Here is a 72,089-nt window from a genome sequence, read left to right as displayed (position 1 = left end):
TCAGGCACACGGGATCCCGGCCACAGGCATTAACCTCAAAAGGCACAACTTTGGGGGGCTCTCACCGCCACACCCTTGGTCCCACGATTCTCCTGCCTACGCTGCCCTGCACCCTATCCCACCCTCTACTTGTGGCGCAACTTTGGACCAAATCGCCCACCTTCGCATTTCCCCCCAAATTCCATGGGGCCCCCCCTTTGAGTTTTTTTGAGTTCTGGGTCATTTTGGTCACCTCCACCGATTTACCCGCTATGTCACCCACAGGTCCGGCTGGGCCTGGGATGCCCTCCACTGCAATCCCACACCACTCAGGCACACGGGATCCCGGCCACAGGCATTAACCTCAAAAGGCACAACTTTGGGGGGCTCTCACCGCCACACCCTTGGTCCCACGATTCTCCTGCCTACGCTGCCCTGCACCCTATCCCACCCTCTACTTGTGGCGCAACTTTGGACCAAATCGCCCACCTTCGCATTTCCCCCCAAATTCCATGGGGCCCCCCCTTTGAGTTTTTTTGAGTTCTGGGTCATTTTGGTCACCTCCACCGATTTACCCGCTATGTCACCCACAGGTCCGGCTGGGCCTGGGATGCCCTCCACTGCAATCCCACACCACTCAGGCACACGGGATCCCGGCCACAGGCATTAACCTCAAAAGGCACAACTTTGGGGGGCTCTCACCGCCACACCCTTGGTCCCACGATTCTCCTGCCTACGCTGCCCTGCACCCTATCCCACCCTCTACTTGTGGCGCAACTTTGGACCAAATCGCCCACCTTCGCATTTCCCCCCAAATTCCATGGGGCCCCCCCTTTGAGTTTTTTTGAGTTCTGGGTCATTTTGGTCACCTCCACCGATTTACCCGCTATGTCACCCACAGGTCCGGCTGGGCCTGGGATGCCCTCCACTGCAATCCCACACCACTCAGGCACACGGGATCCCGGCCACAGGCATTAACCTCAAAAGGCACAACTTTGGGGGGCTCTCACCGCCACACACCCTTGGTCCCACGATTCTCCTGCCTACGCTGCCCTGCACCCTATCCCACCCTCTACTTGTGGCGCAACTTTGGACCAAATCGCCCACCTTCGCATTTCCCCCCAAATTCCATGGGGCCCCCCCTTTGAGTTTTTTTGAGTTCTGGGTCATTTTGGTCACCTCCACCGATTTACCCGCTATGTCACCCACAGGTCCGGCTGGGCCTGGGATGCCCTCCACTGCAATCCCACACCACTCAGGCACACGGGATCCCGGCCACAGGCATTAACCTCAAAAGGCACAACTTTGGGGGGCTCTCACCGCCACACCCTTGGTCCCACGATTCTCCTGCCTACGCTGCCCTGCACCCTATCCCACCCTCTACTTGTGGCGCAACTTTGGACCAAATCGCCCACCTTCGCATTTCCCCCCAAATTCCATGGGGCCCCCCCTTTGAGTTTTTTTGAGTTCTGGGTCATTTTGGTCACCTCCACCGATTTACCCGCTATGTCACCCACAGGTCCGGCTGGGCCTGGGATGCCCTCCACTGCAATCCCACACCACTCAGGCACACGGGATCCCGGCCACAGGCATTAACCTCAAAAGGCACAACTTTGGGGGGCTCTCACCGCCACACCCTTGGTCCCACGATTCTCCTGCCTACGCTGCCCTGCACCCTATCCCACCCTCTACTTGTGGCGCAACTTTGGACCAAATCGCCCACCTTCGCATTTCCCCCCAAATTCCATGGGGCCCCCCCTTTGAGTTTTTTTGAGTTCTGGGTCATTTTGGTCACCTCCACCGATTTACCCGCTATGTCACCCACAGGTCCGGCTGGGCCTGGGATGCCCTCCACTGCAATCCCACACCACTCAGGCACACGGGATCCCGGCCACAGGCATTAACCTCAAAAGGCACAACTTTGGGGGGCTCTCACCGCCACACCCTTGGTCCCACGATTCTCCTGCCTACGCTGCCCTGCACCCTATCCCACCCTCTACTTGTGGCGCAACTTTGGACCAAATCGCCCACCTTCGCATTTCCCCCCAAATTCCATGGGGCCCCCCCTTTGAGTTTTTTTGAGTTCTGGGTCATTTTGGTCACCTCCACCGATTTACCCGCTATGTCACCCACAGGTCCGGCTGGGCCTGGGATGCCCTCCACTGCAATCCCACACCACTCAGGCACACGGGATCCCGGCCACAGGCATTAACCTCAAAAGGCACAACTTTGGGGGGCTCTCACCGCCACACCCTTGGTCCCACGATTCTCCTGCCTACGCTGCCCTGCACCCTATCCCACCCTCTACTTGTGGCGCAACTTTGGACCAAATCGCCCACCTTCGCATTTCCCCCCAAATTCCATGGGGCCCCCCCTTTGAGTTTTTTTGAGTTCTGGGTCATTTTGGTCACCTCCACCGATTTACCCGCTATGTCACCCACAGGTCCGGCTGGGCCTGGGATGCCCTCCACTGCAATCCCACACCACTCAGGCACACGGGATCCCGGCCACAGGAATAAACCTCAAAAGGCACAACTTTGGGGGGCTCTCACCGCCACACCCTTGGTCCCACGATTCTCCTGCCTACGCTGCCCTGCACCCTATCCCACCCTCTACTTGTGGCGCAACTTTGGACCAAATCGCCCACCTTCGCATTTCCCCCCAAATTCCATGGGGCCCCCCCTTTGAGTTTTTTTGAGTTCTGGGTCATTTTGGTCACCTCCACCGATTTACCCGCTATGTCACCCACAGGTCCGGCTGGGCCTGGGATGCCCTCCACTGCAATCCCACACCACTCAGGCACACGGGATCCCGGCCACAGGCATTAACCTCAAAAGGCACAACTTTGGGGGGCTCTCACCGCCACACCCTTGGTCCCACGATTCTCCTGCCTACGCTGCCCTGCACCCTATCCCACCCTCTACTTGTGGCGCAACTTTGGACCAAATCGCCCACCTTCGCATTTCCCCCCAAATTCCATGGGGCCCCCCCTTTGAGTTTTTTTGAGTTCTGGGTCATTTTGGTCACCTCCACCGATTTACCCGCTATGTCACCCACAGGTCCGGCTGGGCCTGGGATGCCCTCCACTGCAATCCCACACCACTCAGGCACACGGGATCCCGGCCACAGGCATTAACCTCAAAAGGCACAACTTTGGGGGGCTCTCACCGCCACACCCTTGGTCCCACGATTCTCCTGCCTACGCTGCCCTGCACCCTATCCCACCCTCTACTTGTGGCGCAACTTTGGACCAAATCGCCCACCTTCGCATTTCCCCCCAAATTCCATGGGGCCCCCCCTTTGAGTTTTTTTGAGTTCTGGGTCATTTTGGTCACCTCCACCGATTTACCCGCTATGTCACCCACAGGTCCGGCTGGGCCTGGGATGCCCTCCACTGCAATCCCACACCACTCAGGCACACGGGATCCCGGCCACAGGCATAAACCTCAAAAGGCACAACTTTGGGGGGCTCTCACCGCCACACCCTTGGTCCCACGATTCTCCTGCCTACGCTGCCCTGCACCCTATCCCACCCTCTACTTGTGGCGCAACTTTGGACCAAATCGCCCACCTTCGCATTTCCCCCCAAATTCCATGGGGCCCCCCCCTTTGAGTTTTTTTGAGTTCTGGGTCATTTTGGTCACCTCCACCGATTTACCCGCTATGTCACCCACAGGTCCGGCTGGGCCTGGGATGCCCTCCACTGCAATCCCACACCACTCAGGCACACGGGATCCCGGCCACAGGCATAAACCTCAAAAGGCACAACTTTGGGGGGCTCTCACCGCCACACCCTTGGTCCCACGATTCTCCTGCCTACGCTGCCCTGCACCCTATCCCACCCTCTACTTGTGGCGCAACTTTGGACCAAATCGCCCACCTTCGCATTTCCCCCCAAATTCCATGGGGCCCCCCCTTTGAGTTTTTTTGAGTTCTGGGTCATTTTGGTCACCTCCACCGATTTACCCGCTATGTCACCCACAGGTCCGGCTGGGCCTGGGATGCCCTCCACTGCAATCCCACACCACTCAGGCACACGGGATCCCGGCCACAGGCATAAACCTCAAAAGGCACAACTTTGGGGGGCTCTCACCGCCACACCCTTGGTCCCACGATTCTCCTGCCTACGCTGCCCTGCACCCTATCCCACCCTCTACTTGTGGCGCAACTTTGGACCAAATCGCCCACCTTCGCATTTCCCCCCAAATTCCATGGGGCCCCCCCTTTGAGTTTTTTTGAGTTCTGGGTCATTTTGGTCACCTCCACCGATTTACCCGCTATGTCACCCACAGGTCCGGCTGGGCCTGGGATGCCCTCCACTGCAATCCCACACCACTCAGGCACACGGGATCCCGGCCACAGGCATTAACCTCAAAAGGCACAACTTTGGGGGGCTCTCACCGCCACACCCTTGGTCCCACGATTCTCCTGCCTACGCTGCCCTGCACCCTATCCCACCCTCTACTTGTGGCGCAACTTTGGACCAAATCGCCCACCTTCGCATTTCCCCCCAAATTCCATGGGGCCCCCCCTTTGAGTTTTTTTGAGTTCTGGGTCATTTTGGTCACCTCCACCGATTTACCCGCTATGTCACCCACAGGTCCGGCTGGGCCTGGGATGCCCTCCACTGCAATCCCACACCACTCAGGCACACGGGATCCCGGCCACAGGCATAAACCTCAAAAGGCACAACTTTGGGGGGCTCTCACCGCCACACCCTTGGTCCCACGATTCTCCTGCCTACGCTGCCCTGCACCCTATCCCACCCTCTACTTGTGGCGCAACTTTGGACCAAATCGCCCACCTTCGCATTTCCCCCCAAATTCCATGGGGCCCCCCCTTTGAGTTTTTTTGAGTTCTGGGTCATTTTGGTCACCTCCACCGATTTACCCGCTATGTCACCCACAGGTCCGGCTGGGCCTGGGATGCCCTCCACTGCAATCCCACACCACTCAGGCACACGGGATCCCGGCCACAGGCATTAACCTCAAAAGGCACAACTTTGGGGGGCTCTCACCGCCACACCCTTGGTCCCACGATTCTCCTGCCTACGCTGCCCTGCACCCTATCCCACCCTCTACTTGTGGCGCAACTTTGGACCAAATCGCCCACCTTCGCATTTCCCCCCAAATTCCATGGGGCCCCCCCTTTGAGTTTTTTTGAGTTCTGGGTCATTTTGGTCACCTCCACCGATTTACCCGCTATGTCACCCACAGGTCCGGCTGGGCCTGGGATGCCCTCCACTGCAATCCCACACCACTCAGGCACACGGGATCCCGGCCACAGGCATTAACCTCAAAAGGCACAACTTTGGGGGGCTCTCACCGCCACACCCTTGGTCCCACGATTCTCCTGCCTACGCTGCCCTGCACCCTATCCCACCCTCTACTTGTGGCGCAACTTTGGACCAAATCGCCCACCTTCGCATTTCCCCCCAAATTCCATGGGGCCCCCCCTTTGAGTTTTTTTGAGTTCTGGGTCATTTTGGTCACCTCCACCGATTTACCCGCTATGTCACCCACAGGTCCGGCTGGGCCTGGGATGCCCTCCACTGCAATCCCACACCACTCAGGCACACGGGATCCCGGCCACAGGCATAAACCTCAAAAGGCACAACTTTGGGGGGCTCTCACCGCCACACCCTTGGTCCCACGATTCTCCTGCCTACGCTGCCCTGCACCCTATCCCACCCTCTACTTGTGGCGCAACTTTGGACCAAATCGCCCACCTTCGCATTTCCCCCCAAATTCCATGGGGCCCCCCCTTTGAGTTTTTTTGAGTTCTGGGTCATTTTGGTCACCTCCACCGATTTACCCGCTATGTCACCCACAGGTCCGGCTGGGCCTGGGATGCCCTCCACTGCAATCCCACACCACTCAGGCACACGGGATCCCGGCCACAGGCATAAACCTCAAAAGGCACAACTTTGGGGGGCTCTCACCGCCACACCCTTGGTCCCACGATTCTCCTGCCTACGCTGCCCTGCACCCTATCCCACCCTCTACTTGTGGCGCAACTTTGGACCAAATCGCCCACCTTCGCATTTCCCCCCAAATTCCATGGGGCCCCCCCCTTTGAGTTTTTTTGAGTTCTGGGTCATTTTGGTCACCTCCACCGATTTACCCGCTATGTCACCCACAGGTCCGGCTGGGCCTGGGATGCCCTCCACTGCAATCCCACACCACTCAGGCACACGGGATCCCGGCCACAGGCATTAACCTCAAAAGGCACAACTTTGGGGGGCTCTCACCGCCACACCCTTGGTCCCACGATTCTCCTGCCTACGCTGCCCTGCACCCTATCCCACCCTCTACTTGTGGCGCAACTTTGGACCAAATCGCCCACCTTCGCATTTCCCCCCAAATTCCATGGGGCCCCCCCTTTGAGTTTTTTTGAGTTCTGGGTCATTTTGGTCACCTCCACCGATTTACCCGCTATGTCACCCACAGGTCCGGCTGGGCCTGGGATGCCCTCCACTGCAATCCCACACCACTCAGGCACACGGGATCCCGGCCACAGGCATAAACCTCAAAAGGCACAACTTTGGGGGGCTCTCACCGCCACACCCTTGGTCCCACGATTCTCCTGCCTACGCTGCCCTGCACCCTATCCCACCCTCTACTTGTGGCGCAACTTTGGACCAAATCGCCCACCTTCGCATTTCCCCCCAAATTCCATGGGGCCCCCCCTTTGAGTTTTTTTGAGTTCTGGGTCATTTTGGTCACCTCCACCGATTTACCCGCTATGTCACCCACAGGTCCGGCTGGGCCTGGGATGCCCTCCACTGCAATCCCACACCACTCAGGCACACGGGATCCCGGCCACAGGCATAAACCTCAAAAGGCACAACTTTGGGGGGCTCTCACCGCCACACCCTTGGTCCCACGATTCTCCTGCCTACGCTGCCCTGCACCCTATCCCACCCTCTACTTGTGGCGCAACTTTGGACCAAATCGCCCACCTTCGCATTTCCCCCCAAATTCCATGGGGCCCCCCCTTTGAGTTTTTTTGAGTTCTGGGTCATTTTGGTCACCTCCACCGATTTACCCGCTATGTCACCCACAGGTCCGGCTAGGCCTGGGATGCCCTCCACTGCAATCCCACACCACTCAGGCACACGGGATCCCGGCCACAGGCATAAACCTCAAAAGGCACAACTTTGGGGGGCTCTCACCGCCACACCCTTGGTCCCACGATTCTCCTGCCTACGCTGCCCTGCACCCTATCCCACCCTCTACTTGTGGCGCAACTTTGGACCAAATCGCCCACCTTCGCATTTCCCCCCAAATTCCATGGGGCCCCCCCTTTGAGTTTTTTTGAGTTCTGGGTCATTTTGGTCACCTCCACCGATTTACCCGCTATGTCACCCACAGGTCCGGCTAGGCCTGGGATGCCCTCCACTGCAATCCCACACCACTCAGGCACACGGGATCCCGGCCACAGGCATAAACCTCAAAAGGCACAACTTTGGGGGGCTCTCACCGCCACACCCTTGGTCCCACGATTCTCCTGCCTACGCTGCCCTGCACCCTATCCCACCCTCTACTTGTGGCGCAACTTTGGACCAAATCGCCCACCTTCGCATTTCCCCCCAAATTCCATGGGGCCCCCCCTTTGAGTTTTTTTGAGTTCTGGGTCATTTTGGTCACCTCCACCGATTTACCCGCTATGTCACCCACAGGTCCGGCTAGGCCTGGGATGCCCTCCACTGCAATCCCACACCACTCAGGCACACGGGATCCCGGCCACAGGCATAAACCTCAAAAGGCACAACTTTCCACGCCTCTCACCGCCACACCCTTGGTCCCACGATTCTCCTGCCTACGCTGCCCTGCACCCTATCCCACCCTCTACTTGTGGCGCAACTTTGGACCAAATCGCCCACCTTCGCATTTCCCCCCAAATTCCATGGGGCCCCCCCTTTGAGTTTTTTTGAGTTCTGGGTCATTTTGGTCACCTCCACCGATTTACCCGCTATGTCACCCACAGGTCCGGCTAGGCCTGGGATGCCCTCCACTGCAATCCCACACCACTCAGGCACACGGGATCCCGGCCACAGGCATAAACCTCAAAAGGCACAACTTTCCAGGGCTCTCACCGCCACACCCTTGGTCCCACGATTCTCCTGCCTACGCTGCCCTGCACCCTATCCCACCCTCTACTTGTGGCGCAACTTTGGACCAAATCGCCCACCTTCGCATTTCCCCCCAAATTCCATGGGGCCCCCCCTTTGAGTTTTTTTGAGTTCTGGGTCATTTTGGTCACCTCCACCGATTTACCCGCTATGTCACCCACAGGTCCGGCTAGGCCTGGGATGCCCTCCACTGCAATCCCACACCACTCAGGCACACGGGATCCCGGCCACAGGCATAAACCTCAAAAGGCACAACTGTACTCGGCTCTCACCGCCACACCCTTGGTCCCACGATTCTCCTGCCTACGCTGCCCTGCACCCTATCCCACCCTCTACTTGTGGCGCAACTTTGGACCAAATCGCCCACCTTCGCATTTCCCCCCAAATTCCATGGGGCCCCCCCTTTGAGTTTTTTTGAGTTCTGGGTCATTTTGGTCACCTCCACCGATTTACCCGCTATGTCACCCACAGGTCCGGCTAGGCCTGGGATGCCCTCCACTGCAATCCCACACCACTCAGGCACACGGGATCCCGGCCACAGGCATAAACCTCAAAAGGCACAACTTTCCAGGGCTCTCACCGCCACACCCTTGGTCCCACGATTCTCCTGCCTACGCTGCCCTGCACCCTATCCCACCCTCTACTTGTGGCGCAACTTTGGACCAAATCGCCCACCTTCGCATTTCCCCCCAAATTCCATGGGGCCCCCCCTTTGAGTTTTTTTGAGTTCTGGGTCATTTTGGTCACCTCCACCGATTTACCCGCTATGTCACCCACAGGTCCGGCTAGGCCTGGGATGCCCTCCACTGCAATCCCACACCACTCAGGCACACGGGATCCCGGCCACAGGCATAAACCTCAAAAGGCACAACTAACACGTCATCTCACCGCCACACCCTTGGTCCCACGATTCTCCTGCCTACGCTGCCCTGCACCCTATCCCACCCTCTACTTGTGGCGCAACTTTGGACCAAATCGCCCACCTTCGCATTTCCCCCCAAATTCCATGGGGCCCCCCCTTTGAGTTTTTTTGAGTTCTGGGTCATTTTGGTCACCTCCACCGATTTACCCGCTATGTCACCCACAGGTCCGGCTAGGCCTGGGATGCCCTCCACTGCAATCCCACACCACTCAGGCACACGGGATCCCGGCCACAGGCATAAACCTCAAAAGGCACAACTATTCTGTGCTCTCACCGCCACACCCTTGGTCCCACGATTCTCCTGCCTACGCTGCCCTGCACCCTATCCCACCCTCTACTTGTGGCGCAACTTTGGACCAAATCGCCCACCTTCGCATTTCCCCCCAAATTCCATGGGGCCCCCCCTTTGAGTTTTTTTGAGTTCTGGGTCATTTTGGTCACCTCCACCGATTTACCCGCTATGTCACCCACAGGTCCGGCTAGGCCTGGGATGCCCTCCACTGCAATCCCACACCACTCAGGCACACGGGATCCCGGCCACAGGCATAAACCTCAAAAGGCACAACTTTGGAGGGCTCTCACCGCCACACCCTTGGTCCCACGATTCTCCTGCCTACGCTGCCCTGCACCCTATCCCACCCTCTACTTGTGGCGCAACTTTGGACCAAATCGCCCACCTTCGCATTTCCCCCCAAATTCCATGGGGCCCCCCCTTTGAGTTTTTTTGAGTTCTGGGTCATTTTGGTCACCTCCACCGATTTACCCGCTATGTCACCCACAGGTCCGGCTAGGCCTGGGATGCCCTCCACTGCAATCCCACACCACTCAGGCACACGGGATCCCGGCCACAGGCATAAACCTCAAAAGGCACAACTTTTGGTGGCTCTCACCGCCACACCCTTGGTCCCACGATTCTCCTGCCTACGCTGCCCTGCACCCTATCCCACCCTCTACTTGTGGCGCAACTTTGGACCAAATCGCCCACCTTCGCATTTCCCCCCAAATTCCATGGGGCCCCCCCTTTGAGTTTTTTTGAGTTCTGGGTCATTTTGGTCACCTCCACCGATTTACCCGCTATGTCACCCACAGGTCCGGCTAGGCCTGGGATGCCCTCCACTGCAATCCCACACCACTCAGGCACACGGGATCCCGGCCACAGGCATAAACCTCAAAAGGCACAACTTTGGAGGGCTCTCACCGCCACACCCTTGGTCCCACGATTCTCCTGCCTACGCTGCCCTGCACCCTATCCCACCCTCTACTTGTGGCGCAACTTTGGACCAAATCGCCCACCTTCGCATTTCCCCCCAAATTCCATGGGGCCCCCCCTTTGAGTTTTTTTGAGTTCTGGGTCATTTTGGTCACCTCCACCGATTTACCCGCTATGTCACCCACAGGTCCGGCTAGGCCTGGGATGCCCTCCACTGCAATCCCACACCACTCAGGCACACGGGATCCCGGCCACAGGCATAAACCTCAAAAGGCACAACTTTCCAGGGCTCTCACCGCCACACCCTTGGTCCCACGATTCTCCTGCCTACGCTGCCCTGCACCCTATCCCACCCTCTACTTGTGGCGCAACTTTGGACCAAATCGCCCACCTTCGCATTTCCCCCCAAATTCCATGGGGCCCCCCCTTTGAGTTTTTTTGAGTTCTGGGTCATTTTGGTCACCTCCACCGATTTACCCGCTATGTCACCCACAGGTCCGGCTAGGCCTGGGATGCCCTCCACTGCAATCCCACACCACTCAGGCACACGGGATCCCGGCCACAGGCATAAACCTCAAAAGGCACAACTTTCCAGGGCTCTCACCGCCACACCCTTGGTCCCACGATTCTCCTGCCTACGCTGCCCTGCACCCTATCCCACCCTCTACTTGTGGCGCAACTTTGGACCAAATCGCCCACCTTCGCATTTCCCCCCAAATTCCATGGGGCCCCCCCTTTGAGTTTTTTTGAGTTCTGGGTCATTTTGGTCACCTCCACCGATTTACCCGCTATGTCACCCACAGGTCCGGCTAGGCCTGGGATGCCCTCCACTGCAATCCCACACCACTCAGGCACACGGGATCCCGGCCACAGGCATAAACCTCAAAAGGCACAACTTTCCACGGCTCTCACCGCCACACCCTTGGTCCCACGATTCTCCTGCCTACGCTGCCCTGCACCCTATCCCACCCTCTACTTGTGGCGCAACTTTGGACCAAATCGCCCACCTTCGCATTTCCCCCCAAATTCCATGGGGCCCCCCCTTTGAGTTTTTTTGAGTTCTGGGTCATTTTGGTCACCTCCACCGATTTACCCGCTATGTCACCCACAGGTCCGGCTAGGCCTGGGATGCCCTCCACTGCAATCCCACACCACTCAGGCACACGGGATCCCGGCCACAGGCATAAACCTCAAAAGGCACAACTTTGGAGGGCTCTCACCGCCACACCCTTGGTCCCACGATTCTCCTGCCTACGCTGCCCTGCACCCTATCCCACCCTCTACTTGTGGCGCAACTTTGGACCAAATCGCCCACCTTCGCATTTCCCCCCAAATTCCATGGGGCCCCCCCTTTGAGTTTTTTTGAGTTCTGGGTCATTTTGGTCACCTCCACCGATTTACCCGCTATGTCACCCACAGGTCCGGCTAGGCCTGGGATGCCCTCCACTGCAATCCCACACCACTCAGGCACACGGGATCCCGGCCACAGGCATAAACCTCAAAAGGCACAGCTTTCCACGCCTCTCACCGCCACACCCTTGGTCCCACGATTCTCCTGCCTACGCTGCCCTGCACCCTATCCCACCCTCTACTTGTGGCGCAACTTTGGACCAAATCGCCCACCTTCGCATTTCCCCCCAAATTCCATGGGGCCCCCCCTTTGAGTTTTTTTGAGTTCTGGGTCATTTTGGTCACCTCCACCGATTTACCCGCTATGTCACCCACAGGTCCGGCTAGGCCTGGGATGCCCTCCACTGCAATCCCACACCACTCAGGCACACGGGATCCCGGCCACAGGCATAAACCTCAAAAGGCACAACTTTCCAGGGCTCTCACCGCCACACCCTTGGTCCCACGATTCTCCTGCCTACGCTGCCCTGCACCCTATCCCACCCTCTACTTGTGGCGCAACTTTGGACCAAATCGCCCACCTTCGCATTTCCCCCCAAATTCCATGGGGCCCCCCCTTTGAGTTTTTTTGAGTTCTGGGTCATTTTGGTCACCTCCACCGATTTACCCGCTATGTCACCCACAGGTCCGGCTAGGCCTGGGATGCCCTCCACTGCAATCCCACACCACTCAGGCACACGGGATCCCGGCCACAGGCATAAACCTCAAAAGGCACAACTTTCCACGGCTCTCACCGCCACACCCTTGGTCCCACGATTCTCCTGCCTACGCTGCCCTGCACCCTATCCCACCCTCTACTTGTGGCGCAACTTTGGACCAAATCGCCCACCTTCGCATTTCCCCCCAAATTCCATGGGGCCCCCCCTTTGAGTTTTTTTGAGTTCTGGGTCATTTTGGTCACCTCCACCGATTTACCCGCTATGTCACCCACAGGTCCGGCTAGGCCTGGGATGCCCTCCACTGCAATCCCACACCACTCAGGCACACGGGATCCCGGCCACAGGCATAAACCTCAAAAGGCACAACATGGTGTGGCTCTCACCGCCACACCCTTGGTCCCACGATTCTCCTGCCTACGCTGCCCTGCACCCTATCCCACCCTCTACTTGTGGCGCAACTTTGGACCAAATCGCCCACCTTCGCATTTCCCCCCAAATTCCATGGGGCCCCCCCTTTGAGTTTTTTTGAGTTCTGGGTCATTTTGGTCACCTCCACCGATTTACCCGCTATGTCACCCACAGGTCCGGCTAGGCCTGGGATGCCCTCCACTGCAATCCCACACCACTCAGGCACACGGGATCCCGGCCACAGGCATAAACCTCAAAAGGCACAACTTTCCAGGGCTCTCACCGCCACACCCTTGGTCCCACGATTCTCCTGCCTACGCTGCCCTGCACCCTATCCCACCCTCTACTTGTGGCGCAACTTTGGACCAAATCGCCCACCTTCGCATTTCCCCCCAAATTCCATGGGGCCCCCCCTTTGAGTTTTTTTGAGTTCTGGGTCATTTTGGTCACCTCCACCGATTTACCCGCTATGTCACCCACAGGTCCGGCTAGGCCTGGGATGCCCTCCACTGCAATCCCACACCACTCAGGCACACGGGATCCCGGCCACAGGCATAAACCTCAAAAGGCACAACTTTGGAGGGCTCTCACCGCCACACCCTTGGTCCCACGATTCTCCTGCCTACGCTGCCCTGCACCCTATCCCACCCTCTACTTGTGGCGCAACTTTGGACCAAATCGCCCACCTTCGCATTTCCCCCCAAATTCCATGGGGCCCCCCCTTTGAGTTTTTTTGAGTTCTGGGTCATTTTGGTCACCTCCACCGATTTACCCGCTATGTCACCCACAGGTCCGGCTAGGCCTGGGATGCCCTCCACTGCAATCCCACACCACTCAGGCACACGGGATCCCGGCCACAGGCATAAACCTCAAAAGGCACAACTTTGGAGGGCTCTCACCGCCACACCCTTGGTCCCACGATTCTCCTGCCTACGCTGCCCTGCACCCTATCCCACCCTCTACTTGTGGCGCAACTTTGGACCAAATCGCCCACCTTCGCATTTCCCCCCAAATTCCATGGGGCCCCCCCTTTGAGTTTTTTTGAGTTCTGGGTCATTTTGGTCACCTCCACCGATTTACCCGCTATGTCACCCACAGGTCCGGCTAGGCCTGGGATGCCCTCCACTGCAATCCCACACCACTCAGGCACACGGGATCCCGGCCACAGGCATAAACCTCAAAAGGCACAACTTTGGAGGGCTCTCACCGCCACACCCTTGGTCCCACGATTCTCCTGCCTACGCTGCCCTGCACCCTATCCCACCCTCTACTTGTGGCGCAACTTTGGACCAAATCGCCCACCTTCGCATTTCCCCCCAAATTCCATGGGGCCCCCCCTTTGAGTTTTTTTGAGTTCTGGGTCATTTTGGTCACCTCCACCGATTTACCCGCTATGTCACCCACAGGTCCGGCTAGGCCTGGGATGCCCTCCACTGCAATCCCACACCACTCAGGCACACGGGATCCCGGCCACAGGCATAAACCTCAAAAGGCACAACTTTCCAGGGCTCTCACCGCCACACCCTTGGTCCCACGATTCTCCTGCCTACGCTGCCCTGCACCCTATCCCACCCTCTACTTGTGGCGCAACTTTGGACCAAATCGCCCACCTTCGCATTTCCCCCCAAATTCCATGGGGCCCCCCCTTTGAGTTTTTTTGAGTTCTGGGTCATTTTGGTCACCTCCACCGATTTACCCGCTATGTCACCCACAGGTCCGGCTAGGCCTGGGATGCCCTCCACTGCAATCCCACACCACTCAGGCACACGGGATCCCGGCCACAGGCATAAACCTCAAAAGGCACACATTTCTCCGGCTCTCACCGCCACACCCTTGGTCCCACGATTCTCCTGCCTACGCTGCCCTGCACCCTATCCCACCCTCTACTTGTGGCGCAACTTTGGACCAAATCGCCCACCTTCGCATTTCCCCCCAAATTCCATGGGGCCCCCCCTTTGAGTTTTTTTGAGTTCTGGGTCATTTTGGTCACCTCCACCGATTTACCCGCTATGTCACCCACAGGTCCGGCTAGGCCTGGGATGCCCTCCACTGCAATCCCACACCACTCAGGCACACGGGATCCCGGCCACAGGCATAAACCTCAAAAGGCACAACTTTGGAGGGCTCTCACCGCCACACCCTTGGTCCCACGATTCTCCTGCCTACGCTGCCCTGCACCCTATCCCACCCTCTACTTGTGGCGCAACTTTGGACCAAATCGCCCACCTTCGCATTTCCCCCCAAATTCCATGGGGCCCCCCCTTTGAGTTTTTTTGAGTTCTGGGTCATTTTGGTCACCTCCACCGATTTACCCGCTATGTCACCCACAGGTCCGGCTAGGCCTGGGATGCCCTCCACTGCAATCCCACACCACTCAGGCACACGGGATCCCGGCCACAGGCATAAACCTCAAAAGGCACAACTTTGGAGGGCTCTCACCGCCACACCCTTGGTCCCACGATTCTCCTGCCTACGCTGCCCTGCACCCTATCCCACCCTCTACTTGTGGCGCAACTTTGGACCAAATCGCCCACCTTCGCATTTCCCCCCAAATTCCATGGGGCCCCCCCTTTGAGTTTTTTTGAGTTCTGGGTCATTTTGGTCACCTCCACCGATTTACCCGCTATGTCACCCACAGGTCCGGCTAGGCCTGGGATGCCCTCCACTGCAATCCCACACCACTCAGGCACACGGGATCCCGGCCACAGGCATAAACCTCAAAAGGCACAACTTTCCAGGGCTCTCACCGCCACACCCTTGGTCCCACGATTCTCCTGCCTACGCTGCCCTGCACCCTATCCCACCCTCTACTTGTGGCGCAACTTTGGACCAAATCGCCCACCTTCGCATTTCCCCCCAAATTCCATGGGGCCCCCCCTTTGAGTTTTTTTGAGTTCTGGGTCATTTTGGTCACCTCCACCGATTTACCCGCTATGTCACCCACAGGTCCGGCTAGGCCTGGGATGCCCTCCACTGCAATCCCACACCACTCAGGCACACGGGATCCCGGCCACAGGCATAAACCTCAAAAGGCACAACTTTGGAGGGCTCTCACCGCCACACCCTTGGTCCCACGATTCTCCTGCCTACGCTGCCCTGCACCCTATCCCACCCTCTACTTGTGGCGCAACTTTGGACCAAATCGCCCACCTTCGCATTTCCCCCCAAATTCCATGGGGCCCCCCCTTTGAGTTTTTTTGAGTTCTGGGTCATTTTGGTCACCTCCACCGATTTACCCGCTATGTCACCCACAGGTCCGGCTAGGCCTGGGATGCCCTCCACTGCAATCCCACACCACTCAGGCACACGGGATCCCGGCCACAGGCATAAACGTCAAAAGGCACAACTTTGGACGGCTCTCACCGCCACACCCTTGGTCTGACGATTCTCCTGCCTACGCTGCCCTGCACCCTATCCCACCCTCTACTTGTGGCGCAACTTTGGACCAAATCGCCCACCTTCGCATTTCCCCCCAAATTCCATGGGGCCCCCCCTTTGAGTTTTTTTGAGTTCTGGGTCATTTTGGTCACCTCCACCGATTTACCCGCTATGTCACCCACAGGTCCGGCTAGGCCTGGGATGCCCTCCACTGCAATCCCACACCACTCAGGCACACGGGATCCCGGCCACAGGCATAAACCTCAAAAGGCACAACTTTCCAGGGCTCTCACCGCCACACCCTTGGTCCCACGATTCTCCTGCCTACGCTGCCCTGCACCCTATCCCACCCTCTACTTGTGGCGCAACTTTGGACCAAATCGCCCACCTTCGCATTTCCCCCCAAATTCCATGGGGCCCCCCCTTTGAGTTTTTTTGAGTTCTGGGTCATTTTGGTCACCTCCACCGATTTACCCGCTATGTCACCCACAGGTCCGGCTAGGCCTGGGATGCCCTCCACTGCAATCCCACACCACTCAGGCACACGGGATCCCGGCCACAGGCATAAACCTCAAAAGGCACAACTTTGGGGGCTCTCACCGCCACACCCTTGGTCCCACGATTCTCCTGCCTACGCTGCCCTGCACCCTATCCCACCCTCTACTTGTGGCGCAACTTTGGACCAAATCGCCCACCTTCGCATTTCCCCCCAAATTCCATGGGGCCCCCCCTTTGAGTTTTTTTGAGTTCTGGGTCATTTTGGTCACCTCCACCGATTTACCCGCTATGTCACCCACAGGTCCGGCTAGGGCTGGGATGCCCTCCACTGCAATCCCACACCACTCAGGCACACGGGATCCCGGCCACAGGCATTAACCTCAAATGGCACAACTTTGGGGGCTCTCACCGCCACACCCTTGGTCCCACGATTCTCCTGCCTACGCTGCCCTGCACCCTATCCCACCCTCTACTTGTGGCGCAACTTTGGACCAAATCGCCCACCTTCGCATTTCCCCCCAAATTCCATGGGGCCCCCCCTTTGAGTTTTTTTGAGTTCTGGGTCATTTTGGTCACCTCCACCGATTTACCCGCTATGTCACCCACAGGTCCGGCTAGGCCTGGGATGCCCTCCACTGCAATCCCACACCACTCAGGCACACGGGATCCCGGCCACAGGCATAAACCTCAAAAGGCACAACTTTGGGGGCTCTCACCGCCACACCCTTGGTCCCACGATTCTCCTGCCTACGCTGCCCTGCACCCTATCCCACCCTCTACTTGTGGCGCAACTTTGGACCAAATCGCCCACCTTCGCATTTCCCCCCAAATTCCATGGGGCCCCCCCTTTGAGTTTTTTTGAGTTCTGGGTCATTTTGGTCACCTCCACCGATTTACCCGCTATGTCACCCACAGGTCCGCAAGGGCCACGTAGGACATCCACTGCAATCCCACACCACTCAGGCACACGGGATCCCGGCCACAGGCATAAACCTCAAAAGGCACAACTTTCCACGCCTCTCACCGCCACACCCTTGGTCCCACGATTCTCCTGCCTACGCTGCCCTGCACCCTATCCCACCCTCTACTTGTGGCGCAACTTTGGACCAAATCGCCCACCTTCGCATTTCCCCCCAAATTCCATGGGGCCCCCCCTTTGAGTTTTTTTGAGTTCTGGGTCATTTTGGTCACCTCCACCGATTTACCCGCTATGTCACCCACAGGTCCGGCTAGGCCTGGGATGCCCTCCACTGCAATCCCACACCACTCAGGCACACGGGATCCCGGCCACAGGCATAAACCTCAAAAGGCACAACTTTGGGGGGCTCTCACCGCCACACCCTTGGTCCCACGATTCTCCTGCCTACGCTGCCCTGCACCCTATCCCACCCTCTACTTGTGGCGCAACTTTGGACCAAATCGCCCACCTTCGCATTTCCCCCCAAATTCCATGGGGCCCCCCCTTTGAGTTTTTTTGAGTTCTGGGTCATTTTGGTCACCTCCACCGATTTACCCGCTATGTCACCCACAGGTCCGGCTAGGCCTGGGATGCCCTCCACTGCAATCCCACACCACTCAGGCACACGGGATCCCGGCCACAGGCATAAACCTCAAAAGGCACAACTTTGGGGGCTCTCACCGCCACACCCTTGGTCCCACGATTCTCCTGCCTACGCTGCCCTGCACCCTATCCCACCCTCTACTTGTGGCGCAACTTTGGACCAAATCGCCCACCTTCGCATTTCCCCCCAAATTCCATGGGGCCCCCCCTTTGAGTTTTTTTGAGTTCTGGGTCATTTTGGTCACCTCCACCGATTTACCCGCTATGTCACCCACAGGTCCGGCTGGGCCTGGGATGCCCTCCACTGCAATCCCACACCACTCAGGCACACGGGATCCCGGCCACAGGCATAAACCTCAAAAGGCACAACTTTGGGGGCTCTCACCGCCACACCCTTGGTCCCACGATTCTCCTGCCTACGCTGCCCTGCACCCTATCCCACCCTCTACTTGTGGCGCAACTTTGGACCAAATCGCCCACCTTCGCATTTCCCCCCAAATTCCATGGGGCCCCCCCTTTGAGTTTTTTTGAGTTCTGGGTCATTTTGGTCACCTCCACCGATTTACCCGCTATGTCACCCACAGGTCCGGCTAGGCCTGGGATGCCCTCCACTGCAATCCCACACCACTCAGGCACACGGGATCCCGGCCACAGGCATAAACCTCAAAAGGCACAACTTTGGGGGCTCTCACCGCCACACCCTTGGTCCCACGATTCTCCTGCCTACGCTGCCCTGCACCCTATCCCACCCTCTACTTGTGGCGCAACTTTGGACCAAATCGCCCACCTTCGCATTTCCCCCCAAATTCCATGGGGCCCCCCCTTTGAGTTTTTTTGAGTTCTGGGTCATTTTGGTCACCTCCACCGATTTACCCGCTATGTCACCCACAGGTCCGGCGAGGCCTGGGATGCCCTCCACTGCAATCCCACACCACTCAGGCACACGGGATCCCGGCCACAGGCATAAACCTCAAAAGGCACAACTTTGGGGGGCTCTCACCGCCACACCCTTGGTCCCACGATTCTCCTGCCTACGCTGCCCTGCACCCTATCCCACCCTCTACTTGTGGCGCAACTTTGGACCAAATCGCCCACCTTCGCATTTCCCCCCAAATTCCATGGGGCCCCCCCTTTGAGTTTTTTTGAGTTCTGGGTCATTTTGGTCACCTCCACCGATTTACCCGCTATGTCACCCACAGGTCCGGCTAGGCCTGGGATGCCCTCCACTGCAATCCCACACCACTCAGGCACACGGGATCCCGGCCACAGGCATAAACCTCAAAAGGCACAACTTTGGGGGGCTCTCACCGCCACACCCTTTGCCTCACCATTGTCATGAATTTGACCCAAAATCCCAAGGTCATCTATTTGGTCCTAACTTGCTCCAAAATTCCATCCAAACTTTGGTGGACATCAATGTACTCATCAGAAGGCTCAGATCAAGGGTGTGGCGGTGACACCCCTCCAAAGTTCCGCTCTAGTTTTAATATATCATGGTTATATTCAACCACAAAATCTAAGTTGAATATATCGTCCTTAGATTCAAACAACAAATCTTACTGTAATCAAAAGGAAAGTAAAAGCGCCCCTTGCCTCCATACTACCCTCTCCAACTGCACATCTTCAAGCCACTTCTATCTTCAGAAGGGCCCAGAGTGCACCTCAATTCGTTATACCCAGCCACTCGACAGGAATCCATCGTCTTATGCATGGCCTGTCCAACTAGTACTGAATTGGGGGAGAACGATAGCATGTGGTTGGTATTATTAGTCATCCACGCCTGAACCTGGTGTTATACAATTGCTTAATGCGCACTCGGCAATTGGTAACCATTTTCAAACTTGGATAACCCCTCGAGGGAGCACCTCTATGCAGATTCGAACTCGGACCATTGGGCTCAGTAGGTCCAGTCTTAGTCCGCTTGGCCATGGGTGCCCAATTTAATGCCAATCTGGAACTTAATACCATGGTAGAAAATTAACAATAAGTTCTCTGTAAGTTCACTCCAGATCAATTTTTGCAACCTTCTCCTTCAATTTATTCATCTCCTCCTTCTCCTCCAATTTATTCATCTCCTCCTCCTATTTTCCCACCTCCACTCATAGATTAATCAAAAACATTTGTACCCAGCATGGGAATCGAACCCAAGTTCTATAGCACTTTGCCACTATCATTTCCTTACATCCGGCTTGAACATGACGTATTATCTCACTCATTTTCTTTCATTAGTCAATGGGTAACTATATCTTACACAGGTCACCCAAAAAAGTTACAATTTACAAACAAAAAAGGATTTCATGAAAATTATATATATACAAATGGATACATATATCAACCCAAATACCACCATGAAATCATCAAAACAAGTGTGTATAAAATTTCATTGTCAAATTTGTAACAAGACCATTCCAAAGAAATCAAAACAAAAATGTCACATATGTAACATTGAAGTCTCAAACCTCAAAAGGCACAGTGAAACAAAAGGTTGTGGAGGTCAATTACGAGTTCATTGTTATTCCGACATTAGTACAATTGATCCAAAACCTTTTATCATGAGTATGGTGGATGTTATAGAGAACAGAGTCAAAGAGCACAATTGGAAAGGTTTGAAAATTTCTCTTTGTCTGAAAGTTCGGTTCTACAAGAAGTTAGGAGATGGAAGCAGATCAATTCAAGAGCCCTGGATCAACAGTGGCGAGATGAAGCCGATGACAGATCTTTCAGAAATAAAAAGTGTAGTGCTAGATATGATTGGTGTCAGATTGCTTGGATGAAAAGGACAAAGAGAGAATTAGTAAGACAGTTAAGGCTGCTGCTCAAAATTACGATTGGAGTGGAACAGAATTCCCAGTCAAATTAGATAAGATCACCATATTTGAAGAATCCCATCAGCGTCAGTGTTTGCCTTTGATAATGATGAAAATAAAAGCCTGTATCCTTTAAGAATTACAAAAGTGAAAAAAGATAAAGATAAAGATGTAAACCTTCTCTATATATACGAGGAAGAAAATAACCACTATGTATTGATGCAAGATTTGAGCCCATTTATTAATAAAAGTCATAATGGACGAGTTTTCCCTTCTTCATACTGTCTGCATCCCTTCTCAAAGAAGGAGCTACTTGATAAACATGAACCTGAATGTTCAGTCCATAAACTTGTACGAATGGAGCTTGTAGAGGGACGTATTGTCTTTAGATCATTCTTTAAAAAGATAAAACATTCTTTTGTAATAGATAGCGATTTTGAAAGTACTCTTCATAGAATAAAAAGAAGACAGCCAAATCCTCAAGGATCTTATACCTTCTATATGCAAATACACGAGCCTAACTCATTCGCATGTTACGCAAAATGCTCGGTTGATAAACACTCAAAGTATACAGAAGACGTAAGCAGCGGAGCTGCCCTGGGACCGGAGGCCTTAGGTGAGGATACAGGAAAGAAATTTGTAGAGTATTTAGTTGAGGAGATGAAACGTATATACAATATCATGAAAAAGATCAAACCAATGCGCCTCACCAAGGATGATTGGGACAAATACAATACAGCTACTCATTGTCACCTTTGCGAGCAACAATTCACAGATATAAGAACGACCAGTCTAAAAATCGTGTGAGAGATCACGACCATTTATCGGGGGAATTTAGGGGGGCAGCACAAAGTGAGGGTCATTTTGGCCACTTCTCCCGATTGGGTTACCACCTCAGCTATAGGTCGAGGGCCACCAGGGCTCTTGCGGATCGCACTTAGATACTGCTCAGGCTAAAAGTACGGGCGCCAACAGGCGGAAATGAGAGGGGAAAATGACACAAACACAAACAAATTGGCTGGTCGCCACAACCTCGCCCTTGGGTCCAGGTTCCCGATACAGGTGTTAGAGGGATGGCAAGTAGCGCGACGGAAGAAAATCCCCCGTTAAAACGCGGAGGAAGGCATGACCGCACCTCTCCCCAAGTTTAAGCTTCGGAACCCTGAAGCCTTCCCAAGCCCCTACCAGGCAATTGTATCGCTGGAAAGGGACAACCCGGGGCTGAAGATCACGCTCGGCGCTAACCTAAAGGGTGAGTACATACTCACCCACAGGGAGTCGGCAATGGAAATGAAAGCCCAGATGGGACCCAGGGCAGGCTGCAGGCTAGTTCGTCTTGACCCCACCGAGAAGCACACCAAGGTATCTTCTTGACTTTCCACTGGAGGCAATCATGGCCCACCCCCGCGTGGTAACCGCTGAACGTCTGCAGGCCAGGTCAGACAAGACAGGAGCTGGTGGTCCTTTAGGGCATAGCACCGGCAAAACTCGACCTAGGGGCCTGGGGTAGGTATCCCTCATGTCCATTCACCAGAGAACCTGTGCGGTGCTTCAAATGTCAGTGCTTCGGACACCTACAGATATGCTGACCACACAACAGCAGGTGTGGCGTCTGCAGCTTACACCACACGACCGAAGACTGCATTCAATCCCACAGAGCCAAAGAAACCACCACTGCAAGACGCCCAAACTGTGGCAAAGGGCACCACGCGTGGAACCTGTGATGTCCCGAACGGATCAAGCGCCTATCCTCCAGGAAAGAAGCACACCAGCAGCACCCACCCCTTAGCCATCGCTTCGTTCCCGCACCACCGCCCACCTGACATGCATGGCAAAAGTCGGACAGCACCCCAACAGCCAACCCCGTCCAGGTAACGAGACCCCTGACACCACAGCAGCTTCCAGGACAATCACAAGGGAATGCGAAACAGTCGGCCAAACCACAGAAGACAGACAAGAACGCCAGATGCGGCAACCAGCACTCCCACCCCCCAACGCATCACCAGCTGTGGTCCTGCAGCCGGCATTGCCCCAGACAGACAGGAAAACTCCGTGCCTCAAGCCAGCAACACCACCTGGGAACCAGCTTGACCTCCTGTGCAGGCTCATTAACTACCTTGTCAGGGTCATCAGTAGGCTCCTGCAGAATCCAGACACAGCCCCCACAAACAATGCTGGCCTGCATGCCTTATTCCTGATGGAGACAATGGGCACCCAGCTGGAAGACCAGCCCACACCTACCACCAACCCATCCCCCGACAGCTGTCACACAGTGAATATTCACATTCATGATCGAGCCAAGTAGTGATGCAAACACCCTGAATATCCTTCAATGGGACGTGCAGGGGCTAAGGAGCAAGAGGCACAAAATCCAGCAGGCAATTATCCAAGATAATATCAAACACAAAAAATAAAACCAATGAAATCACAGCTGCCAATTTTTCTTGGCATCTAATGAAAATTTTCCAACCACACCATCAACTGCCACAGCAGGTACCTACTGGTCATAATTGTTTTATTTATATATATATATATATATATATATATATATATATATATATATATATATATATATATATATATACATGCACCAAAAGACCCTTTCCTCCCCACAAGAGAGGTTTATAGAAAGGAAATGTGTATATTGAAGGGAATTATTATGTATATATTTCCCTCTTACTCACTGGTGGATACAGTTCTTACCTTTCTCACCAGACGCCAGGTAGTTGATTTCAACTACTGTCAGTCATCAGCCTCATCATCAGACGCCTCCACTCATCTCGATCCTCATAAATTTGTTCATTTACTTCTTCCAACGTTAAATTTCTTCCTTCTAAGCTCTTTTTCACACACTCCATCCACCTTTTCCTGGGTCTTGCAACTGGCCTCCTTCCTCTAGGCTGTGAGAGTAAACACCTTGTGAGATCGAAACCTTTATTGGTACTACGTTTCGCTTGTTACAGCTTTTTCTGTACTTGAAAAAGCTGTAACAAGCAAAACGTAGTACCAATAAAGGTTTCGATCTCACAAGGTGTTTACTCTCACAGTCTTGTCGGCTTTTGCCATTGTGATTCATCTTCCTCTAGGCTGCAATTCCAAATACTTCCTTGGATATCTACTTTCCTCCATTCTTTTCATATGACCAAACCATCTCAAGTTGTTTCTTTCTATGATTCCAACATGTAACTCATTTACCAAAAACTTGTATGTTTAATAAAACATGAGAGATACAATATAAATAGTTTTTGTATAAAAACTGTACAACACATGTTTCAACAATAACTTAACAATACTGAAAAATTAATCCCATTTGGATTTTTTTGTCATTAACTGTTCCGTTCCATCTTCTGATATCGCTACGTACACCTTCTTTTCCCGATGTTGTGACTTCATGTAAGCTAGGTAAGCTGCACTGCCAAGGATGCAAATCACACCAAATGTCATAATAACAGCATTCTGGAAAAGAAAGAAAAGTAAATGTAATAGCTAATACATCTAGTCTTGTCTTCATTTTATAGAAATTCAACCCAGTATCATAAAGCAGACAACTGAGTACTATAAAAGTCAAAATATAACAGTTAAAAAATTATTATCAAAAACAGGTTTTTCAAGTCTTTGGATCATAATTACATTTCCATAGCTGTACAAGTACAAAGGGGTAAATGGCTCATGAACAAATATAACTACAATAAACCCACCCATATCCAAGCTAACTGGACTAAAGTGTGTTCAGATTTGTGTATTTTTTAGAAAAGTAAGGTAAACTTATCCCCCTCCACCCTATCACCATTCTGCTACTCCAGTGCTAAATTTTTCTTTCTGAAATCATGTAATAATAAATGAAGTTCAGATACTGACAGTTCTAATATGAAAGTGATTATGAATGTAAATGAACGTAAATGAAAATTATACAGGCTAAAACTCTAGAATGCCCAAAGAAATTGTAGGAAACCACAACTTCATACATATATACATATACCAAGGCTTTTTCCCCCTTACAAGGGAGGTAGCCAAAAAGGAAAAGGCATAAAATCATTCCCACCCATTCCATACCTGAATACACTCCACACCCCTCCACCTTCCCTCTTATCTTAGCACCTCCTGGATGACGGGTCATCCCTACACCTTGTCAACTGCCCTGGGTCAGAGGCAGTGTCGCAAGACACATCACATCCACAGCAAGGCCACTTCATACATACAAGCAGGAATAAAGTGCTACTAAAAATCCAAAACTATTAATATACCAAGACTTCTTCCCCTTTATAAGAGAGAGGGCCTGAAACCCAAACCTCAAAGTATTTCAAGAAAAGAGAAACCAGCCATGATCATTGGTTCATAACTCATCAAAGAGATCTAGTAGACCTGTCCTAAGTGAGATAGTAGAGCAGTGTAGTATAAAATGCTCTGCATATGATGGTTACATTCAGGTCATTTGATATCTGTTATCTGCCCAATTCTGCATTGGTATTATTTCAACGCAGGGTGGTGACCTAGAAATAGGCACGCCAGTGCAATTCTAGTCTATCTTAGGAATGATCTCTCTGCTGGGTAATATATTAAGGGGGTCTGGTAAAGTACAGCGGCATCTCAGAATTCAAATGCCATCAGAAGTTGAACAACTTGGAATCTGTACAATCGCTCCTTCATGTGATCTCCTCTTAGCATCCATTCCCAAATGTCCATTTCTCATTACACTTTATAATCCACCAAGGCATTTACTTGGTTCTCTCAATCTACATTCTACCTCCATCTCCACTCCTCCCTTTACTACCACATTCACACCCAAGTATCTAAAGCTTTCCACTTCCTTATCACTCACTTCCAATTTGCTGCCATCCTCTCTCCTAGTCCATCACATTACTTTTACCTATATTTATTTTCAATTTCCTTCTTTTCCACACCTTCCCAAACTCTGTCACTATCTTCCTTAATCCCTCCTCTGATCCTACTACAGTGCCTGTTTATCATCCATTCACACCTATCTCTTAACCTCTCCTTTCCCTACTAAACAGACATTCCCCTTTCATCCAAGGACACCTTCACCCCATCCTTTTCCCAGTCTTCCCTTCATGTTAACTCTATCTAGCTCTGCTTTCCACACATTCTTTCCTACAGCAGTGTACTATGTTCAGGTTACCATCCATCACTACAACAATACCATCACAGAATAGGCCAAGCCACAAAAACAAATTACCCCAGACATAACCATTACACAAAAGACACTGAACATGTTAACTATACCCACACAACACTTCTTCCTTGAGTAACTTATGGGCCATTCTGGTGGATATTGCCGGTTACCCGAGACCTGTGTCTCCTGCAAGAGAGATCTGGAGCAACAGATCAGCTGATACAGAAAAGGACCCATACTAGTGGAGTTCTGATTTTTATTCTCCAATTATTATACTTCATTTTCAACTCGTGTATGGTTCCAAATTGTCTTCTATCATCTAGGCCAGGGGTGGGGAACCTTTTTGTGCATAAAGGCCACCTTACAAGTCATCGTCCCATATAGAAGCCGCACTGAACAAATTATTATTATTTTTTAGATTACTTTAACCCTTTTTATAATAAATAATATACCTTTTAAATAATAAATAATATGATTTTTTAGATAATATGTATATCAAATTCCGCAGAAGGCCGCACTTGATGGCCCGGAAGGCCGCAGGTTCCCCACCTCTGATCTAAGCTATTCCAGTTTATGCATACATATACATACATATACCAAGGCTTTTTCCCCCCTTACAAGGGAGGTAGCCAAAAAGGACAAGGCACAAAAACATTCCCACCCATTCCATCCCCGAAAACACTCCACACCCCTCCACCCTCCCTCCCATCTTAGACCCTCCTAGATGACGGGTCATCCCTACACCCTGTCCACTGCCCTGGGTCAGAAGCAGTGTCGCAGGACACAGCACATCCACAGCAAGGCCGCTTCATTAAATCGGGACCCCCCCCTCTCCGTCGCCCCATATAAAGGAGAGGACGGGGAGAAAACCCTTCAGGCTGCGTCAAAAATTTTTGCTCACACACACACACTACCTCACCCCCCAATCCCCTGTCCAATCCACCTCATGCATCACAACATTTTCCATATACAACCATTCTCCATTCACCCCTGTCTTCTGTCCTCTCCCGTCCTTCCTCAACAGACATTCCCCTCTTCCCCAAAGCCCCCTTCACCCCATCCATCCATCTCATCCTAGGACGTCCCCTCATGTTCACTCCTCCACATCTGCCTTCCATACCTCCTTTACTAGTCTTTCTTCACTCATTCTTTCCATGTGTCCAAACCATCCTAATACTCTTTCATCCACCCTATCTCCCAGCTCCCTTTCCACCCCTGTTCTCCTCCTCACTTCCTCATTTCTCACTCTATCCAGCCTAGTAACCCCATCATACTTCTCAGACACTTCATCTCAAACACATTCAAGTTCCTTCTCTCTTCCTCTCTTATGTTCCATGTTTCTGCTCCATACAGTGCTGTTGGCACAGTCACTCCTTCATACAGTCTCCTCTTAGCATCCATTCCCAGATTCCTATTCCTCATTACACTTTTTAAACCACCAAGGCATTTACTCGCTTCTCTCAATCCACATTCTACCTCCACCTTCACTCCACCCTTTCCTGCCACATTTGCACCCAGATATCTAAAACTCTCCACTTCCTCCAGTTGCTCTCCCTTAATGCTTACTTCCATATTACTGCCACTTTCACCCCTTGTACATCTCATCACCTTACTTTTACCCACATTTATCTTCAGCTTTCTTCTATCACACACTCTCCCAAACTCTGTCACCAGCTTCCTCAATCCCTCCTCCAATCCTGCCACAAGCGCAGTGTCGTCCGCAAACAACAGCTGGCTCACCTCCCACTTTTCTCCAATTTCCTTAACCATCTCCAATCCCTGACCCACTACCCTTGCATTCACCTCTCGCACCACCCCATCCATGTATAAGTTGAACAGCCAGGGTGACATAACGCATCCCTGACGAAGTCCCACCTTTACCTCAAACCACTCACTCTCTCCATTTCTAATCCTGACACAAGCTCTACTACTCTCATAAAAACTCTTGACAGCTCCTAGAAGCTTTCCTCCTATCCCATATATCCGCATAACCTCCCACAGTGCCTTTCTGTCTACCCTGTGGTAAGCCTTCTCCAGATCCATAAAGGCCTAGAAAACATCCTTCCCCTTACCTATAGCTTTCTCACATATCTGTCTTACCACAAAAGTCTGAGTACACAACCTCTACTTGTCCTCACCAATTACTCCCTCTGTTCCTCTCCTAATCATCTCAATCAAGATCCTCCCATAAGCCTTCCCAACTACACTTAACAGGCTAATCCCTTTGAAACTACTACATTCACACTTGTCACTTGTCCCCCTTTCCCTTGTAAAGTGGAACTATATACGCACTCCTCCAGTCCTCTGGCACTCTACCTTCTCTCCAGCAAACATTAAATAACCTCACCAACCAGTCCACCATCACTATACCTCCTTTTTTAAGACATTCTGCATGGCATCCATCCAGACCAGGTGCCTTACCTGCTTTCATCATCTTAACTGCTGCCTTCACTTCATCCTTCCTTATTTCTCCTCCATTTTTCTCTCACTCATCACTCTCATTTTCTTACCATTTCCCACTGCAGCTATCTTTCTCTCCCTATCCTCCTCCACATTAAGCAACTCCCTAAAATATTCTGCACATCTTCCCATTACTGCCTTCTCCTCCAGTATCATCTCTCCATCTGCACCTTTTACCTTTTCTTCTCTACTTGATTCACCTCCTCTTCCTCTCTTAATTTCTTTCCAAAACATCTTTTTATTACTTTCAAAATTTTCTGTCATACTCTTACCTTCCTTTACCTTTTTTTTTTACTTCTCTTTTCTTTTCCCTTTACGTCTCATATGACTCCCTCGTCCTACTTTGCAACCAATCTGTGAAAGCTCATTTCATCTCTTCTACAACCTTCTTCATTTCCTCATCCCACCATTCACTACCCTTCCTTCTATTTCCTCCTGACCTTCTTGTTCCACACACCATCCTTGCACACTTTGTGACTCCCTCCTTGAACCATCCCCATTCCTCCTCCACACCTACCTCTACTCTATCCTTCACTCCCTCCCACTCTTCCTTCAGCTTCCTCTTGTACTCCTTTCTCCTTTTCCTCTTCATTTAGAGAGTTCACTCTAAGCACCTCCCTACCTTTTGTCCCTTTCCTCTTCCTCCATCTGTCCTCCACGCTCAACTTACCTTCCACCAGAAAATGATCTGATATTCCCCCCACCCTCTCCCCTTAGCACATGTACATCCCTAACTCTTCCTATCATAATCCTATTTACCACTACATAGTCCATTAAAGCTCTATCTACCACCTTTCCCTCCACCACCCTCTCCCATGTGTACTTATGCTTGACTTTCTTTCGAAACACTGTATTTGCTATCATCAACTCTCTTTCTAGACACATTTCCACCATCAACTCTCCACTACGATTCTTTCCTGGAACTCCACATTTCCAAACCACTCCATCAATTGGCTCCTTTCCTACCCTAGCATTAAGGTTTCCCAGTACTATTACATTTACACTTCTCCCTAAACCCTCTATGCACTCATTCAAATCTATCCAAAAGGCCTCCCTTTCTTCTACATTATTCTCACTGCCAGGCCCATATACAGTTTATGCACCTGTACAAAAAAAAATGCATTTTTCCACATCTTTGAGATATGTTGTTGACAACACTTCACCCCATTATTATACAACACATTAAAAGGAAAACTGCACTGTACACAATTATACACAACATACACTCTATATGTTATTGGGAGAGGCTAAAACTCCTCAAGCTCTTTTTACTGCAGAGCTGCAGGGAGTGCTATATGATGATTTACAACTGGAAAGGCCTGGAGGGCAGAGCAGCAAAACCATCCCAAAAAGAAGGAGGTATTATCAAAGGGAAACACCATCCCAGGTTTGGTAGGACCAGTGAAAGAATATCCATAATCACGTTTAGGCCTGTGGCACCCATACCAACTGGACTCCATGGCAGCCCTGGCCACCCTCGACCTGTGGGTGTCATAGCAGCAAATCCAAAGGTCAACGATTTGGTCCAAACTTGCCTCACAGGAAGAGACTCGGACACAATGCACAGCAAGGTAGACATGAGCAGCCTGAGCCTAAAGGCGTTGCGGTGACACCCCTCCAAATTTGGGCCTTTTCACCCACTATTCACTTTTGGGCCTCTGGCATTAATACCGTTGGCTTGAGAGGTGTCAAATTGGACTCCACGGCAACCCTGCCCGCCTTCGACCTGTGGGTGAGATGCCGAGTAAATCGGAGTAGGTGACAAAAATGACACAAAACCCCAAAAAACTCAAAGGACCCCATCAATTTAGCCGAAAATCCGAAGGTCAACGATTTGGTCCAAACTTGCCCCACAGGAGGAGAGTCGAACACAATCCACAGCAAGGGAGACATGAGCGGCCTGAGCCTAAAGGCGTTGCAGTGACATCCCTCCAAATTTGGGCCTTTTCAACCAGTATTCATTTTTGGGCCTCTGGCATTAATACCGTTGGCTTGAGAGGTGTCAAATTAGACTCCACGGCAACCCTGCCCACCTTTGACCTGTGGGTGAGATGTCGAGTAAATCGGAGCAGGTGACCAATATGACACCAAAAAAAAAAAAAAAAAAAAAAAAAAAAAGGATGAACCCCATCAATTTAGCCGAAAATCCGAAAGTCAACAATTTGGTCCAAACTTGCCCCACAGGAAGAGAGTCGGACACAATGCACAGCAAGGTAGACATGAGCAGCCTGAGCCTAAAGGCGTTGCGGTGACAACCCTCCAAATTTGGGCCTTTTCACCCACTATTCATTTTTGGGCCTCTGGCATTAATACCGTTGGTTTGAGAAGTGTCAAATTGGACTCCACGGCAACCCTGCCCGCCTTCGACCTGTGGGTCAAATGTCGAGTAAATTGGAGCAGGTGACCAATATGACACAAAATCCAAAAAAAAAAATTCAAAGGATTAACCCCATCAATTTAGCCGAAGATCCGAAGGTCAACGATTTGGTCCAAACTTGCCCCACAGGAAGAGAGTCAGACACAATGCACAGCAAGGTAGACATGAGCAGCCTGAGCCTAAAGGCGTTGCGGAGACACCCCTCCAAATTTGGGCCTTTTCACCCAGTATTCACTTTTGGGCCTCTGGCATTAATACCGTTGGCTTGAGAGGTGTCAAATTGGACTCCACGGCAACCCTGCCCGCCTTTGACCTGTGGGTGAGATGCCGTGTAAATCAGAGCAAGTGACCAATATGACAAAAAAAAAGAAAAAAAAAAAAAATCAAAGGATTAACCCCCATCAATTTAGCCGCAAATCCCAAGGTCAACTATTTGGTCCAAAATTGCCTCACAGGAAGAGATTCGGACACAATGCATAGCAAGGTAGACATGAGCAGCCTGAGTCTAAAGGCGTTGCAGTGACACCCCTCCAAATTTGGGCCATTTCATCCAGTATTCACTTTTGGGCCTCTGGCAATAATACCGTTGGCTTTAGAGGTGTCAAATTAGACTTCACGGTAACCCTGCCCGCCTTCGACCTGTAGGTGAAATACTGAGTAAATCGGAGCAGGTGACCAATATGACACAAAATCCCCAAAAGCCGAAAATCCGAAGGTCAACGATTTGGTCCAAACCTGCCCCACATGAAGAGAGTCGGACACAATGCACAGCAAGCTAAACATGAGCAGCCTGAGCCTAAAGGCGTTGGGCTGACACCCCTCCAAGTTTGCGCCTTTTCACCCACTATTCACTTTTGGGCCTCTGGCATTAATACCGTTGGCTTCACGGCAACCCTGCCCGCCTTCGACCTGTGGGTCAGATGCCAAGTAAATCGGAGCAGGTGACCAGTATGACACAAAATCCAAAAAAAATCAAAGGATTAACCCCCATGAATTTAGCAGAAAATCCGAGGGTCAACGATTTGGTCCAAACTTGCCCCACAGAAAGAGAGTCGGACACAATGCACAGCAATATAGACATGAGCAGCCTAAGCCTAAAGGCGTTGCGGTGACACCCCTCCAAATTTGGGCCTTTTCACCCACTATTCACTTTTGGGCCTCTGGCATAAATAACGTTGGCTTGAGAGGTGTCAAATTGGACTCCACGGCAACCCTGCCCGCCTTCGACCGGTGGGTGAGATGACGAGTAAATCGGAGCAGGTGACCAATATGACACAGAATAAAAAAAAAATTCAAAGGAACCCCATGAATTTAGCCGAAACTCCCAAGGTCAACGATTTGGTCCAAACTTTCCCCAAAGGAAGAGAGTCGGACACAATGCACAGCACGGTAGACATGAGCAGCCTGAGCCTAAAGGCGTTGCGGTGACACCCCTCCAAATTTGGGTCTTTTCACCCAGTATTCACCCTTCTGACGTTTATGCCTGTGGCAGGGATACCGTGTGGCTGAGTGGTGTGCCATTGCACTGCAGGGCATCCGCATCCCAGGCCGCCCCGGACCTGTGGGTGTCATAGCGGGTAAATCGGTGGAGGTGACCAAAATGCCCCAAAATGGCCATAATCTCAAAGGGGGTACCCCATGGAATTTGGGGGGAAATCCGAAGGTCAGCGATTTGGTCCAAACTTGCGCCACAAGTAGAGAGTGGGATAAGGTGCACATCAGCGTAGGCAGCAGAATCGTGAGACCAAGGATGTGGCGGTCAGAGCCCTCGAAATTTGGGGCTTTTGGCGTTTATGCCTGTGGCAGGGATACCGTGTGGCTGAGTGGTGTGCTATTGCACTGCAGGGCATCCCAGGCCGCCCCGGACCTGTGGGTGTCATAGCGGGTAAATCGGTGGAGGTGACCAAAATGCCCCAAAATGGCCAAAATCTCAAAGGGGGTACTGAGTATATATACTTTCTTGCAACACTGCCTCTGACCCAGGGCAGTGGACAAGATGCAGGGATGACCCATCATCCAGGAGGTGCCAAGATAAGAGGGAGGGTGGAGGGGAGTGGAGTGTATTAGGGATGGAGTGGGTGGGAATGGTTTTTATGCCTTTTTCTTTTTGGCTACCTCCCTTGTAAGGGGTAAAAGCCTTTGGCTGAGCGGGTTAGGGCGTCGTTACTTGCGGCAAAGGTCGAGGTGAGGGCGGTTCGAATCCTGCCACCGGCGAAGTTGAACCAAGGGCATGGTTCACTAAACTCCACGCTACAAAGCCCTCTGTGAGGGGCACCGTCCTAGCCTCCCGATAGGGGGGGGGGGGAGTGTGTGACATTAAACCATATCACATCATCACATATGTATGTATACTTTCATGGGTTGATAATATCAAGTTCCTTGTTAGTGGTTGTCCAGTCTTCCTGGGGTGTCTGCTCTTACTCATGTCACGTCTTTAACCCAGTGGATCATGTATTGTCCATTCTACATGTGTGTGTATTTACCTAATTGTATTATACGGGAAGGGGTGCTATGCTCATGGTGTCCCGTCTTCATATCTCCTTTTACACACACCACTTTCTCATCTAACTTGTTCCAAACATCTATCACCCTGTGGGGAAAGCTGTTCTTTTTCAGGTCTCTTCTATAACTGTCTTTCTTTATTTTCTTTCCGTGTCCTCTTGTATTTCTACTGTTCCATTTTATTAGATCCTCTCTATCAATAGTTTCTATACCTTTCATGATTCTATAACTAGTTATCAAGTCTCCTCTCTCTCTTCTTTGCTCTAATGTCTGTAGCTCAAGTTTGGCTAGTCTCTCTTCATATGATGGTTCTGAGAGTGTTTGTGCCAATTTTGTGTGTGTGTGTGTGTGTGTGTGTGTGTGTGTGTGTGTGTGTGTGTGTGTGTGTGTATTTATCTAATTGTAGTGTACAGGAAAGGAGCAACGCTCATTGGGTTCCAACATACCTTGACTGAAATTCATGTACGGTTCCGACATGATCTATATCTTTGATTTCCAATTATCATATTTAGATCTAAACTCGTGTATTGTTTGAGCTTGGGCTATATCACCTAACCTATTCCACATATTTACACATCTATATGGAAAACTGGATTTCTTCACATCCTCTCGAGATGTGGTCTTTCTTAATTTACTTCCATGACCTTAAAGCCCTCTTGTGTGTGTATGTATGTGCATGTTTTCAAGTAGATAAATCTGCAAACATACCTACTTGCATGTACAATTAACACTGGTAATTGATTTGCTTCTCTTTAACAAGGGTAACCTAAATTCAGTGCAGTATAATAAATTTATAGAAAACAAGATTTGACACCACTCAGGCCAACGGTATGGGTGCCAGAGGCCATAAGGTGATTACTGGGTGAAAAGGCCCAAATTTGGAGGGGTGCCACTGCCACGCCCTTGGACTCAGGCTGCTCATGTTTACCTTGCTGTACACTTTGACCGACTCTCTCCCTGTGGGGCAAGATTGGACCAAATCGGTGACCTTCGAATTTTCGGCTAAATTGATGAGGTTAATCCTTTGAGATTATTTGGATTTTGGGTCATTTTGGTCAGTTACTCCGATTTACCCGCCATCTCACCAACAGGTGGAGGGCGGCTAGGGCTGCCGTGGAGTCCAATTTGACACCACTCAGGCCAACGGTATGGGTGCCAGAGGCCATAAGGTGATTACTGGGTGAAAAGACCCAAATTTTGAGGGGTGCCACTGCCTCGCCCTTGGACTCAGGCTGCTCATGTTTACCTTGCTGTGCACTTTGACCGACTCTCTCCCTGTGGCGCACGTTTGGACCAAATCGGTCACCTTCGAATTTTCGGCTAAATGAGATTTTTTGGATTTTGGGTCATTTTGGTCACTTGCTCCGATTTACCCGCCATCTCACCCACAGGTGGAGGGCGGCTAGGGCTGCCGTGGAGTCCAATTTGACACCACTCAGGCCAACGATATTGGTGTCAGAGGCCAAAAGATGATTATGGTTGAAAAGGCCCAAATTTGGAGGGGTGCCACTGCCACGGCCTTGAACTCACGCTGCTCATGTTTACCTTGCTGTGCACTTTGTCCGACTCTCTCCCTGTGGGGCACGTTTGGACCAAATCGGTGACCTTCGAATTTTCGGCTACATTGATGGGGAGATATTTGGATTTTGGGTCATTTTGGTGAGTTGCTCCGATTTACCCGCCATCTCACCCACAGGTGGAGGGCGGCTAGGGCTGCCGTGGAGTCCAATTTGACACCACTCAGGCCAACCGTATGGGTGCCAGAGGCCAAAAGGTGATTACTGTGTTAAAAGGCCCAAATTTAGAGGGGTCCCACTGCCACGCCCTTGGACTCAGGCTGTTCATGTCTACCTTGCTGTGCCCTTTGACCGACTCTCTCCATGTGGGGCAAGTTTGGACCAAATGGGTCACCTTCCAATTTACGACTATATTGATGGGGTCCTTTGAGATTTTTTGGATTTTGGGTCATTATGGTCACCTACTCTGATTTACCCGCCATCTCACCCACAGGTGGAGGGCGGCTAGGGCTGCCGTGGAGTCCAATTTGACACCACTCAGGCCAACGGTATGGGTGCCAGAGGCCAAAAGGTGATTACTGGGTGAAAAAGCCCAAATTTGGAGGGGTGCCACTGCCACGCCCTTGGACTCAGGCTGCTCATGTTTACCTTGCTGTGCACTTTGACTGACTCTCTCTCCGTGGGGCAAGTTTGGACCAAATCGGTGACCTTCGAATTTTCGGCTAAATTGATGGGGGTCCTTTGAGATTTTTTGGATTTTTGGTCATATTGGTCACTCTCTCCGATTTACCCACCATCTTACCCACAGGTGGAGGGCGGCTAGGGCTGCCGTGGAGTCCAATTTGACACAACTCAGGCCAACGGTATGGGTGCCAGAGGCCAAAAGGTGATTACTGGGTGAAAAAGCCCAAATTTGGAGGGGTGCCACTGCCACGCCCTTGGACTCAGGCTGCTCATGTTTACCTTGCTTTGCACTTTGACCGACTCTCTTCCTGTGGGGCAAGTTTGGACCAAATGGGTCACCTTCCAATTTTCGACTAAATTGATGGGGTCCGAGATTTTTTGGATTTTGGGTCATTGTGGTCACTTGCTCCGATTTACTCACCATCTCACCCACAGGTGGAGGGCGGCTAGGGCTGCCGTGGAGTCCAATTTGACACCACTCAGGCCAATGTTATGGGTGCCAGAGGCCAAAAGGTGATTACTGGGTGAAAAGGCCCAAATTTGGAGGGGTGCCACTGCCACGCCATTGGACTCAGGCTGCTCATGTTTACCTTGCTTTGCACTTTGACCGACTCTCTTCCTGTGGGGCAAGTTTGGACCAAATGGGTCACCTTCCAATTTTCGACTAAATTGATGGGGTCCTTCGAGATTTTTTGTATTTTGGGTCATTGTGGTCACTTGCTCCGATTTACTCACCATCTCACCCACAGGTGGAGGGCGGCTAGGGCTGCCGTGGAGTTCAATTTGACACCACTCAGGCCAATGTTATGGGTGCCAGAGGCCCAAAGGTGATTACTGGGTGAAAAGGCCCAAATTTGGAGGGGTGCCACTGCCACGCCCTTGGACTCAGGCTGCTCATATTTACCTTGCTGTGCACTTTGACTGACTCTCTTCCTGTGAAGGCAATTTTGGACAAAATCGGTGACCTTCGAATTTACGACTAAATTGATGGGGGTTAATCCTTTAAGATTTTTTGGATTTTGGGTCATTTTGGTGAGTTGCTCCGATTTACCCGCCATCTCACCCACAGGTGGAGGGCGGCTAGGGCTGCCGTGGAGTCCAATTTGACACCACTCAGGCCAACGGTATGGGTGCCAGAGGCCATAAGGTGATTACTGGGTAAAAAGACCCAAATTTGGAGGGGTGCCACTGCCACGCCCTTGGACTCAGGCTGCTCATATTTACCTTGCTGCACTTTGACCGACTCTCTCCGTCAAACATTTTGGTGTTTTATGATTTTTTGTTTTATTTGACCAAATGACAAGACATCTTGTCATCGGAGTTTAATGGGTTAATTGATGGGGTTAATCCTTTGAGATGTTTTGGATTTTGTGTCATTTTGGTCACCTGCTCCGATTTACCCGCCATCTCACCCACAGGTGGAGGGCGGCTAGGGCTGCCGTGGAGTCCAATTTGACACCACTCAGGCCAACGGTATGGGTGCCAGAGGCCAAAAGGTAATTACTGGGTGAAAAGGCCCAAATTTGGAGGGGTGCCACTGCCACGCCCTTGGACTCAGGCTGCTCATGTTTACTTTGCTGTGCACTTTGATCGACTCTCTCTCTCTGTGGGGCAAGTTCGGACCATATTGGTGACCTTCGAATTTTTCGGCTAAATTGATGTGGTTAATCCTTTGAGATTTTTTGGATTTTGGGTCATTTTTGTCACCTGCTCCGATTTACCCTCCATCTCACCCACAGGTGGAGGTCGGCTAGGGCTGCATTGGAGTCCAATTTGACACCACTCAGGCCAACGGTATGGGTGCCAGAGGCCAAAAGGTGATTACTGGGTGAAAAAGCCCAAATTTGGAGGGGTGCCACTGCCACGCCCTTGGACTCAGGCTGCTCATGTTTACCTTGCTTTGCACTTTGACCGACTCTCTTTCTGTGGGGCAAGTTTGGACCAAATGGGTCACCTTCCAATTTTCGACTAAATTGATGGGGTCCTTCGAGATTTTTTGTATTTTGGGTCATTGTGGTCACTTGCTCCGATTTACTCGCCATCTGACCCACAGGTGGAGGGCGGCTAGGGCTGCCGTGGAGTCCAATTTGACACCACTCAGGCCAACCGTATGGGTGCCAGAGGCCAAAAGGTGATTACTTGGTGAAAAGGCCCAACTTTGGAGGGGTGCCACTGCCACGCCCATTCTGCTCATGTCTACCTTGCTGTGCACTTTGACCGACTCTCTCCCTGTGGGGCAAGTTTGGACCAAATCGGTGACATTCGAAGTTTTGGCTAAATTGATGGGGTTTTTGAGATTTTTGGGATTTTGGGTCATTTTGGTGACTTGCTCCGATTTACCCGCCATCTCACCCACAGGTGGAGGGCGGCTAGGGCTGCCGTGGAGTCCAATTTGACACCACTCAGGCCAACGGTATGGGTGCCAGAGGCCAAAAGGTGATTACTGGGTGAGAAGGCCCAAATTTGGAGGGGTGCCACTGCCACGCCCTTGGACTTAGGCTGCTCATGTTTCCCTTGCTTTGCACTTTGACCGACTCCCTCTCTGTGGGGAAGTTTGGACCATATCGGTGACCTTCGAATTTTTTTGGATTTCTGGTCATTTTGGTCACCTACTCCGATTTACCCGCCATCTCACCCACAGGTGGAGGGGGGCTAGGGGTGCCGTGAAGTTCAGTTTGACACCACTCAGGCCAACGGTATGGGTGCCAGAGGCCATAAGGTGATTACTGGGTGAAAAGACCCTAATTTGGATGGGTGCCACTGCCATGCCCTTGGACTCAGGCTGCTCATGTTTACCTTGCTGTGAACTTTGACCGACTCTCTCCCTGTGGGGCAAGTTTGGACCAAATCGGTGACCTTCGAATTTTCGGCTAAATTGATGTGGTTAATCCTTTGAGAATTTTTGGATTTTGGGATCATTTTGGTCACTTGCTCCGATTTACCCGCCATCTCACCCACAGGTGGAGGGCGGCTAGGGCTGCCGTGGAGTCCAATTTGACACCACTCAGGCCAACGGTATGGATGGCAGAGGCCAAAAGGTGATTACTGGGTGAAAAGGCCCAAATTGGAGGGGTGCCACTGGCACGCCCTTGAACTCAGGCTGCTCATGTTTACTTTGCTGTGCACTTTGCCTGACTCTACCTGTCAGGCAAGTTTGGGCCAAATCGCTCACCATCGGATTTTCGGCTAAATTCATATGGTTTCTCCTTTGAGATTTTTTGGTATGGGTACCACAGGCCCATAAGTGAATACTGGGTGAAAAGGCCCAAGTTTCGAGGAGTGCCACCGCCACGCCCTTGGGCTAAGGCTGTTTATGTCTACCTTGCTTTGTACTTTGTCCAACTCTCTACCTGTCAGGCAAGTGTGGACCAATTCGGTCATCTTCGGATTTTCGGCAAAATTCATATGGTTTCTCCTTTGAGATTTTTTGGATTTTGGGTCATTTTGGTCACCTGCTCAGATTTACCCGCCATATCACCCACAGGTCGAGGGCGGCCAGGTCTGACGTGGAGTCCAATTTGACACTACTCAGGGTTACGGTATGGGTGCCACAGGCCCAAAAGTGAATACTGGGTAAAAAGACCCAAGTCGAGGGCGTCCAGGGCTGCCGTGAAGTCCAATTAGACACCGATTTGGTCCAAACTTGCCCCACGGGGAGAGAGTCGGTCAAAGTGCACAGCAAGGTAATTATGAGCAGCCTGAGTCCAAGGGCGTGGCAGTGGCACTCCTCCAAATTTGGGCCTTTTTACCAAGTAATCACCTTATGGCCTCTGGCACCCATACCGTTGGCCTGAGTGGTGTCAAATTGGACTCTACGGCAGCCCTAGCCGCCCTCGACCTGCGGGTGAGATGGCGGGTAAATCGGAGCAAGTGACCAAAAGGACCCAAAATCCAAAAAAACTCATAGGATTAACCCCATCAATTTAGCCGAAAATTCGAAGGTCACCGATTTGGTCTAAACTCGCCCCATAGGGAGAGAGTCGACCAAAGTGTACAGCAAGGTAAACATGAGCAGCCTGAGTCCAATGGCGTGGCAGTGGCACTCCTCCAAATTTGGGCCTTTTCACCCAGTAATCACCTTATGGCCTCTGGCACCCATACCGTTGACCTGAGTGCTGTCAAATTGGACTCCACGGCAGCCCTAGCCGCCCTCCACCTGTGGGTGAGATGGCGGGTAAATCGGAGCAACTGACCAAAATGACCCATAATCCAAAAAATCTCAATGGATTAACCTCATCAATTTAGCCGAAAATTCGAAGGTCACCGATTTGCTCCAAACTTGCCCCACAGGGAGAGAGTCGGTCACAGTTTACAGCAAGGTAAACATGAGCAGCCTGAGTCCAAGGGCGTGGCAGTGGCACTCCTCCAAATTTGGGTCTTTTCACCCAGTAATCACCTTTTGGCCTCTAGCACCCATACCGTTGGCCTGAGTGGTGCAAATTGGACTCCACGGCAGCCCTAGCCACCCTCCACTTGTGGGTGAGATGGCGGGTAAATCGGAGCAAGTGACCAAAAGGACCCAAAATCCAAAAAATCTCATCAATTTAGCCGAAAATTCGAAGGTCACCGATTTGGTCCAAACTCGCCCCACAGGGAGAGAGTCGGCCAAAGTGTACAGCAAGCTAAACATGAGCAGCCTGAGTCCAATGGCGTGGCAGTGGCACTCCTCCAAATTTGGGCCTTTTCACCCAGTAATCACCTTTTGGCCTCTGGCACCCAAACCGTCGGCCTGAGTGGTGTCAAATTGGACTACACGGCAGCCCTAGCCGCCCTCCACCTGTGGGTGAGATGGCGGGTAAATCGGAGAAAGTGACCAAAATTACCCAAAATCCAAAAAATATAGCCGAAAATTCGAAGGTCACCGATTTGGTCCAAATTTGCCCCACAGGGAAAGAGTCGGTCAAAGTGCACAGCAAGATAATTATGAGCAGCCTGAGTCCAAGGGCCTGGCAGTGGCACCCCTCCAAATTTGGGTCTTTTCACCCAGTAATCACCTTTTGGCTTGTGGCACCCATACCGTTGGGCTGGGTGGTGTCAAATTGGACTCCACGGCAGCCCTATCCGCCCTCCACCTGTGGGTGAGATGGCGAGTATATCGAAGGTCACCGATTTGATCCAAACTCGCCCCACAGGGAGAGAGTCGGTCAAAGTGTACAGCAAGGTAAACATGAGCAGCCTGAGTCCAAGGGCGTGGCAGTGGCACTCCTCCAAATTTGGGCCTTTTCACCCAGTAATCACCTTTTGGCCTCTGGCACCCATACCGTTGGCCTGAGTGGTGTCAAATTGGACTCCACGGCAGCCCTAGCCGCCCTCCACCTGTGGGTGAGATGGCGAATATATCGGAGCAAGTGACCAAAATGACCGAAAATCCCTTTGTATATCTCATCACCTTGCTTTCACCAGTTGTTCCACCTCCACTAACCAGGCACCAGCTGCTCCACCTCCACTAAACAGGCACCAGCTGCAGCTCCTCCACTACCCAGGCACCAACTTCTCCACCTCCATTAAACCAGGCAGCTACTGCTGCTCCTCCACTACCCAGGCACCAGCTCCTCCACCTCCACTACCCATGCACCAACTGCTCCACTTCCTCCTCCACTACCCAGGCACCAACTGCTCCACCTCCTCCACTAACCAGGCACCAGCTGCTCCACCTCCACTACCCAGGCACCAGCTCCTTCACCACTAACCAGGCAGCTACTACTCCTCCATTAACCAGGTACCAGCTGCTCCACCTCCTCCACGACCCAGGCAACTACTGCTCCACCTCCACTACCCAGGCACCAGCTGCTCCACCTCCACTACTCAGGCACCAGCTGCTCCACTTCCTCCACTACTCAGGCATCAGCTGCTCCACTTCCTCCACTGCTCAGGCAACTGCTGCTCCACCTCCACTTACTCCACTAACGAGGCAGCTGCTGCTACTGCTCCTTCACTAACCAGGTACCAGCTGGTCCAACCTCCACTAACCATGCAGCCTCTGCTCCTCTTCCTCCACTAACCAGGCACCAGCTGCTCCGCCTCCACTAACCAGGCAGCTACTGCTCCACTTCCACTACCCAGGCAACAGCTGCTCCACCTACACTAACCAGACACCGGCTGCTCCACCTCCTCCACTAACCAGGCACCAGCTGCTCCACCACTAACCAGGCAGCTGCTGCTCTTCTTCTAACCAGGCAGCTGCTGCTCCACTAAACAGGCACCACCTACTTCACTTCCTCCACTAACCATACAGCTGTTGCTCCACCTCCACTACCCTGGCAGCTGCTGCTCTACTTCCTCCACTAACCAGGCAGCTGCTGCTCATCCTCTTGTTCCTCTAACCAAGCAGCTGCTGCTCCACTTCCTCCACTACTCAGGCACCAGCTGCTCCACTTCCTCCACTAATCATACAGCTGCTGCTCCACCTCTTCCACTAACCAGGCAGCTGCTGGTCATCCTCTTCCTCCACTAACCAGGCATCAACTGTTCCACTTCTCCACTAACCAGGCAGCTGTTCCTCTTCCTCCACTAACCAGGCAGCTGCTGCTCCTCTTCCTCCACTAACCAGGCAGCTGGTGTTCCACTTCCTCCTCCACTAACCAGGCTCCAGCTGTTCCACTTCCTTCTCCACTAACCTACTGCTCCACTTCCTTCTTCACTAACCAGGCAGCTGCTGCTCCACTTCCTCCTCCACTAATCAGACACCAGCTGCTCCACTAACCAGGCAGCTGCTGCTCTTCTTCCTCCACTAACCATACACCAGCTGCTCCACCACTAACCAGGCAGCTGCTGCTCCTCTTCCTCTAACCAGGCAGCTGCTGCTCCACTCCCTCCACTAACCAGGCACCAGCTGCTCCACCACCTCCACTAACCAGGTAGCTGCTGCTCCACTTCCTCCTCCACTAACCAGCTCCTCCACCTCCACTACCCAGGCAGCTGCTGCTCCACCTCTTCCACTAACTAGGCAGCTGCTGCTCATCCACTTGTTCCTCTACCAACTAGACAGCCAGCAGCCCTCCTCCTGTTTCTCCTTCTCTTCCTCAAACTAGACGTTTACACTGAAGTTTTTAGGCAAAGAATTGAGCCCAGCCACTCCCTCTGTCGGCTCGGCCAACCTACGCCAAAGGTATGAGGGCATGTTTATTTGTGATATTGTTATTTATTCTCTCGATTAAGAAAAAATGGATAATAAAGAATTACTCCAGATAGAAGTTGTTTGTGTACGTAGCAAAGTCCTCCAGCGTTTCATCATCAGTGCTAGTGTAATAATACTTGTTTACAAGCGTATTAATAGTACAAGTGTACTGGTATCAGTGAACTAGCACTAGTGAATTAATGTACTAGTGTATTGGTATACGTGTACCAGTGTGCGTGTACTAGGGTACGTGTCCCGGTGTTTTAATGTAGTGTTATGTTCCCATTCTCTTGGGACTTGTTTACTGAAATTAAAAAGCGTGGTATAGGCGAGTAATGCCGATGTCTTGTCGGCGAAACACAATTCTTTATGCAAAAATGACATATTACACATTCAGGAGCACCGCGAATAATTTGGTTTACGTATTGCAATTTAGACATTATGGAATAATTGCACTAATAGTTACAGTCATTTACATATAGATATGTGGGACATAATAGTATAAATAAAGTTATGCTTCCATAATGCAAGTTTCAGCGGAGTGACAATATTAATACAGAAATTGACTTATGGTGTGCGAATTCTGCAGAAAACAATTCACGGGATGCCCTTGCTACACTACTCTACTAGTACTACTGCATTAGTACACAAAAACTAGTGTGCTTGAACTAGCGTAAAAATGTACTAGTGTTCTATTCTACTAGTACAAATGTCAAACTACTTGTATAAGATTAATACACTAGTACTAGAAAACGTATACTACTACAGACAAGTACACGTACAATGGTACACAGGCGCCCCTACTAATGGCCTGAGCGCTGTCCAAGTGGACCCCACAGGAGCCCTGACCCCTCTAGGCCTGTGGCTGAGATGGTGGGCAAATCGGAGCAGGTAAGCAAAATGACACAAAAAAACATGAATTTAGCCGAAAATTCGAAGGTCACCGATTTGATCCAAACTCGCTCCACAGGGAGAGAGTCGGTCAAAGTGTACAGCAAGGTAAACATGAGCAGCCTGAGTCCAAGGGCATGGCAGTGGCACTCCTCCAAATTTGGGCCTTTTCATCCAGTAATCACCTTTTGGCCTCTGGCACCCATACCGTCGGTGTGAGTGGTGTCAAATTGGACTCCACGGCAGCCCTAGCCGCCCTCCACCTGTGGGTGAGATGGCCGGTAAATCGGAGCAAGTGACCAAAATGACCCAAAATCCAATCAATTTAGCCATCAATTTAGCCGAAAATTCGAAGGTCACCGATTTGGTCCAAACTTGCCCCACAGGGAGAGAGTCGGTCAAAGTCCACAGCAAGGTAATTATGAGCAGCCTGAATCCAAGGGCGTGGCAGTGGCACCCCTCCAAATTTGGGCCTTTTCACCCAGTAATTACCTTTTGGCCTCTGGCACCCATACCGTTGGCCTGAGTGGTGTCAAATTGGACTCCACGGCAGCCCTAGCCGCCCTCCACCTATGGGTGAGATGGCGGGTAAATCGGAGCAAGTGACCAAAATGACCCAAAATCCAAAAAATCTCGAAGGTCACCGATCCAAGGGCGTGGCAGTGACACCCCTCCAAATTTGTGCCGACTCCACGGCAGCTCTAGCCGCCCTTCACCTGTGGGTGAGATGGCAGGTAAATCGGAGTAAGTCACCAAAATGACCCAAAATCCAAAAAATCTCAAAGGATTCATCAACTTAGCCGAAAATTCGAAGGTCACCGATTTGGTCCAAACGTGCCCCACAGGGAGAGAGTCGGTCAAAGTGTACAAGGTAAACATGAGCAGCCTGAGTCCAAGGGCGTGGCAGTGGCACCCCTCCAAATTTGGGCCTTTTCACCCAGTAATCACCTTTTGGCCTCTGGCACCCATACCGTCGGCCTGAGTGGTGTCAAATTGGACTCCACGGCAGCCCTAGCCGCCCTCCACCTGTGGGTGAGATGGCGGGTAAATCGGAGCAAGTGACCAAAATGACCCAAAATCCAAAAAATCTCTAAGGACCCCATCAATTTAGCCGAAAATTCGAAGGTCACCGATTTGGTCCAAACGTGCCCCACAGGGAGAAAGTCGGTCAAAGTGTACATCAAGGTAAACATGAGCAGCCTGAGTCCAAGGGCGTGGCAGTGGCACCCCTCCAAATTTGGGCCTTTTCACCCAGTAATCACCTTTTGGCCTCTGGCACCCATACCGTTGGCCTAAGTGGTGTCAAATTGGACTCCACGGCACCCCTAGCCGCCCTCCACCTGTGGGTGAGATGGCGGGTAAATCGGAGCAAGTGACCAAAATGACCCAAAATCCAAAAAATCTCAAAGGACCCTATCAATTTAGCCGAAAATTCAAAGGTCACCGATTTGGTCCAATCTTGCCCCACAGGGAGAGAGTCGGTCAAAGTGCAGAGCAAGGAAAACATGAGCAGCCTGAGTCCAAGGGCCTGGCAGTGGCACCCCTCCAAATTTGGGCCTTTTCACCCAGTAATCACCTTTTGGCCTCTGGCACCCATACCGTTGGCCTGAGTGGTGTCAAGTCTTGTTATCTATTTATTTATTATACTGCACTGAATTTAGCTTACCCTTGTTAAAGAGAAGCAAATCAACTACCAGTGTTAATTGTACATGCAAGTAGGTATGTTTGCAGAGTTATCTACTTGAAAACATGCACATACATACACACACAGGAGGGCTTTAAGAGGTCATGGAAGTAAATTAAGAAAGACCACATCTGGAGAGGATGTGAAGAAATACAGTTTTCCATATAGATGTGTAAATATGTGGAATAGGTTAGGTGATATAGCCCAAGCTCAAACAATACACGAGTTTAGATCAAAATATGATAATTGGAAATCAAAGATATAGATTAAGTCAGAACCATACATGAATTTGAGTCAAGGTATGTTGGAACCCAATGAGCGTTGCTCCTTTCCTGTACACTACAATTAGATAAATACACACACACACACACTTTCAACGAACGGACGGCTTGAAGAACGTTCTGAAGAAAAGTGCCGATTGTGGATCCCAACGCAAAGAGAAGTACCTTTTTGTATTTACAGGGTGGGGGGAAATTGCTCGTGGGGCAGTAGGTAAGTAGGAAAAGAGGAGAAGGGGAGGGATTGCTGGGGAAATGGAAGGAAATGAGGATGTGGAGGACTTGGCCCAAGCAGACAAGCGTAAGGTCAACATGAAACGACCACCGGACCAGCTCAGTGATGACGAAATGGCTAATAAAAATGTAAAGATTAGAAGTATAGAGAGGAGCAATACAGTAGAAAGTGACGAGAATATGTTCCAGGGATTTAAAGAGGGTGGGGGGGACACAACCCCCCCCCCCCCCCCCCCGACTGATAAGACTAGAGGAGAGAGTTGATAAGGTGATCGAGGACTTGGAACGTAAGTTAGGTAATGTTGACAGTATGATACGAAGAATTGAAAAATTGGAAGAACTAGAGAGGGCGAACAAAAACTTAACTAAGGAAATTGAAGAATTAAAACAACAGTTAAAAGAAGTAAAAGATGAGAATAAAGTCTTAAAGGAGAATAATATGGAGAACAAGGAGGGTTGGAAAAAAATTCATGAAAATAGCAAGGTTGCATTCACTGACATAATCAGACAGCAAATGAATGAACAAACTGAAAACTCAGTTATTAAAGTGATGAGACAGAAGGAGAATATAGTAAGAGACTTAGCAGACAAAAAGAAATGTATGATTATATTAGGAATGGAAGAGAAACATAACCCAGATAAAACCACAAGAATCAAAGAGGAAAATGAAAAAGTAAGAAATTTACTAGAATTAGTTCAGGAAGATGAACCAGAAATAATGAAACAAATCGAAGAGAAATTCAGGCTAGGGAAATATAGTACAGACAAGACCAGACCAATCAAGATTAAATTCAGGTCACAAACTACGGCTGAGAATATCTTATCCAAAACAGGGAAACTAGCAACAAGTGAACAATATAAAAAGGTATGGATAAAAAGGGAAATGAATAAAGAGGAAAGAGAGGAAGAAAAACAGAAAAGACTTGAAGCAAAGGAAAAAAACGAGATAAGAACGGAGTCAGAAAAAGAGAGATTCTATTGGAGAGTAGTGAATATGAAACTGAAGAAAGTCGACATACAAGAGAAAAACAAAAGGGAAACAGAGAACACAATGGAAGTGACAGAAAACTAAGAGTGTCTTACACAAATATAGATGGATTAATAACAGGATTGAATGAACTGAATGATTATTTGAAAGAAAAAGAACCAGACATAATGGGAATTGTAGAAACAAAATTAAAAGGTCCACTACCACCCAACAGTGTAGGACATGATGCATATAATTATTGGATTAGAAACAGAGTGAAAAAGGAAGGGGGTGGAGTTATGTTCCTGACTAAGAAGGATATAAACGTGAAGGGTGTCACATATGGAAAGAATACAGTAGAAATGATAATGATGGAAGTAGAAGACAGAGATAAGAAGAACAGAAAGTTTGTGATAAATTATGTGCCCCCAAAAACAGCCTCATGGGAAGAGAGTGAACATAAAAGTATGTTAGAGGACACAAAGATAACATTAAACAAGATAATGGAAGAGGGAGGAAAAATAGTTATGATGGGCGACTTTAATTACAAAGAAATCTGCTGGGAAGAAATGACAGTAAAGGGTGGAGACGGCTCATGGGGAAACGCTCTACTCGAGATGGTTACTGACCATACAATGACACAATGGATACAGGAGAACACTAGGTATAGAAATGAAGAAGAGCCATCGAAACTAGACCTAGTAATTACATCCGAACCTAGAATAGTGGACAAAATTGAATATAAAACACCAATAAGTAAAAGTGACCACGTATTGATTGAACTGGAACTTAATGAAGAAAAATATATGAAAAGAAATGAACAATACAGAAAAGGAAGAATGATGTATGAAAAAACAAACTTTGATAAAATAAGAGAATTCTTTCAACAAGAAAACTGGGAAGAAATATATAAAGAAGAAACAACAGTAGAAGAGAAATGGAATATTTTGACAAAAATTTACAAAAAAGGAGTGGAAAAGTATGTCCCAAGACAAAAACAAGAAAAAGAATATGTAAAATGCTGGTACAGCAAAAGCTGTAGGGAGTTAAAAGACAAAAGAGACAAAGCCTGGACCAGATGGAAAAAAGACAGAAGACCTGAAAAATGGAATATATATACCTGCTATAGAAATGAATATGTACAAATGTGCAGAGAAGAAAAGAGAAAATATGAAAAAGATATCATAGAAAAGTGTAAAGATCAACCGAAACTATTCTACAGATTTGTAAACAATAAACTGAAAAACAAACAAGACTTGGAGAAATTAAGACAGGAGGGAGTTGAATACACTGAGGAAATGGAAATGGCGGAAATTATGAACAAACATTTTAAATCAGTGTTTACAAGGGAGAACATACAACCTGAAGAGAACGAATGGAAAGAGAAAGTCCCCCCTATGGAAGAAATAAAAGTAACAAAGAATGAAATATTAACACACTTGAGTAATCTTGATGTCAGAAAATCGCATGGACCAGATGAAATAGCAAACTGGATACTAAAAGAATGCAGGAATGAACTGGCAGACAAAATACATAGCATACTAAATAGTTCCTTGAAAGAAGGAAAAGTTCCAGAAGATTGGAAAAAAGCAAACATAGTACCTATATACAAAGGAGGAAATAAAGAAGAACCTACCAACTATAGACCAGTCTCTCTAACAAGTACAATAGCAAAAATTTGTGAAAGAATTATCAAAAGTAGATGGGTAAAATATTTAGAAAAAAACAAAGTGTTAAATCCAAGGCAATTTGGATTCAGACAAGGACGATCATGCGTCACCAATTTAATATGTTTCTATTCAAGACTAATAGATATAATACAGGAAAGAGATGGATGGGCGGACTGTGCATTTTTAGATCTAAAGAAAGCTTTTGACAAAGTACCACATAAGAAGTTGCTTAAGAAATTAGAAACTGAAGGAGGAATACAGGGCAAGCTACTAAATTGGATGGAGGACTTTTTGCAAGAAAGAAAAATGAGAGTAGTGATAAGAAACCAGCACTCAAAATGGGATGAAGTAATAAGCGGTGTTCCGCAGGGAACAGTTCTGGCCCCAATAATGTTTGCTATATATATTAATGATATGGATGAAGGAATAGAAAGCTATATGAGCTTCTTTGCAGATGATGCAAAACTACTGAAAAGAGTGAAAACTGAAGAGGATTGTGAATCACTACAGAGAGATCTAAATAAAGTACAAGAATGGAGTAGGAAATGGGAGATGGAGTTCAATACAAAAAAGTGTAGTATAATGGAATTTGGAAAAAGCAAAAACAGAATAACAGGAGCATATAAATTGGGAGAAGAAGGAATAAAAAAAGTAGAAAATGAGAAGGACCTGGGAGTCATTGTTATGAATAATATGTCACCTGAGAAACATATAAATAAGATTTTCGGAGAGACTTATAATCTAATAAGAACGATCAAAGTTGCATTTACATACCTGGATGAAGAAATGGTGAAGAAAATCCTAATCACCCTGATAAGACCAAGATTGGAATATGCAGCAACGATATGGTCACCAAGTACAAAAAAATGTATAAAAAAACTTGAAAGAATACAAAGAGCAATTACAAAACTGGCACCAACACTCTCAAAACTATCATATGAAGAGAGACTAGAAAAACTTGAGCTACAGACACTAGAGCAAAGAAGAGAGAGAGGAGATTTGATAGCTATTTACAGAATCATGAAAGGCATAGAAATTACTGATAGAGAGAATCTGATAAAATGGGATGACAGAAATACAAGAGGACACGGAAAGAAAATAAAAAAAGACAGCTATAGAAGAGATTTGAAAAAGAACAGCTTTCCTCACAGAGTAATAGACAGTTGGAACAAATTAGATGAGAAAGTGGTGTGTGCAAAAACAATACATGAATTTAAAAATAGTTTAGATAAAATGAGATATGAAGACGGGACCCCACGAGCATAGCTCCCCTTCCCATAAAATACAACTAGGTAAATACAACTAGGTAAATACACACACACACACACACACAATCAAAGTTGCATTTACATACCTGAATGAAGAAATGGTGAAGAAAATCCTAATCACCCTGATAAGACCAAGATTGGAATATGCAGCAATGATATGGTCACCAAGTACAAAAAAATGTATAAAAAAACTTGAAAGAATACAAAGAGCAATTACAAAACTGGCACCAACACTCTCAAAACTATCATATGAAGAGAGACTAGAAAAACTTGAGCTACAGACACTAGAGCAAAGAAGAGAGGAGATTTGATAGCTATTTACAGAATCATGAAAGGCATAGAAATTACTGATAGAGAGAATCTGATAAAATGGGATGACAGAAATACAAGAGGACACGGAAAGAAAATAAAAAAAGACAGCTATAGAAGAGATTTGAAAAAGAACAGCTTTCCTCACAGAGTAATAGACAGTTGGAACAAATTAGATGAGAAAGTGGTGTGTGCAAAAACAATACATGAATTTAAAAATAGTTTAGATAAAATGAGATATGAAGACGGGACCCCACGAGCATAGCTCCCCTTCCCATAAAATACAACTAGGTAAATACAACTAGGTAAATACACACACACACACACACACTTTCAACGAACGGACGGCTTGACGAACGCTCTGAAGAAAAGTGCAGATTGTGGATACAAACGCAAAGAGAAGTGCCTTTTTGTATTTGCAGGGGGGGGGGAAATTGCTCGTGAGGCAGTAGGTAAGTAGGAAAAGAGGAGAAGGGGAGGGATTGCTGGGGAAATGGAAGGAAATGAGGATGTGGAGGACTTGGCCCAGGCAGACGGGCGTAAGGTCAACATGAAACGACCACCGGATGACGAAATGGCAAATAAAAATGTAAAGATTAGAAGTATAGAGAGGAGAAATACAGTAGAAAGTGACGAGAATATGTTCCAGGGATTTAAAGAGGGTGGGGGGGACACAACCCCCCCCCGACTGATAAGACTAGAGGAGAGAGTTGATAAGGTGATCGAGGACTTGGAACGTAAGTTAGGTAAGGTAGACTCCATCTTCCAGAGAATTGAAAGATTGGAACAACTAGAGAAGGCTAACAGAAACTTAACTGAAGAAGTAGAGGACCTAAAAAGACAGTTAGGAAATGTAAAGGAGGAGAATGAGAAATTGAAGAAGAATAGTAATGAAAACAGTGAGAAAATAGCTACAGAAGCTAAAAATTGGAGAATAACTCAAGAAGGGAATAAGGTTTCATTCACTGACATAGTCAAACAGCAATTGAAAGAACATAATGAAGACTCAGTTATTAAAGTGACGAGACAGAAGGAGAATATAGTAAGAGAATTAGCTGACAAAAAGAAATGTATAATTATATTAGGAATGGAAGAGAAACATAACCCAGATAGAACCGCAAGAATCAAGGAGGAAAATGAAATGGTAAGCAGTTTATTAAAATTAGTCCAGGAAGATGAACCAGAAATTATAAAGGAAATTGAGGAAAAATTCAGACTCGGAAAATATAGTACAGATAAGACCAGACCAATTAAGATTAAATTCAGGTCACAAACAACGGCAGAGAAAATTCTATCCAAGACAGGGAAACTAGCAACAAATGATCAATATAAAAAGGTATGGATAAAAAGAGAAATGAATAAGGAGGAAAGAGAGGCAGAAAAGCAGAAAAGAATTGAAGCTAAGGCAAAAAACGAGGAAAGAACGGAGTCAGAGAAAGAGAGATTCTATTGGAGAGTAGTGAACATGAAAATAAAGCAGTTCGACATACTAAAGAAAAACATAAGGGAAACAGAGAACACAATGGAAGTGGCAGAAAACTAAGAGTGTCTTACACAAATATAGATGGATTGATAACAGGATTGAATGAACTGAATGATTATTTGAAAGAAAAAGAACCGGACATAATGGGAATTGTAGAAACAAAATTAAAAGGCCCACTACCACCCAACAGTGTAGGACATGATACATACAATTATTGGATTAGAAACAGAGAGAAAAAACAAGGGGGTGGAGTTATGTTCCTGACAAAGAAGGATATAAACGTGAAAGGTGTCATATATGGAAAGAATACAGTAGAGATGATTATGATAGAAGTGGAAGACCGAGATAAGAAGAGCAGAAAATTTGTGATCAATTATGTGCCTCCGAAAACAGCCTCATGGGAGGAGAGTGAACATAAAAGTATGTTAGAGGACACAAAGATAGCATTAACTAAAATAATGGAAGACGGAGGAAGAATAGTTATGATGGGCGACTTTAATTGCAAAGAAATCTGCTGGGAAGAAATGACAGTAAAGAGTGGTGATGACTCATGGGGAAATGCTCTACTTGAGATGATTACTGACCATTCAATGACACAATGGATACAAGAGAACACTAGGTATAGAAATGAAGAAGAACCATCGAGGCTAGACTTAATAATTACATCTGAACCTAGAATAGTGGACAAGATTGAATATAAAACACCAATAGGTAAAAGTGACCACATATTGATTGAACTGGAACTTAATGAAGAAAAATATATGAAAAGAAATGAACAATATAGAAAAGGAAGAATGATGTATGAAAAAACAAACTTTGATAAAATAAGAGAATTCTTCCAACAAGAAAACTGGGAAGAAATATACAAAGAAGAAACATCAGTGGAAGAGAAATGGAATATTTTGACAAAAATTTACAAAGAAGGAGTGGAAAAGTATGTCCCAAGACAAAAACAAGAAAAAGAATATGTAAAATGCTGGTACAACAAAAGTTGTAGGGAGTTAAAAGACAAAAGAGACAAAGCCTGGACCGGATGGAAAAAAGACAGAAGACCTGAAAAATGGAAAATATATACTGGTTATAGAAATGAATATGTACAAAAGTGCAGAGAGGAAAAAGAAAATATGAAAAAGATGTTATAGAAAAGTGTAAAGATCAACCAAAACTATTCTACAGATTTGTAAACAATAAACTGAAAAACAAACAAGACTTGGAGAAATTAAGACAAGGAGGAGTTGAATACACTGAGGAAATGGAAATGGCAGAAATTATGAACAAACATTTTAAATCAGTGTTTACAAGGGAAAATATACAACCTGAAGAGATTGAGTGGAAGGAAAAAGTCCCCCCTATGGAAGAAATAGAAGTAACGAAGAATGAAATATTGACACACTTGGGTAATTTTGATGTCAGAAAATCGCATGGGCCAGATGAAATAGCAAACTGGATTCTGAAAGAATGTAGGAATGAACTGGCAGACAAAATACATAGCATAATAAGCAGTTCCTTAAAAGAAGGAAAAGTTCCAGAAGATTGGAAAAAAGCAAATATAGTACCTATATATAAAGGAGGAAATAAAGAAGAACCTACCAACTATAGACCAGTCTCTCTAACAAGTACAATAGCAAAAATATGTGAAAGAATTATCAAAAGTAGATGGGTAAAATACTTGGAAAAAAACAACGTACTAAATCCAAGGCAATTTGGATTCAGACAAGGACGATCATGCGTCACCAATTTAATATGTTTCTATTCAAGACTAATAGATATAATACAAGAAAGAGATGGATGGGCTGATTGTGCATTTCTAGACCTAAAAAAAGCTTTTGACAAAGTACCACATAAGAAGTTGCTTAAGAAATTAGAATATGAAGGAGGAATACAAGGTAAATTGCTAAATTGGATGGAAGACTTTTTGCAAGAAAGAAAAATGAGAGTAGTGATAAGAGATCAGCACTCAAAATGGAATGAAGTAATAAGCGGTGTCCCGCAGGGAACAGTTCTGGCCCCAATAATGTTTGCTATATATATTAATGATATGGATGAAGGAATTGAAAGCTATATGAGCTTCTTTGCAGATGATGCAAAATTACTGAAAAGAGTGAAAACTGAAGAGGATTGTGAATCACTACAGAGAGATCTAAATAAAGTACAAGAATGGAGTAGGAAGTGGGAGATGGAGTTCAATACAAAAAAGTGTAGTATAATGGAATTTGGAAAAAGCAAAAACAGAATAACAGGATCATATAATTTGGGAGAAGAAGGAATAAAAAAAGTAGAAAATGAGAGGGACCTGGGAGTCATTGTTATGAATAATATGTCACCTGAGAAACATATAAATAAGATTTTTGGAGAGACTTATAATTTAATAAGAACAATCAAAGTGGCATTTACATACCTGGATGAAGAAATGGTGAAGAAAATCCTAATCACCCTGATAAGACCAAGATTGGAATATGCAGCAACGATATGGTCACCAAGTACAAAAAAATGTATAAAAAAACTTGAAAGAATACAAAGAGCAATTACTAAACTGGCACCAACACTCTCAAAACTATCATATGAAGAGAGACTACAAAAACTTAAACTACAGACACTAGAGCAAAGAAGAGAGAGAGGAGATTTGATAGCTATTTACAGAATCATGAAAGGCATAGAAATTACTGATAGAGAGAATCTGATAAAATGGGATGACAGAAATACAAGAGGACACGGAAAGAAAATAAAAAAAGACAACTATAGAAGAGATTTGAAAAAGAACAGCTTTCCTCACAGAGCAATAGACAGTTGGAACAAGTTAGATGAGAAAGTGGTGTGTGCAAAAACAATACATGAATTTAAAAATAGTTTAGATAAAATGAGATATGAAGACGGGACCTCACGAGCATAGCTCCCCTTCCCGTAAAATACAACTAGGTAAATACAACTAGGTAAATACAATCAAAGTTGCATTTACATACCTGAATGAAGAAATGGTGAAGAAAATCCTAATCACCCTGATAAGACCAAGATTGGAATATGCAGCAACGATATGGTCACCAAGTACAAAAAAATGTATAAAAAAACTTGAAAGAATACAAAGAGCAATTACAAAACTGGCACCAACACTCTCAAAACTATCATATGAAGAGAGACTAGAAAAACTTGAACTACAGACACTAGAGCAAAGAAGAGAGGAGATTTGATAGCTATTTACAGAATCATGAAAGGCATAGAAATTACTGATAGAGAGAATCTGATAAAATGGGATGACAGAAATACAAGAGGACATGGAAAGAAAATAAAAAAAGACAGCTATAGAAGAGATTTGAAAAAGAACAGCTTTCCTCACAGAGTAATAGACAGTTGGAACAAGTTAGATGAGAAAGTGGTGTGTGCAAAAACAATACATGAATTTAAAAATAGTTTAGATAAAATGAGATATGAAGACGGGACCCCACGAGCATAGCTCCCCTTCCCGTAAAATACAACTAGGTAAATACAACTAGGTAAATACACACACACACACACACAATCAAAGTTGCATTTACATACCTGAATGAAGAAATGGTGAAGAAAATCCTAATCACCCTGATAAGACCAAGATTGGAATATGCAGCAATGATATGGTCACCAAGTACAAAAAAATGTATAAAAAAACTTGAAAGAATACAAAGAGCAATTACAAAACTGGCACCAACACTCTCAAAACTATCATATGAAGAGAGACTAGAAAAACTTGAACTACAGACACTAGAGCAAAGAAGAGAGAGAGGAGATTTGATAGCTATTTACAGAATCATGAAAGGCATAGAAATTACTGATAGAGAGAATCTGATAAAATGGGATGACAGAAATACAAGAGGACACGGAAAGAAAATAAAAAAAGACAGCTATAGAAGAGACTTGAAAAAGAACAGCTTTCCTCACAGAGTAATAAACAGTTGGAACAAGTTAGATGAGAAAGTGGTGTGTGCAAAAACAATACATGAATTTAAAAATAGTTTAGATAAAATAAGATATGAAGACGGGACCCCACGAGCATAGCTCCCCTTCCCGTAAAATACAACTAGGTAAATACACACAAAATTGGCACCAACACTCTCAGAACCATCATATGAAGAGAGACTAGCCAAACTTGAGCTACAGACATTAGAGCAAAGAAGAGAGAGAGGAGACTTGATAACTATTTATAGAATCATGAAAGGCATAGAAACTATTGATAGAGAGGATCTAATAAAATGGAACAGTAGAAATACAAGAGGACACGGAAAGAAAATCAAGAAAGACAGTTATAGAAGAGACCTGAAAAAGAACAGCTTTCCCCACAGGGTGATAGATGTTTGGAACAAGTTAGATGAGAAAGTGGTGTGTGTAAAAACTATGCACGAATTTAAAAGCAGTCTAGACAAAAGGAGATATGAAGACGGGACACCACGAGCATAGCTCCCCTTCCCGTATATTACAATTAGGTAAATACACACACATGTAGAACGGACAATACATGATCCACTGGGTTAAAGACGTGACATGAGTAAGAGCAGACACCCCAGGAAGACTGGACAACCACTAACAAGGAACTTGATATTATCAACCCATGAAAGTATACATACATATGTGATGATGTGATATGGTTTAATGTCACACACTCCCCCCCTATCGGGAGGCTAGGACGGTGCCCCTCATAGAGGGCTTTGTAGCGTGGAGTTTAGTGAACCATGCCTTTGGTTCAACTTCGCCGGTGGCAGGATTCGAACCGCCCTCACCTCGACCTTTGCCGCAGGTAACGACGCCCTAACCCGCTCAGCCAAAGGCTTTTACCCCTTACAAGGGAGGTAGCCAAAAAGAAAAAGGCATAAAAACCATTCCCACCCACTCCATCCCTAATACACTCCACTCCCCTCCACCCTCCCTCTTATCTTGGCACCTCCTGGATGATGGGTCATCCCTGCATCTAGTCCACTGCCCTGGGTCAGAGGCAGTGTTGCAAGAAAGTATATATACTCAGTAGAAATGATTAGTCTCCAAAATGGTTGTGGCAAAAGAAAAAGTTATTAAAGGAAGAGAATGGAAGAGGTGAGGCTAGAAATTATTACACGAGAATCTATAGAGATGAAAAACTTTGAGAAAGATCTATCTATATCTACTCGCTAACCCACCTAACCTAGTCTATCCTTATTAAACCTAAACTCAAATGACAGAACAGAATATATACATGTCTTACTTTGATTCTGTGGATTCAGTATTTCACAAGTCTGGTTTCATGAGACAATGCATTTTAGACTTGATACCAGTTCCAGCTGGTTTGAGTGTGTGTGGGCACTTCTGGTCTGTAATTGCCAGTCTATCAGCAGCATCATGAGAACATAGACTGAAATCAAGATTAAGAAGAACAGCAGTTTTGGATAGAATTCATTCAATTTTACCAAAACTATCCATGTTTTTGGAAAATAAAAAGGAATGCTTGTAAGCAAAAGAAAATGTATATGATGTACTAATTGGAAAACTAAAAGTGAAAGATACCTCCGCAATAGGGGAGAAATGCAGAGTATTTTAGGCCTCCTTAGTAGTCCCATGGCCAAAACCTGAAGAGTAGCCATTAGTCTTTCATTTGCTATGATTGCCCTCCACATTTGTATGTCTTTTCAGTGAGTAAATTTACTAAGGACAATAACTACACATTTCCTCATCCATTCATAGGCCTCAGCTCCTCCAATAAATCTTAGTGAGATGGTCCTCTTTTCTGCAGTCACTCCTTAGCCCTCAATTTTCTCTGCCTCTTTTTTCTTCTTCCTGTTTTTACTTACCACTGCTGTGATTGTTATAGCGAAGAATTCTAGTTCTGCATCATCCATTGCAGAGGCCATGTTGTTCACATACTATGCCCCACTTGCTTAAACTGAGGTTTGCCTGAACACATGACAGTGCATATAAAGGTGGCTCCAGCTGTGTGTTCTTTCCTCCTGAATGCATGGCTGGACAGGTGGCCTGAGACTGTATGGGGGTCTATGGATCACCTTAGGGCAGGGGTGGGCAGCCTTGTTAGGAGCGCATACCAAAATTGGCCAACCTATGTAAAAAGTTTCTCACATGCCAACTAAAATTGGTGGAAACATGTTATTTACTATCTTTAAAGTATTGAAATATCCTTTTTATATATAAAAGTGCATGCAGGAGAGGTAAAATGAAATAATATTGTACTAGTGATTTGTAAGCCATGTCAGATTGAAGGTAAAATTTAGTGAAGTAATTTTTACTTAAAATGGTCATTTTTGCCTTTTTGTAATTCTAGGTGTCATATAAAGTCACACATTTCAAAGAAGGAATTTAAACATAAGCAAAAAGGTAATTTAATCAAAACTTATGTTTATGACAAATATGTTAGTAGCAGGCTTCACCAATTTTTGATAATTTTTAATATGGTCACTGAAAATGGAGAACAGTGGGAGGTGAGCCAGCTGTTGTTTGCGGACGACACTGCGCTTGTAGCAGGATCAGAGGAGGGAATGATGAAGTTGGTGACAGAGTTTGGGAGAGTGTGTGAAAGAAGAAAATTGAAGATAAATATGGGTAAAAATAAGGTGATGAGATATACAAGGGGTGAAAGTGTCAGCAGACTGGAAGTGAGCATTAAGGGAGAGCGACTGGAGGAAATGGATAGTTTTAGATACTTGGGTGCAAATGTGGCAGGAAAGGGTGGAATGGAGGTAGAATATAGATTGAGAGAAGAGAGTAAATGCCTTGATGGATTAAAAAGTGTAATGAGGAATAGACATTTGGGAATGGATGCTAAGAGGAGACTGTATGAAGGAGTGATTGTGCCAACAGCACTGTATGGGGCAGAAACATGGAACATAAGAGAGGAAGAGAGGAGTTTGAATGTGTTTGAGGTGAGGTGTCTGAGAAGTATGATGGGGATTACTAGGCTGGATAGAGTGAGAAATGAGGAGGTAAGGAGGAGAACAGGGGTGGTAAGGGAGTTGGGAGATAGGGTTGATGAAAGAGTAGGATGGTTTGGACACATGGAAAGAATGAGTGGAGAAAGACTAGTAAAAGAGGTATGGAAGGCATATGTGGAGGGAGTGAACATGAGGTGACGTCCTAGGATGAGATGAATGGATGGGGTGAAGGGGGCTTTGGGGAAGAGGGGAATGTCTGTTGAGGAAGGACGGGAGAGGACAGAAGACAGGGGTGAATGGAGAATGGTTGTATATGGATGATGCTGTGATACATGAGGTGGAATGGGTGGGGGAAGGGGGGTGAGGTAGTACGTGAGAGAAAAATTTGATGCAACCCGAAGGGATTTCTCCCCATCTTCTCCTTTTCTGCATGGGGTGATGGAGAGGGGGGGTTACCGATTTAATGACACGGCCTTGCGGTGGATGTGCTGTCTTGCGACACTGCCTCTGACCCAGGGCAGTGGACAAGGTGCAGGGATGACCTGTCATCCAGGAGGTGCTAAGATAAGAGGGAGGGTGGAGGGGTGTGGAGTGTATTTAGGGATGGAATGGGTGGGAATGGTTTTATGCCTTTTTCTTTATGGCTACCTCCCTTGTACGGGGAAAAAGCCTTGGTATATGTAAAAAAATTTCATACTCTTCCCCCATTTTATATCTCCCCTCCATTATATTATGTTTTGGTTCTCTCACCCACAGGTCCAAGGCAATAAGGCCTCTTATGGATTTTACTTGGATATCCTTCAGGCCAAAGGTGTAGCCGCAAGGGGCGGAAAGGCAAAAATTCACCCAGAGCCTCAAATTTGTCTGATCCCTACTCACATGCCCTTGGGTCTAGATTCTCCACATAATTCTCTTCCTTTGGGCCGAATTGACCAGTTGTGCCAACTTGGCCACCATACACTCACAGGTGTTATGTGGATTTCAATTGGACGCCCCTCAGGCTAAAGGTGCAGGCACCAAGTGCAGAAAGGCAAAAATCCACCCAAAGCCTTGAATTTACCTGGGGTCCTTGGATTCAAACAGATAAATCTTATGCATTTACCGTATTTTCGGACCATAAGGCGTGGGAAAAATCCTTAAAATCGGGTGGTGCGCCTTATGTGTGGCTTCAGTGCAAAAAAATGCCTTGGACAGTGACGTACTATTTTGACACGTTTCGTAGTTAGCCTGGCGACAGTGCATAGGCGTAGCAAAAGTTACAGCCAAGTTATAACCAAGATGCATGTATATTGACAAGAAAATTGCGAAAACTTCGACAGTTTTCGAGTCCATACCACCGCATTTATTCACGCTATCATGGCTATGATATGATAGCGTCCACAACACTGACAGCCATTTTGCATTGGTCTAGTCTCGCTCCACTCCGACTGTAGTCATTTGGGTATTTTTTTTAGTTTCGACCATGGGCGCAATATAGCAATAGAAAATTAATAATTAATTTTGTAAATTAAAATGTATCAACGTAAAATGCAATTTTGTGGGTGGAAATGAAAATAAAAAATACCTTGGTACTTCCGACAGTACCTCGCCAGGCACATTTTCTTGAAGGAATGTTATGGAGCGGAGATACATGCATTCCTTCAAGCTGCAAGAACTTTGTATACCCCGCTAACTGAGAGTGGTTGAAAAGCCCACCAACGTCTCTCACGACGGCGACAATGAGGACGAGCCGGATGACATTTAATTTGCAGGTAATGATTTATTAAACACAGGTTAGGTCAGACGACGTCGGCATCTATCATAACAAACATGGCGCACCATCCGTCCGACACAACTTCGTTACTTACCAAATCTGTTTTAGCACTGTTTTTTTTTCGCTTACAAAATTGCATATTACGTTGATACATTATAATTTACAAAATTAATAATTAATTTTCTATTGCTATATTGCACCCATGGTCGAAACTAAACATTTATCGTCATTTGTAATAAATCTTGTGTTTTTAAGTGAATAGAGAATTCCGGGAATAAAACTGCTAATGTTGGTTTTATTCCCCACAATTCCCGTAACGTGTTTATGTTGTTTTTTAGGAGTATTGGCAGGGCAGACCGTCCATGGAGGTGGTCTGATTTCACTGACCAAAATAAGAAAAATATATATCATTTATTTTTGTAATTTTGCTCAATCCCAACAGATTTTTCTAATTCAACAACGAAAATGTTCTGTTCTAAATGTACTCACATATGCATAATTATCCGATGACGAGACCAGGTGCGCCTTATGTAAGGACGGGGAATAGCAAATTACGGGTGCACCTTATGGTACGAAGCGCCTTGTGGTCCGAAAAATACGGTAATATGCTAGGGTCTCCATACTGCAGGGACCAATACAAAAATCACTCCACTAAAACAATACCTTCATAAAATTCATTGTTCCTATAGTCTGTACATTAAAGTGCTTAAATAAACTAACAAACAACATGTTTATGCATTTATTTTCATCTGCATCAAATATTTAAAAAATTATTCAGCCATAACATAAACCTTTTAGTGCAAAGTTATATAAACTCCTTAAAATAATTCAACTCTCAAGAAAATAACATTGTACATAATCTCTGCTGAAAACAGATCCTAAGTTGAAGATATTTCCATTAAATAATGTATAATTTTATTTTGTGCAACAAAAACATATGCCTAGATAAAAACTATTAATTCTGTTTTGAGATCCTATTCATTGTTTTCCAAAAGACTAGAAAAAACAAATGGACAGTGGAAGTGGAAAGATGCGACAGCTCCCGACCACTGTCAAAAGCATCACATTCTACTTCATCAAACTGGATGGTGATCACACATCTGATATGTTGGAAAATGGTTTTGAGACAACAGGATCCAATCTTTGTCATTTCTTTTTCTAAAGTGATAATTTTGTCTGCAGTATTGCAATTCTGTTTCAACATTACTATTTCAACAATTTGAAAAGTATGATGGACAATTTCTATAAGTTAATTAGTATATTAACTGAATTTACCAACAGAAGTAATTTTGAAGACAGATATGGATCTCAACATTCACTTATATGTTACGAAAAAAGAAATTGCAATAACATCAGCACATGGAATGACATAGACACTAAAAACAACAATGACACCTGAAACAACATTTGACGAACAAGAAACTGGACCCTTTTAAAAATGTCCTAACTAGTACGGTACATGCTTGGTGTTACAAGAAACTTGTTACACTTTTCACCGTAAAACAAGCCAATCCACAAAACATAATAGTTCACTTTTATATTTCCCAGTATTGGAAGAATGAGAAATAAATATTTTGGGTAGTGGTGTTCTTTGTAGGAAAGGAAAGGACGACTAACTATAAGATATGAACAAATATAAGATTAACAATATACATTACATTCACAATATCAAATCTGAGGTATCCTCTACACTATGGTCCAACCTTGTACAGCAAGTGAATACTGTTTATTGCCCAAGACCTGCAAAAATCATTTATCTTTTTCAGCATTCTAAAGCATCCCTATGTCAGTTCTAACTAAATATCCTCAACAGACCTTAAATTAGTTCCATCTTATACTCTGCTTTGCTTAGTCCAACGTACACTCAAAAACCCATACCTTTTTTTTCCTTATATCTAAAAATTAAACGGTTCTTTTTCTCCTGATTCAGTTTTCATCTATCAAGTAACTGCTAAGCTTGACTAAAACACTGAAGTTTACATAATCAACCATCACCAAAATGCTCCCAACCTTTGCAAAATTCACTTGCAGTACCACATTCGAATTAATCTTAAGTCAGCACATTGTCCCAATGCACTTCTCTTACATCTTGTTTCTTAACAATTCAACACATATTTGCTCCATCTTTAGATGACAAGTTACTTACCTATATCTAACTTACCTCTGTGAACCAATGACTTGCTCCTAATAAATGCAGTATAAATCATTACATCACTGGTTCAACTAGTCTCACAAACAACTGTAAAGTCAAAATTTATTCAGTATCGTAAAACTAGTACTGTCAATATCAATTTCAGTAATACCAAATGCTTAGTCATACCCAAATTTCAAGTAAGCATAACAACATTAAGCACAACCATTTCATCAATCCTAACCTATAATACTACCAATTACTATTCCTGATACTGTAGTAATTAGGTTTTGTACTGCTACAAATATATAGCCAATTTTAAACACTTTTGTACTCTCAATCATTCACCCAATACTGTATTTCAACTATTCTTAAAACCAGTAATTCTTTGTACCTTCATTAACTTGAATGATCTTACCATTGTTTTTTTTTCCAGTAAAACCAATAACTTGAGTTTTCAAAATCAATTTGGCACTATCATTTATACAATCATGACCTGTACAGTTCATTCCTTCTCAATGAAAATGATAACAATAGCAAGGCAATTCATGAGTGTAATGACAAAATAATTGCAAACATTTCTCTTAGTACTTTGCCTAAACCACACATGAGCATCTACCTAACATTGCTGCTATATTGAACAAATAAATACTGCTTATCAGACCAGCTGAGACTAAATGAGCAATGCATGTATATCTGCAACTTTTTGTCAGTGTACTATAAAGCCACCAAATTAAACATACACCCCTGGCATCAAATCAATGAATGGGTATTGACACATTCAAAGATGGTCCAATGCAGCATACCCATGAATGACTGGTTCTATGAAACGGAAACGCCTACAAATTGTTTCGCTTTCATGTGCACTTGCATTAATTAACTAGTGTATCTCGCCAAGGCTTTCTGCGGCATGGAGCAATTACTAGACAAGGTTACCATACCAAAACGTTCCAACAAATATTTTGAGACGCATTCCAACAAATATTTTGATATGTCTACCTTTAATACTATTTCTTATTGCTTTACCATAAGACATTGTAACTAACATTAGAAAAAAAAAGTAGTTGTCAAGTCTCATAACATGCTAATGAAATGAATGCTACTGAGGCTACTTTCACTGCACTGCATCATTAATGACAACACCAGAGAAAAAAGTAACATCTACATTTTTTGGACTAAGCTGAAGGACTATCTTGCTACGAGAAGGATCAATAAATTTGAGGCTATGTATGCATATCACAAGGGAGGTCGTTGGGTACAATAATTTAATCCTAGCTGGATACCAACTATGATATAAGATTTACTTCTAGCTGAGTACCAACTATGCTACATTTCTGTTTTCTTAGCTAGAAGCAAAGCAGCTGCAGAACCATGATGGAAAACTGTTGTCCATAGTATCCATAATATCAGTGCTTGCATACTGATATTGAATTATTTAATGTTATTTGTCCCTATGTACTGTATTGTATTTCATCACTGACAATTCACCAGTGTTTCTATAAGGACAATATCATGCTGTTACCAAGAACCTTTCTAGGTTCATGAAGTCAGGTTGTAGATCTGGACCAGCTGATAGGGTGCGAGTACATGTGTGCCTATACATATATACACACCAAAGGCCCTTTTCCCCTTGTAAGGGGTTGGTCAAATCTAACCACACATCATATCAGCACATCATTGATAAAGGGTCATCCCTGTCCCCTGCCACACTGCTCAGGTCAAAGGCAATGCAGCAAGACACAATGCTTCCGCAGTAGGGCCCAACAGCCTGAGCTGGTTTACCCCTACCGCTTCACTATATGGTGACCCCCCTCCTCATCCACTTGAAAATGCTTTACAAAGCAGATGAAAAGAACATTCCTTCAGGTTATGTCATCCTTTCATCCATTCAGTCCTTTTACACACACTCTTTTCCCTGCTCAACAGACATTCTTCATATATCCAAGGCCTCCTTCACATCATCCATCCACCTCGTTCTTGGCCTTCCTCTGGAGTTCACTCCATCAGCTTCTGCTTTTCACACTTTTTGCTTCGTTCTTCACATATTCTTTTCATAAGCTCAAACCACCTAAGCACTCTTTGATTCCATCCAATAACTCTTTTCCCACTCCCCTTCTCTGTTTCACTTCCTTATTTCTCACTTGATCCATTCTTGTAACTACATTTCACAAACTGTTCATACAAGTGTGGTAAACTCTAGGAATGTTGGGACAACACATCACATGGTGTCCATAGTATGAAGCGATTACAGTTTGAAAAAACGTCTATTGGAGGGAAGTGTAAAGAGCAGAATGGGGTATTGCTGTTGATTCTCCTAAAATACGTAACAAGAAAGTTGAGGGGTTCAGTGGGTAAAGCATTCAATCAAAATCCGTCCTCATCAAAACCAAAAGCCCTCTATCCCTTACAACAGGGTGGAGCGAGTCAAACCATCCCACCACTACATACACACCAAATCTTGTTCAACCTTTCAATGTTCCTCCTATCCTATTATCTTATGCTGCATTGCCCATTTGGGTCATGGATGATGCAGCAAGGCACAGTACCTACACAGCATGGCCTGACCTAACCGTTAATGCTTGTCCACTCCCATTGCTTCATTACATGGCAACCTCACCAAGTCAAAATCAATTATGGAGCAGATGGCATCCCTCTGGGGTGCATCATCCATTAAAAATCTCCTTCCTCTCACTATCACATTTTGCATTCCTTCCCTACTCTACAAACATCAGTCATGCAGCTCCACAAGCAGGCCCAAACACAATAACAGAGTTGTACAGTGTGCATGGAGCGACACATGCATAACTCTCCAACACATTGCATGCAATGTACTTGGAACAACTGCCAACATTGCAACTGGTTCGATAAAAAAAAGCTAATGCCATCCATAACCCAATTAAGGAAAGAAATAAGGAAGAAAGGAAGGAAGGAAGGAAGGAAGGAAGGAAGGGGAGGGAGGGAGGGAGGGAGGGAGAGAGAGAGAGAGAAGACAGAGATAGAGAGAAGATAAGAGATAGGAGATAGATACAGAGGAGATAAAGAGAGAGGAGATGGATAGATAGAGAGGAGATAGAGAAAGAGAGAGGGATTGACGTCAAGGGGAGAGAGCAGACAGAGTGAAAGAGAAAGGAGAAAGAGAGAGAGGGAGAGAAAATCTCTGCCCGCAACACCCTCTTCTCACAAACATACTACACAGCTCAATTTTTGACTTTCATTTGTTCCACATCCACAAACATTCAAATACTCAATTAGTAGGCTTCTGGTTGGAGTCTTCCTCTCAGGCCCTTATTTTACCCTGACTCTTTACGAGAAAAATACGGAGGGGAATACTTAATCTTCTCACTCCCATCACATTTAGTTGCCTTCAACAACATATATGTGAACACAGTGTGATGGTGGCATTCTTATCCCTTTACCACTGGGCATGAAAAAATATATCAATAATCAAATAAATAAAACAAGTAAATTCAATTCAAATGAATGCAAAGGTTGGTGTGTATTAACCTACTGGATAAGAACTATGCTTATGAGATCTTGTTTTTGTCCATCCAGTGGTCAAAAATTGACTTTAAATTCCATGTTATTTGATTACACTATTTCTTCCAGCCTATTTCCTCAATTAATGCATCAATATGAAATCTCGTAATGTCCTTCAAACAGTCTTTTTCATTTACTTTCCATGCCCTCTAGATTTTCTTTGATCCCACACTAATAAGTCTTCTTTGTCAATTTTGTCCACTTTTTTCATTCTTCTGAATAATGGTGTCACATTACCTCACTTTCTTCTTGTATTTGCAGCTTCAGTTCATACATTATGTACATTTGATCAACTAGGTTTGGAACCATTATTGTTCTAAATTTTCTCTTCCTTTTTTTTCACTATAGGTTAAAACCTGGTGCAAATCTAGTTTCTGACAACTACTGGAATGCCATTTTTTTTGTTAACAATTTATGCCTCCATGTCATCTATCTGATATATTTTTCCTGTGACAATTTTTTTCATAACTCACATTCCTTCCTTTGTTTTTGCGATTATTTAATTTCCAATTCCACAGTTTAATGGTGGTATACCATTTCTAATAAATAACACTTCTTTGTATGTATATGTCCTTGACTTTCCACATAAACATGTGTAACCATGTGTGTGTAGGTGTTTGTGCTTGTCTGTAAATATACACAACTGTTCATACATATTTGCTTATGAACACAAACAGTCAAGCAAATTTTCAACACAGAATTACCCAATATGAAAAAACATCTGCCCTCGTATGCTGACAATATAAATAATAATGTACATAACAAAGTCTACATCATCTCAGCTATGTCAGGCCTTCGAAGTTTATGCATGGTTATAAATAAACTCTAAATAACTGCCCTGCAGCAGTTAGGATTCAGTAACCTCATAGTGCCACATACTCAAACTAACTGAATATGATGATGGCAATGTTAATCCTCAAAGGCACTACACAGATAAACTTGCCAAGGACTATGAATCCCATGGACCTCGGTTCAAAGGAAAGTCACTTATTCAGAACTATGTAGATACTAATGCCTTGCTTACTCGGACTTAGGGTCATAAAGTGCAAGTAAATTTGTTTCACAGCCCTGTTTAACAAATGAAGAAAGATGTTGACAAACTGTGAAGAGAAGGAAAAAAATAAATAAATAAATAAAAAAAATAAAAATAAAATAAAAAAAATAATCCTATGGATAAGACATATTGCCATGAAATACAAACACAACACTGGTAGTTAATACATATTTAACAATTTTCTCAAGTTATGTGCAAAACAACAACAAAATTGTCAACATTTTATTTCTTTGGAAACCCCTTTTCAGATCACATTGACTTGATATGTCAGATAAGGTTGATTGGGGCAACAGTGACTGGCAACCAAGTACCATAAATCACTGACAAGGTTCGACCAACCTGTTAGAATACATCACCTTTACCTCACACAAAGGCCTCCATGTGTCAGAACTGCGGAAACAAAAGCTCCGGCACAAGTCTGGTATACAAAGTCTTTTTCCCATAACCTGTTCAATACCACTCATCAAAAACAAAGTACATGCACATAAAAAACAAAAAAACATGCATAGACACACAATCTTATGCTTGCAAACATACACTACTGATGGATAACAGCAAGGAAAGGTTGCAGGGTGGTGCTGCATTCAGAATTGTGTAACAGGATAAAGATGCAGGAGAATGTTGTGTGTAAGGAAACATCCGAGGAATCAAGGAGAGGACAATACACAGGTGAGAATATTGACAGGTTTTGATGACAGACAGGAAGATTCTTTTTAAAAGTCTGTCTCGTGGGACCACCACTTGAAGGTACTGTACCCATCATTGGTCCTTGGTGTGGACAAACTAAAGGAAAAGTGTGAAGGAGCAATGCAACTACTTTATTAGTGAAAATAGGATGTACAGAATTCATGCTCAGGGATTCCATCTTTATGTTGAGCCATAATATATATAAGTGCTACTTGCCACTTTTTTTTTGGGGGGTATGTTTCACTGCTCCTAGCAAGAAAAATGAAAAAGTCCACTATTTCCATCATAAATCATCTAACTGATAAAATGTAAACACAGATCTACACGTATATGCGCATTTTTGTTTCTCTCCTTGTCTAAACATCCTCCTCACTTAGGCATCACAAATACCTAGTTCCTTTTTTTCAAGTGCTTCTTCCCATAGACAGGGGCTATTTACCTATGCACCGGCTATTTAGCCCCTACTAACATTCAAGTTACTCATCCCTCACACAAAAAGCAATTTCCCTTTCCCTAACGCTGACATGTTCTTGTACACGCAACCTAACTTTCAGAATTCCAATAGGTTTTTTTTTTCATTCTCTGCCCTTTCCTACCCTTCTTCCCCTAATATCTTCATGTTTACTATTTCCATTATGCTTTCCCCTTCACAACAGTTCCTTCCACTTTCTTTCATTTTTTAGGTCTTCTTTTTCTTCCTGTGCTTCATTACACATTTCCTCATCCAATCTGGTCTAATGTATTTGCTGCCCTCCCTTTACTCAATTTCAGGATTGACACACCGTCTTTTCCTCTATTCCTTTTCTTCCAAACATCATCAATCCTATGTACCTTCTTTATATTTTTTATGTTTTTTTATTTTATTTTTTATGTTCTCTTCATCCTCCTCTTCCTGCCATGCATGAATTGGATACTCTTTTGACTATTTCATTTCTACCCATTCTATCCCCATGTTCATCTTTTCCTTTATATTCACTTTTTAATGTTTTCTTACATCTGCTAGATGCTATACACTTCATATAATCTGTTGACAGAGCAACAACCTTCAAATAAACCATTCGTAGGGTCAACAGTTAACTTTCACATAGCAGAATAGCTCCCACAATAAACTCCAAGATACTGATCATTGTTTTAATCAACACCTTTCATTCCTACAAAGTTTCTTCAGCACTTCTAATGCCCTCCTCACATTCAACAATGTTCCTATCTTATGTCACATCCTCTCCTACCCAGATAATCTTGATTTTAATTTGGGGTATTTCCCCCAATCCTCTCTCAATCTGCCCTCAATTGTATTCAATCTGACACTCCTAGGTCAACATTTCTGTAAGCACGGATATCCATTCTACAGCTTCTCACTGCCCCATCAGCATTGTATCATCAACAGTGACTTTCTCTTTATTTCTTCTCACAACATACATCTTTCTTCTGCTTAATCTTGACTTGTATTTCTTCCATTGCTCCATCTATTCATACATATCCCAGCCCTGCCTTCAACTTGAACCACTCCTTATATACGTAAAAATGACTAACAACATATCTTAAATCATCACTTTTATGATTAAGTCCACCTAAAATAAAATGGAATTTCTTGTCCAGCTACCCTTGTTTCTGCACCCGAAGTTCCTTCACATCTGACTGGCATTAAATCTGAGTACCCAGTACTTTATAAGATAATTACCAACATATACCTCAGCCTCTTCCAGAAATTCCTTTCAGCTGCTGTTCGAAAGTCTCACTATCTCAAGTCTCAACCCTCATCTTTATGCTAAAGCCTAACTCAAAAACAAGAAAGTCTTTTAATCCTCCACAGCAATTTATAAAATATGGATGGACAATGTCTCCCACCACTGTCAATATGTGGGTCTTCTTAAGGAACACTACCCATCCTTTCATTAAGGATAATTATGTGTAATACTGAATAAATATTGAAAACAAATCCATACAGTGGATCATGGAGGGCTGCAGCAGGACCTGCATGAAGTTGGGGATGTTTGAGACATCACAATATTCTGTCAAAAACTGTACAATATCCCCAATATATATATATATATATATATATATATATATATATATATATATATATATATATATATATATATATATATATATATATATATATATATATATATATGCAACTATTTCCTGGACTTCATGATCAAACGTCAGACCTGCCATTTTCTAGTCTTCAATTGGATATTAGAAGAGATATTTACCATCAACTCTGATCCAAAGCCTGTGCCTCAAACTGAAGACCATCAACATGATCCTCATTTCCAAGAAGTCATCTTTCAGACACTTCCATGATCTTAAACCTTCAGACAAAATTCATTTGGTTTAACATCACAAACTTCCACACCCAGAATTAAATGAGTCATATTCAACATATTCTACGTCACAACACCACATCTGGAGAGTATGAATAAAATAAATCCACATTTACCATCTCATTAATTATTCATACTAACAGATCAATGGATCTGCTGCCTTGGTTTTTTCTTGCAGGAGGCTCTCATGTTAATTAATGCATACATCATATCTGCAATACTGAAGTTAATATCTGCTCACAAGTATTATTTCAATAAAGGATTTCTTTAAGATTGGGCAAATGTTATGAGCTTCCTTAAGTAGCCTAGAATGATGTTAATAAAAGTGTGCATAACTCCACACACTATCTGTAATTATCGGTGTTCTGAGTATATGAATACACTTCAGTCCTAGCACTGCTATGGAGCCTCCATGCAGCATACAATAAAGTCATGGAGCAACACTTCTTATTTATAGAACATCTGTATATCTATGAACAAATATACAATAAAAAACATAATGGCATCATTTGAATCAGTAACTCAACATTTTTTTTTTTTTTTTTTTTTTAATGTTTACAGCCTTCCTGGAACTTTTATCATCATTTTGATTATGAAAAAGAATGAATATGTTTCAAAGTTGCCCAATACAGCATTGCTTAGTAGACCAGTTAAGTTTCTGTGCTTGATTTCCAACATGTTATATTTAAAAACAATATTTCTTACATAGAATGAACATTGTTGGCAAATCAAAGCATGAAACCATAATTAGTCAGTTGCATATTTTGATCCCCGGCTCGTTCTCGAAAGCATAGTTGGCGGCAACAATGGGCTGGTTTTCTTTGTTGCTGGTAAGGGCCTCACTAGATGCTACCAAGGTTTCTTTCTCTTTAAAGCTACTGCTCTCAATTGTGGTACTTGACTCTGATGTGGTTGTGATGTCTGACTGACCACCATTTACATTAGGTCTACCAACATAATGACTTGATACCTTGGTGGAATTATTGGATGTAGCAGATGTAAATGGTGGATTAGGAGCAGACGTTCCAAAGGATGAACTGGAGGGCGAGGAGGCAAGAGGTGGATCAGAGATTGATGACCCAAAAGGCAGACTAGACACAGTAGATCCTACAGATGGATTAGAAACCGACCCAAAGGAAGGACTAGATGTGGAGGACACAAAGGAGGGACTGGACATGGATGATACAAAAGATGTACTTGATGTAGAAGATGCAAATGACGGTGCTGATGTTGTAGATGCAAATGAAATGGAAGATGCTGGGGTAATGGTGGAGAGACTTGACGTAACTGACCCCAAGGAGGGACTGGATGTGGTGGAATCAAAGGTGGGATTAGATGTGGAAGATCCATAGGTGGAGCTGGGTAAACAAATGGAAGGTGTAAGAGAAGAGGAGGGTCCAATGGGTGGATCAGAGGCAGCAGATCCTATTGTTAGATTAGAAGCTGTGGATCCAATGGTTGGATTATAAGAGGAAGATCCAGGAAGTGGAGCAGAATCTGAAGATCCAATAGTTCCTGAGAGTGGAACAGAAGTAGAAGATCCAATGGGTGGATTGTAAGAAGAGGATCCAGGAAGTGGACTTGTAGCAGAGGCTCTAACAGGTGGATTGTAAGAAGAGGATCCAGGAAGTGGACTTGTAGCAGAGGCTCTAACAGGTGGATTGTAAGAAGAGGATCCAGGAAGTGGACTTGTAGCAGAGGCTCTAACAGGTGGATTGTGAGAAGAGGATCCAGGAAGTGGACTTGTAGCAGAGGCTCTAACAGGTTGATTGTAAGGTGATCCAGGAAGTGGACTTGTAGCAGAAGCTCTAACAGGTGGATTGTAAGGTGATCCAGGAAGTGGATTTGAAGTAGAAGATCCAATGGATGGGTTATAAGAAGAGGATACAGAGAGGGAACTGGAAGCATAAGATCCGATAGATGGATTATAAGATGATCCTGACACTGAATTTGAAGCAGAGGGTCCCGTAGGTAGATTATAAGAAGACCCGGACAGTGGATTGGAAAGGGATATTCCTAAAGGTAGATGGGAAGTTGAGGAACTCTTGGGGGGATTAGGAGTGGAGGCACTTAGTGGAGGATTGGGGGTGGAGGAACTCAGGGGTGGATTTGGAGTGGAGGATCCCAGTGGAGGATTGCGAAGGATATTGTCGGGAAGTGATGGGTGTCGGAGAAGGCCAGCAT

General features: G+C 46.4%; 1 protein-coding gene and 1 long non-coding RNA gene across 3 annotated transcripts in view; both read right to left on the bottom strand.

Annotated features, from left to right (window-relative positions):
• Positions 1-24,194: 24,194 nt before the first annotated feature.
• LOC143040901 (uncharacterized) lies at positions 24,195-57,575 on the bottom strand. Its single transcript, XR_012967759.1, has 2 exons — positions 56,742-57,575; positions 24,195-24,422 (listed from the first exon to the last, which is right to left on the bottom strand). It is a non-coding gene; the product is annotated as an uncharacterized LOC143040901 (long non-coding RNA).
• Positions 57,576-60,893: 3,318 nt separating this feature from the next.
• LOC143040698 (uncharacterized) overlaps positions 60,894-72,089 on the bottom strand; it is a 25,846-nt gene continuing 14,650 nt past the window's right edge. For both annotated transcript variants that reach the window (XM_076212019.1, XM_076212020.1), the window contains exon 8: positions 60,894-72,089. This exon is cut by the window's right edge and continues 298 nt beyond it. In XM_076212019.1, the coding sequence (XP_076068134.1) occupies positions 70,657-72,089 (1,433 nt within the window). In that variant the 3' untranslated portion in view covers positions 60,894-70,656.

The sequence above is a fragment of the Oratosquilla oratoria genome, chromosome 29 (assembly GCF_046742065.1).
Source record: "Oratosquilla oratoria isolate Oo_2021 chromosome 29, ASM4674206v1, whole genome shotgun sequence".
Taxonomy (NCBI): domain Eukaryota; kingdom Metazoa; phylum Arthropoda; class Malacostraca; order Stomatopoda; family Squillidae; genus Oratosquilla; species Oratosquilla oratoria.
The sequence above is the reverse complement of the archived record's forward strand: the minus strand, read 5'-3'. Positions and strand labels throughout refer to the sequence as shown.